The 72089-nt window shown below is 39.7% G+C and overlaps 2 long non-coding RNA genes and 2 other non-coding genes across 4 annotated transcripts; 1 reads left to right on the top strand and 3 right to left on the bottom strand.

Annotated features, from left to right (window-relative positions):
• Positions 1–4142: 4142 nt before the first annotated feature.
• Positions 4143–4249, top strand: LOC141644965 (small nucleolar RNA R71). Its single transcript, XR_012544563.1, has one exon. It is a non-coding gene; the product is annotated as a small nucleolar RNA R71 (small nucleolar RNA).
• A 22455-nt stretch (positions 4250–26704) lies between these two features.
• Positions 26705–27944, bottom strand: LOC141630702 (uncharacterized). The gene is made up of 3 exons (XR_012537541.1): positions 27815–27944; positions 27468–27536; positions 26705–26988 (listed from the first exon to the last, which is right to left on the bottom strand). It is a non-coding gene; the product is annotated as an uncharacterized LOC141630702 (long non-coding RNA).
• Positions 27945–39533: 11589 nt separating this feature from the next.
• On the bottom strand, positions 39534–40781 carry LOC141630696 (uncharacterized). Its single transcript, XR_012537540.1, has 3 exons — positions 40656–40781; positions 40309–40377; positions 39534–39843 (listed from the first exon to the last, which is right to left on the bottom strand). It is a non-coding gene; the product is annotated as an uncharacterized LOC141630696 (long non-coding RNA).
• Positions 40782–46736: 5955 nt separating this feature from the next.
• LOC141644886 (small nucleolar RNA R71) lies at positions 46737–46843 on the bottom strand. Its single transcript, XR_012544488.1, has one exon. It is a non-coding gene; the product is annotated as a small nucleolar RNA R71 (small nucleolar RNA).
• Between the last annotated feature and the right edge of the window lie 25246 nt (positions 46844–72089).

The raw sequence follows: 72089 nt of genomic DNA, 5'->3' as shown, positions 1-72089 counted from the left end.
GATTTCGGAAGGTGTCATAGTGCCTAACGTGCCAAAATAGCTCGATCGAACACTTTTCTAGTCGATCGAATACTTTATATCATGAAGATCACTCGATCGAGTAGTTCTCATACTCGATCGAGAAGGCTATTATTAGGAGTTACTCGATCGAATGGTTTTTCCATTCGATCGAGGGGATTTGCTACCAAGTTACTCGATCGAGTGGTTCTTTTCCATTCGATCGAGTGGTTTGACCCTATAATTATGTTTTTCCTCCTATTTTCGTATGGGCTTTTGTAATTAGGCTTTTGGGATTAGGTTTAGGGGGAGATTTCGTGTGCTACTTTAAGGAGTAGACTGCGTAACTCTTCCTCACTTCATCTTTACTAACTGCTTCTTTTTCCACTACTCTTTTCTATTCTATTGCTCGAATTCGGAACTTGTAATCTGTACTATTTTCCCTTTTAATTCTTAATTCTTATTCTTAATTGATCTTATTGCTAATACTTCTTTCTCTTCTCTTATCTCTACGATTGCTTATTTGAATTTCTCTTGTTTATTATTATCATCTTCAATTCCTATTATCTATATATTATTGTTGTTGATTCGATAATTATGAAGGAATAGTAATCGCCACATTAGGTTTATTGACCAACTCAGCCACAAAAACCACTTGATCGACCAAAAACAGGGGTCGATCGAGTACTCTTCCTCTGAAACAGCTCCAACTCGTAGCTGACTGCTTCATAGACCGTTCCTTTACGCATCCCAATGCAAGATCTAACTCTGAAAAACAGTGATAGGGTGAACGGTAACAGACAACAAATGAAGCGATAACAGCAGAAACAACCCAATATCAGTCGAAAATTTCGACTAAAATGAACCCTAATCACAAATTTCCCAAAAAAAATTCGAATTAAACATGTGAACATCAATGAGGTGAGGGAATTAATCATCAAGTAAGGCAAATTAAGCATAGAATCACAAAAATAGTTGAAAAATTCGACCTAAAATGAAATCCCGAAACCCGAAACCGTAATTCCTAATTCCTAATTATCTTCATAAAAGGCAAAATTAATGCAATTAAAAGACAATGAAGAGTTGGAATTACTTATTGATGATAAGGGACCTACAAAGAGCAATTAATCGACACAAACAAGCAAATTTGGTCGATTTTTGATCGAAAAATTGCAAACCCTAAAGTCCTCAATTGACCGCGAAAAACAACGAAATTGAAAGGGAAAGTAGAGGGCAATTGACGATTAATTAGCAATGAATAAAATTTAGGCGGTGGATTTGGTATTGGGCAAGATTAATGGATGTTTTTTGGGAGGATTTATCGCAAATAGTGAAGAGCAGTCGAAAAATGAGGAAGAAAATGAAATAATAAGAAAAAGGAAGGGAGTTAAAGAGACTCCATGCACGTCATTACCAAATTCACTCGATCGAGTGATTTACAATCACTCAATTGAGAGCTCCCCATATGCAGTTCACTCGATCGAGTAAAAAGTTACTCGATCGAGTACTCCCCTTTTTAGCTTTTGTCGATCGAGCATTCTGGAACCATTCGATCGATCAAATTTCACTCGATCGAGTACAAAAAGTACTCGATCGAGCTCTTTTCCTCGTGTAAGCCTATGAATTTGCGTATAATCTCCCCAAACCTGCATAAAAACACTCGCAAAAATATCCCAAAATACCAAATATGAATAGTAACAGTCTATAGTCTTCTAAACTACGCTAAAAATGTCTAAATTCTAATTGTCCCATTTAAATGCAATAAATAAATCCAACGGAAAATTAAAAATTATTTTTACAATTTGTTACACGAGGCATTTCCCCGCTCACTTCTCAAAACAACTCAGTAGCCCCTCAGAGGGCTTCTGACTGGAGGACGTCACCTCAGCAACATTAACCGTCCTCTTCACTCTCCATGAGCTTGTACTTGAATAATTAGGAGGAGAATAGTTGACGTCCACATACGCGCAAAATTTCCTCGTCCTTATTCCTTTCTCACCAGCTTTAGTATCATCACTCCCACTTTGACTGACTTTAATTGCACCATGACCATTGACAGCTCCTGCATTATGTTCATCTGTACCTGGAGCAAGGAAAAACGACGAACTCAACTCCTTTTTGCTCTCAATCTGAGGCGGAGGGATCACGATAGCAGCACAATATTCCAAATTTTCATTTGGAGTGTCAATAGGAGGGTCAGTAGAAGAGAGGGCATTGCCAGGCTTAGCTTGCATGGGACCCCTTCGGGACTTAGAGTGATGGAAAATCAATTACTCGTCCCCAACCTGAAAAGCCAATGTCTTGCCCCCGACGTCTATCACTGCACGGGCAGTGAATAAAAATGGTCTCCTTAAAATGATAGGGGTATGTGTGTCCTCGGGGATGTCAAGTACAACGAAGTCAACGGGAATAAAGAATCTCCCGATCTTAACAGGTATGTCTTCTATGACACCTAACGGCCGTGATATACTACGGTCGGCCATCTGTACAGTCATATTTGTGCAATTAAACTTGGTCAAACCGAGTCTCTTAGCAAGAGACGGCGGTAAGACACTCACGTTAGTGCCAAGATCGCATAACGCATTATCAATTAAGTGGGTACCAATATGACACGGAATCGAGAAACTACCCGGATCTGACAGTTTGGGAGGTAACTTATTCTGAAATAGGGTCGTCCCTACCTCGGTCAAAGCTACCGTCTCATAATCGTTAATGTGCCTCTTACGTGATAGAATTTCTTTCATAAATTTAAGGTAAGAGGATACCTGTGTCATCAATTCGGCGAACGGAACGGTGACTTGCAAGCTTTTCAGGAGTTCGACAAATTTACCGAACTGTTGATTAGTCTTTGTGTTCTGTAGTCGCCTCGGGAAGGGCACCGTAATGGGCATTTCGAGCCCCTTGTTCCCCTCTTCCAACGTGTCAGCTGGATCAAGCTCTACGTCCTTCGATCGAGACTTTTTTCCTCTCGAACGGGGTCTTTCAGGAGATATTTCACTCGATCGAGCACTAGCAGGCTCTCGATCGAGGTTTTCTTTATCAGCATCACTCGATCGAGCAAAAATATCACTCGATCGAGCAGAATCCTCAATAAAATCACTCGATCGAGCTGTTTATTTTACTCGATCGAGCTGTTCTTTTTCCTGGTTACTCGATCGAGCAGAAATTCCACTCGATCGAGTCCTTTCTTTAGCTTTTTCACTCGATCGACCACCTGAAACTATTCGAACGAGTATCTTCTTTGTCGTCAGCTCTTTTTCATCAACAGTACACTGTCCATCAGCAGTAATTACTTTCCTCGGGTCTGATTTCAACAATTCCGGTCCCTCATATGAATGATCGCTTCTAAGATTTATTAAATTCACCGTCATATGTGGATTCTTATCAGCTTGTGACGGTAAATGACCCTGCTTCCTCGTGGATTGGTTCGCGGCTAACTGGGTAACTTGGGTTTCAAGTGATTTAATAGATGCTTCTTTTTGTTTGTCACTTAGCCGCCACTGCTTTGTCAAAGACTGTAACATCGTCTTCAACTCAGATAACTCGCTCACCCCACCTGAGGATGATGCACCGTGATTAGGTGTACAAAAGGAATGAGGCTTTTGAAAGCCTTGTTGAGCCTTATGAGGAGGGACATATGGCTGCTGCTGCGGAGGAGGAGGGATAGGATTGAGCACATTTTGACTTGTCAACCTTAAATTGGGATGGACTGCCCCTTAGTTAATATAATAGGAACCCCCTCCTTGCCTGTATTGTTGAAAAGTAAGGACCTGTTCCTTCTCTGTAAGAGAGTCAATAGCAGTATGACCGTCGTTGCTCCCACACCTCTCACATGTGACGGTCTCCCCTCTAGTAAGCAAATGGACCGTCTGAGGCTCCCCAGCAGAATGCAGCTACAATTTATCAAAACGAGCATTCATGGCTTCCAGCTAAGCCACGACTTCCTTATCAACCGCGTTAACTGTTCGAATACCGTCCCTCGGGTTCCCATACTCGGCACAATGGGTCCCCATTTCCTCAATAATGGCCCACCCTTATCATCATGAGTATTCTTTTGAAATCTTCCATTGGATGATGCGTCAAGTATAGCTCTGTGGTCATCGTACAACCCATTGTAGAACTGATTGGACATAAATCACGGATCAAAACCATGGTGAGGAAGAGACCTCACCAACCTCTTGAACCGACACCAAGCTTCATAGAAAGTCTCATCAAGTGCATGCTTAAAACTAGTGATCTTGGCCCTCAGCTCATTAGTGCGCTGCAGAGGGAAATAACTCTTATAAAAAGTAAGAGCAAGGGTCTCCCAGTCTGTGATCCCTGCGGCCGTACGGTCCAAGTCAGTCAGCCACTCCCTGGCTGAGTCGGTAAAAGAAAAAGGAAACAACACCTCCTTAATCTTGTCTTGAGTTACCCCCTTTGTGGCGGGGATAGTAGAACAGTAGTCCGTAAAGACCTCCATATGCTTCCGCGGGTCTTCACCTGCCACACCTCTAAAGAGATTTCTCTCCACCAGATTGATATAGGACGGACGGATGTCAAAAGTATTCCCATCCTCAGTCTGGAGATTGAAACCCTTAGGAATAGATGATGCTTTAGGCTCAGAATGACTTGCAATATTCGGCATCTTTACTGGTTAGTTTACAGAACTGAGATTATCTTCTACTAAAGATTGATCTTCTGTAAATAGGAAATGCTGAAGCTCGGGTTCGAAGGTGCTCAAGTCTTCCTTTCGTGATTCTCTTTGCAGACGGAGTCTATGACTGAACAGTCTCTCTGGCTCAGAATCAGCTGAAACTAACTCCAACCTGTTTGATCTGGGCGTACACAACACTGAAAGAAAATAAATAAGAATTGTCTCAAGGAATAAGAATTCCATGAGACGGATAAAATAAACGAAACAAAAAACAGATAGGGCAATTGCCTCCCCGGCAACGGCTGTAATACTTCGTATTTATGAGTCTTTGGGTACTCTATCGAGTAGGCCTTACTCTGTCGAGTAAGGGTGAGTTGCGTTTTAAAATAGTTTCTGACCTGTTGGGTACTCGATCGAGTAACGAGGATACTCGATTGAGTAAGGGGGCACTCGATCGAGTACCTTAGCTACTCGATCGAGTAGCTCGGTTAGCGGGTGATAATTTGACGGGTTTTGTTAATAACACGGATTAATATATAAATCTTTCCGTCACTTTAATAATACACTTTTACAAACCTAATAACATTAAAAGGGAGATTCAAGTTACGTTCTTCGCATTCATCCGTGTTGTTGACAAATCCCGGAGCTTGAGAGGTCGGATTCCATCGTTCTTTATACCTTTGTGATCCTTGCGTCGAGGGTAAGATCTACATACCAATTTTATAGTATTTCGTCAAGTTTCGTTAAACCCTAATTTTAGGATTGGGGGTTTTGTGTTAGTTTTGTGATTGTTAGTAATTATGTGATTATATGTTAGGAGGAGGATTCGTAGAAAAGGATTTGTGATACAGCTATTGAGACCGTCTGATTGTGTTGCTGTTCCAGGTAGGATTTCCTACTCAGTATTAGTCCCATAATGGGATGATTGTTGATGTGTTGAGATTGATTGTTTGATATAGTAATTGTATTATGACGGCTGTGATTGTGATTGTGATTGTTTGTCTCTGGTTCTCGAGGCGTGGCCTCGGCTGAGTGAGGTCACTTGCGGGAGTGACTTCACGCCCTAGTTTCGCCTTCTGTGGAACCCGCCACAGAAGGGATGTGCACATTAATGGACAGGGTTATCTCTCACTATGTGGAGCGGGGATTTGGTGGGTACGGCTGCGGTCCCTCACTGGCAGGGCTGGTCTAGTGGACAGTCGGTGATTGAGATTGTTGGAATTGGTGTGGTTGTGTGTGTGACGGTTAAGCTGTCTGTTTATCTTATTGTTGATATATATTGAGTGGTGTGATTAGTACTGACCCCGTTTAAATGTTTTAAAAAAACTGTGGTGATCCATTCGGGGGTGGTGAGCAGTTATTGAGCAGGTATGATATGACGCGTATAGGATAGCTGGGATGAGTCATCACGTGGCAGTTAGAAGTCTTCCGCTGTGTCAGACGATGTTTTATAGCTTCGATAGTTTTAGCAGTAGACCGTCTGAGGATCTTGTATTTCTTTTTATCAGTTTGGTATTGCTATGTAATCACTTTAAACTTTATTTACTTTTAAAGTTGTTTCGTTATTGTCTTATGAATATCATGCCTCGGGTAACCGAGATGGTGGCATCCTTATACCTGAGTGGTCCTGGTAAGGCACTTGGAGTATGGGGGTGTTACAAATGGTATCAGAGCGACGATCCTGAAACCTGTAACCAATGAATTTAATGAATATAGGGAGTCAATTAAAATGAACCCGGGGTAAAGGTTGTAGGAGCTAATGCAAAGACTTGGGAGACGTCCTAAAGTCGCGAAGTCGCCCTACAATTTTGAACCGGTCACCATGGGATATGAGTCGGGATCGCTATGTGTTTATCCTGTGAATTGTGTACCTATATGGTGATGTGTGGCATGAATCAGTGGATGTATGTATGTGGAGAATGGGGAATGTGTAGAAAAGATGGTGATAATGTGATTTCGTATGTTGTTGATTGAAAGCATGTTGCATGATAGTTGGTTTACAATGTTGGTTGGAATTGTTAGAAAAGTGTATGAGAATGATGAGTAATGTGTTGGAAATGGATGAATTGATTGGAAAAGATGGAGTAGCAATTGCATGAGAATATGAATTTTGTGATTATGAATATGTTTAGGTGACGAAGTGTATTTGTAATGTTGTTGTATTAGTAACATGAAAATAGGATTTGTAATGTATGTGAATGTTGTGTTACGAAAAGTTATAAAATTTAAAGTATGCGGTTAGTACATGACTAATGAGTTAAATAATATGTGTGCATGATGGATGTTGTTGCTTGATTTTTGAAGATGGTAACATGAGATTAGCAATACTGGTTTTATATGTACTGAGTCGTTTTGTCTACCTTGTTGTTGTTTAAGTCGTTTGGGAAGTAAAAATCAATAGTTGTGTTTTTCGTTTATAAAGAGGTTGTCTTTAAACTGATATAACTTGATATGCATAAATGATTTTGATGTGATTCCAATTGGAGGTGATAGCTTGTCCTTTTACGATTCTAACGATAGGTCACACGCCCAAAACGACCAAGAAATGAGTGAGTTATGACTATTTTACGAAAACTGGACAGTGCTGAGAATTGGGGTACTCGATCGAGTATCCTTGGTACTCGATCGAGTAAGTGGGCACTCGATCGCGTACGTTAGTTACTAGATCGAGTAGCCCTGGTGATTTGTTTTACGTGCTTCTGATCTTCACCTACTCGATCTAGTGACCCCTGTTTTGGGTCATATGCTTATCTTTTAACATTCGTTGCATATTATGTTTAATTTAAAGGTATTAATTTGCTTCTTTATGCACCGTTTTACATGTATGTTGAACCTGATGCGTAAGTTACCCAATCTTATGATGTAAAGAGTGGCACCTATGATGAGTATGAGTTCGGTGGGGAAGACATGATTTATATGCGTTGTGATACATAGTGGAAAAAGAAAAGGAAGATTGGTATGGTTTATAGAGACATAGAGCATGTTTTGTGAGATGAGATGAGTGATATGTTTGTATGTTGAGTAATGTAAAAGTAAGTGAATATGGACAAGGGATGATGTGAGTCTAAGGAACGTGATAATGAAAGGATTGAGAGTAAGGATGTGGATAGTGGCAACTTGAGATGTGTAAAGAATTATTGAGGGAGATGGTTAGGAGTCGAGTGGGTCAAGAATATATGTAGTGAAAGTTCGTTTTAAAAGGGGTTGAGAATAGTGGTATATAGTGAACTTTATGGAGACATGTTGCGAGGTGGATTTGTAGACAGTGAGTGAATTTGGAAGATTTGGTTTATTAAGAGGTGAAACTACGTGTGATTTCTTTGGGCATTTAACGGTATGAAATAAATTTTGATTTCTAGAGATGTACGAAGGAGATGCAATTGTTTGAACACTGAACGTTGATTTTATGGATAGATTAGTGGGAAGTGTGAGTGATAGCATAATAAGAGAAGATCCATGGTAAGAAAGAATGAGATGATATCGATATAAATAATGGGATGTGAGTCTTGGAGCAATGAGAAAGCAACCGGAACACTAAAGAGTTAAGAAGAAGTAATAAGGAGTTTAGCTATTAAATGGTATTGTTTAATGTGAAGAGAAAAGAAGAGTAAAAAGTAAGCTAAGGAAAATTTTCACCGGAGTTATGTGATATAAAAGTAAGAAATCGTCAAGATATATGATACTATCATGGGGATTTGAGTTAACGGTTACATAGGAGTCTCGGGACAACATGATTATTCATGGGTTTTGAGGAATTAAGGGAGTAAGAAATTGGTAGAATATCTGCACGATATGAGATTTTTGGTGGAAGGTTAGATGACGATACAATTAAGATAGTATTGGGAATAACGTTGAGGTAATTTTGTTGATGGGTTTGATGTTCTTTATTTGGGGATGTTAACCAAAGATAGGAGAAAAACCGTGTTGTTTTGATATGAGTGTAAGAGGTTGGATATACGAAAGGTGGTGGTATTGTGGTGTTGTCACTAGTGGTTAAGGGTGATGATAGATAAGAAAGACAAAATTCTAGAGAGGTTGATTTTACAAAGGCCGGATTGATATGTATGGTTGTAAGGGAGTATAAGATATGGTTATATGAGGCGAGCGCTAGTGGTTGAATATTAGTGGTATGGCATGAGGTGATGGTTATGCGAATGGGAAAATATGTTACGAGGGGCATATGAGTTAAGCTCGGGCGACAGGTAATCTTTATCGAGTGGTAACTTACGTGATCAGGATTGACTAGTTGGATGTGATTGTGGGTCTATGATGTGTATAAATGTTTGTGTGAGGTTCTGACCTCACGAGAAGCGGTATGGTGTGATAGTTATAAAGATGTTATATGAATGCTTGTGATATATGTAGGGTACGACAATCTGATGGAATGAGGCTAAAAAGGTAATAATGTGATTGATCTGGCATGGATAGTTAAAATTGTATGTGTATGGATAATACTTGTTTATTCCGTGAAATGGTAAGGATAATGTTCATGAGATTATTATCTGTTTAATTCATATAACATGTTGCATTATGATTTAGTAAAGTGGATTTGTGTAAGTTTTTCTTGTCCGAGAAGTTATGTTGAGTCAGTGTTTATGGGACTGTGTAAGTTGTGATGACTATCGATGTGGTTGTGGTGCCTCGGGTGGTGATCCGGGCACGGTACCTAGTGTTGTGATGCGGGTATTTTCGCATTGCGGTGTGGCTGTTGGTGATGGTATTGTGATGTCGTCACCGGTTGTGGTGGAGTAGGCGGGATGATTATGATTCGAGTTTCGAAAGTACATACCAGTTATACATAAATTGTTGTTTTGTTTAATGTTGCTTCCTATGAGTTTCAGTTTGTACGGATAGACAGTTGTTTTGTTTATTGATGTTTCTTACCAGTTAAGTTTTGGAATGAGGGTAGAGTATGATATGAAAGAGAGTTGTACATGTTTTCGTTGTTGTCATGGTATAGTGACATTCTATTGATGGGACACAGTTGTGAGAAGTTGTTACAGTAATTTTGATCTTGTTTTAAGTTGAGGCATCAGTAGTCATAGTCATGATCGATATATGCGGTGGTTCATAATCCTTTGTTGAGACAGTGAGTGTAGGGTGTTGAGTAATTAGTGTCGTGTTAAGTTATGTATGAGTCTTGCGGTAATGAAAGAAAGGAACTTGAGGATCTAGTGTGAGTGTACGTAACAAGTGTGGATCGTGAGTTATGCTTTTGACGATAAGAGTTTTATGTAGTTTATATAGAGAGGTGTGTCATGTTGTGGTAATAGGGAACAAGTGAAGTTTTGGATTAAGTTAAGGATTTTGTGGTATAGGTTAGGTGGTGTGACGAGTGAAGTGAAGTATGAGAGTTGTTTAAGTAAGAGAGCCTTGGATATGTGCATGGCGATTGTTTAGGTTCTAGGTGGTTATCTTTGACTTGCGGTGGTGATGAGGATAATGAAAAGATATATCTAGGATTTAGTATTAGTGAGTTACGAGGACGTAACATTTATCTTAAGAGGAGTAGGATGCGATAAAAGAGATTTTGATGGTTGTACATATGGTAGTATATTTGGAAGTAGAGTGTTGGTGTAGCATAAGGTATGGATTTGTATATGTTGTGGTTGATAGCGTTAAAAGGTCATGGACGTGCTTGTAGTAGTTCAATGTTAGGAATGCGAGAATACTTCGATAGTGTTGACAGTCAGATGATGAGGTTATGAGTGTGAGTAAACTTCGAGGACGAAGTTCCTTTTAAGGGTGGTAGAATGTAACATTCCGTTTGATGTTTATGTAGTTGGTTATGTACGGAGTTAGTGTCGTGAGAGTTTATGATGTAGTTGATACGACATCGTGAGCGAGGTGTGGAGGTAGAAATAGTTGGTAGAGTTGGTGTTAAGAGTTCATGGTTTCATGTTCTGTAAGTTGGGGTTTTGTTTTGAGTTCTTAGTAGCTTTGTTGCGTCTTGACCGAGTTAGTATGTTTGTTTTTATGTATGGGATGAACTTCGGGGACGAAGTTCTTTTTAAGGAGGGAAGACTGTAATACTCCATATTTATGAGTCTTTGGGTACTCTATTGAGTAGGCCTTACTCTGTCGAGTAAGGGTGAGTTGCGTTTTAAAATAGTTTCTGACCTGTTGGGTACTCGATCGAGTAACTAGGATACTCGATCGAGTAAGGGGGCACTCGATCGAGTACCTTAGCTACTCGATCGAGTAGCTCGGTTAGCGGGTGATAATTCGACGGGTTTTGTTAATAACACGGATTAATATATAAATCTTTCCGTCACTTTCATAATACACTTTTACAAACCTAATAACATTAAAAGGGAGATTCAAGTTACGTTCTTCGCATTCATCCGTGTTGTTGACAAATCCCGGAGCTTGAGAGGTCGGATTCCATCGTTCTTTATACCTTTGTGATCCTTGCGTCGAGGGTAAGATCTACATACCAATTTTATAGTATTTCGTCAAGTTTCGTTAAACCCTAATTTTAGGATTGGGGGTTTTGTGATTGTTTTGTGATTGTTAGTAATTATGTGATTATATGTTAGGAGGAGGATTCGGAGAAAAGGATTTGTGAAACAGCTATTGAGACCGTCTGATTGTGTTGCTGTTCCAGGTAGGATTTCCTACTCAGTATTAGTCCCATAATGGGATGATTGTTGATGTGTTGAGATTGATTGTTTGATATAGTAATTGTATTGTGACGGCTGTGATTGTGATTGTGATTGTTTATCTCTGGTTCTCTAGGCGTGGCCTCGGCTGAGTGAGGTCACTTGCGGGAGTGGCTTCACACCCTAGTTTCGCCTTCTGTGGAACCTGCCACAGAAGGGATGTGCACATTAATGGACAGGGTTATCGCTCACTATGTGGAGCGGGGATTTGGTGGGTACGGCTGCGGTCCCCCACTGGCAGGGTTGGTCCAGTGGACAGTCGGTGATTGAGATTGTTGGAATTGGTGTGGTTGTGTGTGTGACGGTTAAGCTGTCTGTTTATCTTATTGTTGATATATATTGAGTTGTGTGATTAGTACTGACCCCGTTTAAATGTTTTAAAAAAACTGTGGTGATCCATTCGGGGGTGGTGAGCAGTTATTGAGCAGGTATGATATGACGCGTATGGGATAGTTGGGATGAGTCATCACGTGGCAGTTAGAAGTCTTCCGCTGTGTCAGACGATGTTTTATAGCTTTGATAGTTTTAGCAGTAGACCGTCTGAGGATCTTGTATTTCTTTTTATCAGTTTGGTATTGCTATGTAATCACTTTAAGCTTTATTTACTTTTAAAGTTGTTTCGTTATTGTCTTATGAATATCATGCCTCGGGTAACCGAGATGGTGGCATCCTTATACCTGAGTGGTCCTGGTAAGGCACTTGGAGTATGGGGGTGTTACAACGGCGCCAAAATTTGACAGGGCAGTCGTATACCTATCAAAACTAACTAACAAAACTAACTATATAGCTAGTGTAGTCAGGTCGATCTCCTCAGGGAGACAAGATATCTATAAAGAGTCCGTCTATTTGGTCACAAAATGGGGGGGGGGGGTGGGGGGTTTATAATTGATTTTCTAAACTAAAAGGTGTAGAAGAAAGAGAAGCAAGGAAAGAGCAGTGAAGGCGGAAAATAGAGATAAACTATCAATAAAGAAGGGACATGTCAGGACTTCGGTTCACTACGGTAGTCCAATGACTCAACTGCAAATAGTCTAGATAAATTACTGTGAGACGGATATGGAAAGGTCCTTCTGGTCCACTCTCTACCCTAGATTCCCACTAACTTAACTTCTGTCCTCGTCGGGGTAGTCTACTATTCATAGCAGGTCTATTTAGTCCAATATTCCGATCCACGATTAAATTTAACCAGATTAAAGGGTGACTCAGAAGCGTGCACTCAACTAAGTCGGTAAATACAGTTATATTGCTATGGGGACGGAGTCTCACAAATAATTCATCTAACCTATTCACTACATCGTCACATTTATACCGTAGAACCCTTAATCCTAACATGAAACGATTTAGCTACTCATACTATTAATATTGTCAAGACTAATAACAACGAAACAAATAATATTAAACATGATAAAACGATAATAAATGTGCATAAATGAATTAGGGCAGAAATTAAAGCGAACAAAACAGGTAATTAAAATAAATAAATGAAAGATTAATATTAAAGTAGAGAGATAGATTACAATCGCAAGAATCCGGCGTAAAGAACAACTAAATCCGAGCGAGAAATAATCCGAAAGCAAAAGTTACAGTAGGAAGTTTTGAGAGAAAAGAGTGTCAAGTAGTAAAGGTAACTCTTAGATGAATAATAGATGATAAGATGCCTAATGACCTAATTATTGTGTGTTTAAATAGAAATAAGCTAAGTCTATAAGCTAAAAATAACTTTACGTACTAATTAAAGCCCATTAAAGACCAAACCACTCGATCGAGCAGTTTAAAACAGCTCGATCGAGTACTTCTTCAAGCCATCTACTCGATCGAGTAGAAATACCGCTCGAACGAGTAACTCTGAAATCCCGCACTGTCGATCGAGTAAAACAAACCACTCGATCGACCAACTCAGCCACAAAAACCACTCGATCGACCAAAAAAAGGGGTCGATCGAGTACTCTTCTCCTGAAACAGCTCCAACTCGTAGCCGACTGCTTCGTAAACCGTTCCTTCAAGCATTCCAATGCAAGATCTCACTCTGAAAAATCCTGTCTCCTCAAAATGCATGTAAAGTAGGACGAAAATGGTACGATTCCAGTACTTTCACGTTCATTCTTACAAAACGGACAAAACGAACCAAAGTAGCCAATTCGGGGCATAATGCAATATAAACAGTACAAAAGTACATGGAAATACGTGCTAAAATAGGCTAAAAAGACTATACAAAATGCACGTATCACCTGACTAGTATTGCTAAATAAGTAAATGAACAGAAATTAATGACACAAAGATTTATACGTGGAAAAACCCTGGGAATAAGGGAAAAAACCATGGGCACCAAGCTAGGAGGAATTATCACTATGATTTTAGGTAACCTGACAGGGAATAAGTATGTCAGGCGTGGTATATAGTATGGCAGACTAAGAACAATGTTAAATAAAGTGTTTATTACAAGTATGAGACTAAGAATATGAGTGAATGAGTGTGTAAGCCACTATCTCCTTCTCTAGTCTTCTTTGTTATTTATAATAGCCTTCAATCGGTCTTCTCAAGTTGTTTTTAGGTTTTCCCAGTAAATAGGCCTCGTGCCCTATTTACCCGGGAGTGGTTGGTTGACTCCTAGAGTTGGCCACCATTATCTCTGCTGACTTGACTATCTTTGTTTGTTATGGCTTTTGTTGAATGATTCTTCCGTGTAAATAGGAACCATCTTTCTGAGCTTTAGTTGTTGCCTGACACGTCTTGGTGGTGCTTTAGTATGTAGCTGGCTGAGATGTCCATTCAGGCTTGGCAATGTAGATGCCTGACCTGTTCTTTCCTCCTGGCTGGTTCCTGCTCAGGTGTTCAGGTGCCTTTTATAGAATGTCTTTTATTCAGGCTTGGCCTTGGACACTACTTGATTCTTGTCTGGTCAGGCAGGGTAATTCTGGGCCCAACAATTGCCCTTTATCTACTTATTCCTAGTGGATCTGGCCAGGGATAAGGAGATAAAAAAAATTCGGGCCAGGCAAAAAATGTATAAGAATATTTTACTGGAAAAGAGTTTGAGTTCCTTTCAACTTCTATAACGGCTAGTACTCATTAATGAGGTAGGTTCATCAAACCCTAGGAGAGTCATGATTGGATTTGTCCACTTGTGCTACCCGTTGTGTTTTTGCAGCTATAAAACCCTTGCAGCGTTCATTTTGCTTTCACATTCTTAATCTCCAACTCTCTATAATTTCTACCTCTTCCAAAATTCTCTTGTGAAATCAACCTTTCTTTGAAGCCAAAAAATCAATCCTTCATTAAATCTAAAATAATGGCTGGGGGGAGAAGAAAGACGGTTGGATCTAAAGCCGCTGCTGAGATTGAGAAAACTCCTATTGTTGTTGATGTCCCAAACATCATTCGTGAGGATGAAGTTGTGGAGATAATTGCTCCTGTAAAAATTTTGTCTACGTCATACAAGGGTGTTGAATATACCCCTGTGAAGGCTTTGTCTGCTTCTTTTCCTGAGGCTAATCAGTTGAAGCCAACCTATGAACACTATCTTAAGGGTAGGGGTCTTCTTCCTACTGAAGCTGATGTTTGGATCCCTGAGAGTGGTCAAGTCAGGGCTAATTGGAGTAGTCCAAGCTGGTTTTGTATCTTTGAATGGGCATTTAAGGGTGGATGTCAGCTTCCACTTTCTCCGTTTATGGCGAAGGTTATTAGGGCTGTCAGGGTCCCTCCATTTCAACTTATGCCAATGGTTTGGAAGATCGTCCATTCAGTTGAGCAGCTGTGTGCTAAACATAAGTTGGTCATTACTCTGGAAGACTTCAAAAACGTTTATCATTTGAAGGGTCATTCTACTGGTTTCTTTAACCTTCGAGTCAGGTCGAAGATGGCTCATTTGATCACCATCTTTGATTCAGGGGATGATAAAGGATGGACGCAGACCTACATGTTCATCAGGGCTGACTCCATTGCCCCTGATCTGGATTATCTCAATTACCTTGTTGTTGAGGGAGGTAATTTTCTTTTCCTGCATTGTATTCTGGTTAGAGATGATTTATTATATTTTTATAATATGCTTACTTGATTTTGTCTTCGTAGTGGCTGACGGGGCAAATGATCCTGATGCTGAGGGATCGGCTGACCGAATTGCAGCTTTCATAGCATTGCCTGAAGAGGAAAGGACATGGCATGCCTGTCTGGGCAGGCACCTTTGCCTCGTTTTAAGAAAGCTAAACTCAGCACCTACAAACCTTTGAAGGGTGCTAAAGCTTCAGGGGCTTCTTCATCAGGCAGTAAGTTTTGTTACTTTTGCTTCGTGAGCTTTTTGTTTGAACATATGTTTATATTGCTGATGTAGAACCTCATCGTGCAGCTACTAGGGCTTCTGCTAGGATAGCTAGTTTTGGTTTGTCTCTGGTGAAGGCAGGCATTTCTCAAATTACAGGGGAGAAATCCAAGAGTAGTGAAGCTACACGGAGTGATAATGCTCAACAGGTTCAGGCGCCTGTTCAGGAGGTTTAGCTGGTGTCTCTTGAAAAGGTTGTGGATGAGGTTGGTCGGGCTGAAAAGAGGAAGAGAGTTGATGAAACTTCAGATGGGATCTATGAGGTTAGGGGGTGAGGGACAGGCTTGATGAGGTTCAGTTTGCCAAGGAATAGATCCAGGCTCACTCTTATCTGGTTGATGACCCTTTTTATAAGTATCAAGCTGAGGATTCTTCTGCTCGTGGGTTGGCTGCTATGTACCGTACCAGGGATTATGCTGCTAACCTTATGACTATGCTGCAGGAGGTAATTTTTTGTCAGGTTTTGTTTTGCTTGTTTTTTTGTTATGTTTTGGCTGACTGGCGATATTTTTGTAGAATGTGAATGATATGTTGAGGGGTGCCTGCCAGCTCGATTCTATAACCAGCCTCAAAGATGGTTTGGATTGGGAAGTGCAGTGTGAAAAAATATGTTGTCGGCCTGAAAACTGATTTGGAAGCGGCAAAAACTGAAAACCATTCGTTGAGGGAAGATAATGAGGCAGGGAAGGCACGGCTAGTGATGGAGGCATCCAAGCTGGGTTCTGCTCAAAATGCCCCGAAAACTCTCCAGGCAAAATTTGACACTGTTCAGGAAGAGTTGAAGGCTGAGAAGCAGGCTATGCAGGAGCAATTAAAGGTAAATGAGGAGTTGGCTATTGAGAAGGACTTGGTGCAGGGTAGGTACAAGGATGTTGCTCTCTATTTCTTTGGTAGGGGTCGTGTGGATGCTATGAAGGAGCCTGTTGAAGTCAGGCCTTTCTTGGATCCTAACCAGAAGATAGCTAACCTTAACGCCACTTACCCTGAGCTTTGTAAGCTACATGCTGATGAGGAGGTAGATTCTCCTCAGTCCAAGGAAAAGAGTGGTGAGGCTGGTGATGGGGAGGATGACGAGGACGAGGAAGAGCCTGTTGATGAGGGGATCAGCTCTGCTACTACTTCCAAGGCATGCTAGTTGTTTCTGGCTTGTTTTTTAAAGTAGTTGTTTTCTTGTTTTGGCCCATCCAGGGGGGGGGGGGGTTCCCTGGACAAACGATTTTTTATCTTTGAGAATTTTTTACCCTACCCAGGAAGGATGTTCCCTAGGCAGTTCTTTTTTGTTTTGGTATAATTTGAATCCTCTACCTAGGAGGGATGTTCCTTGGGCATTATTTTTTGCCTTGGTTTACCTTGATTCTTTTCTTCTAGTTTCTTTGAATAGCCTGATTTGAGTAATTTGTACCTGTAAATAACACATTTTGAAGTATTTTGTTAGGGAGATGCCTGTCGTGAGGGCTTATGGCCCTCAATCCTTATCACAAAATGATTGCTTTTTTGCCTGTCAAGATGGCTTTTTAGTAAGAGGGGTGGTTGCCAATCAGGAGGGCTTATGGCCCTCAGCCTGTTAGGAGGGCTTTTAGACAAGTAATCTGGTCTATTCCACCTTTATACTTGTCTTTTATTTTTGTACCGAGCTTAGTTTTTTTTATGTGTTTTTTGGGTCAGGCGGGCAGGTGCCTAGTTATTGTATAGCATTTCTGGGATGCTGTCCAGGTTGGGTGGAGTAGCCCTCAATCCCGAATATTTGTTTAAGCCTGTGTGTAATGTATAACTAATGGAAAAAAGGCGTGAAACAAGTTTTCAGGATTCAATATAGTAGGATTTAAATAGGCAGTCATGATAGAGTTTGTGTAAAAGAAAATAGGCAGATATGCAGGCAAGATAGCACGTAGCAGGAAAACATAATTTGTTAAGGTCACATGATTTCATTTGGGGGTTTGCTATATAAAATTTGGTCAGGCACATATAGAGTTGATAGTTTTACCTGGTTTTAATTTAGACATGAAATAGCTTTAGGTGGGAAATGTTCCAAGATCTGGGGATCATTTATCCGTCCAAGGTTTGTAGTTTGTAAGCTCCTTGTCCTACTATTGAATCAATCAGATATGGTCCTTCTCATGTGGGAGCTAGCTTGCCAGCATTTTTGTCCTTAGTGTTAGGGAAGACCTTTCGTAGGACCAAATCTCCTTCCCTGAACATCCTGATGTTAACATTTTTGTTGTAGCTTCTGGCTACTGTTTGCTGGTAGGATGTTATTCTGATTTTGGCCGCATCTCAAAATTCTTCAGTCAAGGTCAAGTTGTTTTGTAATAGTGGTTTGTTTTTCTCTGTGGTATTCAGGCTACTTCTGCTGGTTGGTATATGGATTTCTGCTTAAATCACTGCTTCACAACCATAGACCAGAGAATATGGAGTTTGGCCTGTGGATGTCTTAGGTGTTGTTCTGTCAGCCCAGAGGACTAGTGGGAGTTCTTCAGCCCATCTGCCTTTTCTTTTTTGTAGTTTTTTCTTCAGGCAGTTGATTACTACTTTGTTGCTGGATTCTGCCTGACCATTGGCTTTTGGATAGCCTGGTGTAGAGGTTACCAGGCTGATGTTCCACTGTGCACAAAAAGCTTTTGTCCTTTTTCCCACGAATTGAGTACCATTGTCACAGATTATTTCTGATGGGATGCCATATCTGCATATGATGTTGCGTTTGATGAATGATATGACAACCTTCTCTTTGACTTGCATGTATGAGTCTACTTCTATACATTTTGAAAAATAGTCGGTCATGGCTAGCATGAAGACTTTCTGTCTAGGGGCTTGTGGTAACTTGCCTACAATGTACATTCCCCACTTCATAAATGGCCAGGGAGCTGAAATGGAGTGAAGTAGCTAAGATGGTTGGTGGATGAAAGGAGAATAGATCTGGCAGGCTTTGCATTTGGAGCTGTAAGCTATACAGTCAGCTATGAGGGTTGGCCAAAAGTAGCCTGTCCTTAGAACTTTGCTAGCCAGGCTTCTGCCACCTTTGTGATTTCCACAGTATCCATCGTGTATATCCTCTATGACTTGTTTTGTTTCATGAGGTTCCAGGCAACGCAGGTAGGGTTCAGCCTGTGACTTTTTTAACAACATGTTATTGATAATAGTATAGGTGGAGGCTTTGATCTTTAGAGCCCTTGCCTCATTCTTACCATAAGTGTCCCCTATAAGAACCAATCATAGTATGGTTTGGTCCATGAATTTGTGTCTTCATGGATGGGACAAGTCTGGTCAAGTATTTCAATGGTTGGTTCTAACAGGTGGACAATGGGTATTTTATCAAACAAAACAGAGCTGAAATTTAATCCAAAGCTGGCTAGGGCATCAGCCTGAGTATTCAAGTCTCTTGGTATTTGGTCAATGTCAAATGAACTAAACTTTTTGCAAAGGTTTTTGACGTAGTCTAAATAGAGAATCATTTTTGAATGCTTTACAGCATATGTTCCTTTGACTTGATTAGAAATTAAAAGGGAGTCAGTTTTTACCTTGAGATCTGTCACACCAAGTTCTATACATACCTTAAGTCCAGCTACCAGGGCTTCATATTCAGCTTCATTATTTGTTGCTTTGAACTCACAACTGATAGCCTCAGCAATTAGGTCTCTCTGTGGTGATTTCAATACTAATCTTAGGCCAGTTCCTCTCATATTCGTTGCTTCATCTACGTGTAAGGTCCATTCCTGGCCTGATTTACGGGTGTCTAGATGGTTAACCTCTTTTATGAGGTCTGGTTCTAGGTTGGGACTGAATTCAGCCACAAAGTCTGCTAATGCCTGAGATTTAATTGATGTCCTAGGTTCAAAAGTTATGTCATAAGTGCTTAGTTGCACTGACCATTTAGCCATTCTACCTGAAAGCTCAGGTTTTCTCAGGACAGATTTGATAGGCAGGTTAGTCCTGACAATAATTGGGTGACTTTCAAAGTAGGGTCTAAGTTTGGTGCAGGATATAATTAAAGCTATACATATTTTTCAAGTAAACCATACCTCGTTTCTGCATCCAGGAGACTTTTACATACATAGTAGATAGGGTGTTATTGGCCCTCATTTTCTTTAGTCAGAACTCCACTCACTGCTGTGGCAGTGACGGATAGGTAAACCGTCATGGATTCTCCTTTGTTTGGTTTAGACAACAATGGAGGAGTGGTCAGGTATGCTTTTAAGTCCTGAAAGACTGCTTCATTTTCAGGCAACTATTTGAATGACTTGTTCTTCCTAAAGAGGTCATAGGAGGATCTGCATATTTATGATGATCTGGATATGAATCTGTTCAGGGCTGCAACTCTTCCTGTTAGTCTTTGGATGTCTTTGACTGACTTGGGGGACTCCAAAGCCAGGATGGCTTTTATCTGTTCTGAGCTGGCTTCAATCCCTCTTTTGGTTACCATGTATCCCATAAATTTGCCTGAAGAAACTCGAAAGTGGCATTTGGAAGGGTTGAGCTTCATATTGAATTCTTCCAGGATTGTGAAAACTACTTCTAGATCCTTGACATGATCTTCATCCTTTTTTTATTTGACCATCACGTCATTAATATAGACCTCCATTGTATCACCTATTTGATCTTTAAACATCATATTGACTAGGCGTTGATATGTTGCCCCTGCATTCTTCAAGCCAAAGGGCATTGTTGTATAGCAATATATGCCTCTTTCCGTGATGAATGCAGTGTTTTCCTGGTCAGATGGGTGCATCTTGATCTGGTTGAATCCACTTGAGGCATCCATAAATGTTAGGAGTTCATGTCCTGCTGTGGCGTCTACCATTGCATCTATATGAGGAAGTGGGAATGGCTCCTTTGGGCAGGCTTTGTTGAGGTCTGTATAGTCTACACAAACTCTCCACTTGTCATTCTTCTTTTGTACTACCACCACATTTTCCAGCCAGTCAGGGTACATGACTTCTCTGATCATTCCCATATCTAGCAATTTGTCTACTTCTTCATTAATAATGGAATTGCGTTCAGGGGCAAACTTCCTTCTTTTTTGTTGCACAGGCTTAAAAGATTTGTCAATATTGAGTTTATGGGTGATGATGTTGGCAACTATACCAGTCATATCAAAATGAGACCAGGCAAAACATGAAGATTTATTCTTAAGAAAACTTACTAACTCTGGTCTGATATTGTCAGGGACATCAGATTCTACCAGTACATGCCTGTCAGGATACTCAGGGTCTAAAATTACTTGATCTGTTTCCATTTTGGTTTCTACCACATAAGTGCTCATGACAGGGTACTGTAATTGCTAGGCGAGAGACTTACCTGTCTTGGAAGGTTTTAATGATTCAGTGTAACATTCCTGGGCAATTTTTTGTTCACCTTTGATGGTTGCTATTGCACATTCTGTTGGTATCTTGACACATTGGTGGTAAGTGGAAGGTATAGCTCTGACATTATAGATCCATGGTTTTTCTAGGATAGCGTTGTAGGATGACAGGCAGTCCAGGACTCCAAATTTCTCATGTGAGGAGACTCCTTCCACATATGTTAGCAGGTATATTTCTCCTAGGGTGTTCTTTATCTCTCCACTGAATCCTACCTGGACGTTTGATTTCTTTATGATCTGGCTTTCATCAATCTTTATTGCTTTCAAGACGTCAAGCATGATCAGGTTAACTGAGCTGCCTCCATCTACTAAAATTCTCAGGACACGTGCAGTTCTTATTTGCATGGTAATAACCAGGCCATCATGATGTAGGTCAGGGATTCCCTGCATGTCAGTATCATCAAAAGTAATCTGAGGTAAATTTTTAGGTTTAAAAGGGGATTTCATTTTTGACTCCCTGGCAATTTTCTTTGTCGCAGAACTGGTCAGGCCACATATCTCAGATCCTCCACTTATGAATTTGACCTCATAGATGGGTGGTGCTGGGGGCAGGTCACGTTGTTGCTTTTCCTGATCTTTTCTTGCTCCATTGTCCTCCCTGATTTTTAATGGCATAAGATCTTTTAAGTAGGCTTTCTTTAGTAGGTAGACTACTTACCTGCGCAGTCCCAGGCATTCTTCTGTTGTGTGCCCTATGTCCATATGGAATTCACACCACCTTGTTCGTCTTTTTTGGCCACTTGACAATATCTCCCATGTTGTCAAGTCTTTTGATCAGTACTACAGTATCAATAGAGAAGTTATACTCTTGAATAGTGGGATAAGTATAGGAATTACCTCGTTGTTCATGTGCATAGTTGACTTCTGATCTTTCAGGCCGGCCTAGTGTAAGGGGATGGCATAGAACTGCTTCCTCTGTGGTTGGAACTTTTCCTGTTGGATCTGTCATATCCTGGGTTGTTGTCAGTGGTATCCGTTTTGAAACCTTTATCTTCTTCCAACCGGATGTAGCCTATTGCTAATGCCTAAACATCTTCAAAGATATGGTAGGGCTTCATAGTCATCTCATCATAGAAATCACTGTCCAGGGGTAGCCCTTGCCTGAAAGCTTCTACACCTGTTCCAATATCACATCTGGGGATTGACACCTTCTCTTTGTTAAATCTAGTCATGAAGGTTGTGATTGATTCACCAGGCTTTTCCTTGATCATGTACAGATCACTGGATCTCTTTTCAAGTTCCCTGCTGCTGGCGAATTGATGGTTGAAGGAGTTAATCAAGTTAGCAAAGGACTTGATGCTTCCATTTGGCAGGTTTATGTACCATTGTAGGGCATGCCCATTCAGGGTTGTTCCAAATCCCTTGCACATGCAGACTTGTCGTAGTTCACTTGGTATAGAGGTTGCCAACATCCTTTGTTTGTAGTAGGCTACATGATTTTGTGGATCTGTAGTATTATCATAAATTCTCATTGAAGGGACCACAAATTTCTTTAGCAATTCTATCCTGGCTATCTCATCCACGAAGGGTGAGTCAGCATAGCTCTCTGGATTTGCTTCTTCAATGGGAGTGGGCACTCCAGGGGTCTTCTCAAATTTTTCATGGAGTTTCTGGATTTCCTGGAGTATGGCCATCATGATTGTTGTGTTGGTCTTATCTGGTACAACCTCTTCATTTGGGATTTCTTCTGAGTCTGTATCACCTTCTCCTGCTCTGGACTTTGATGGAGTAAGAGTACCAAAGTTGGAGAAATCAATGTTCCTGATGATTGAGGAAAATGGCATGCCAGGTTGAATCTTCAATTTTGATCCTGAAGCTTCGTCTCCTAGCCTTTGTTTTAGAGTGGATTTTGATTCTTTCAATTTCACAACTTCAGCTTCAGCCTGAGCCATCTTTTGTTTCAATTGTTCCATTTCCAACAATTGTTGTTTAGCAGCAACCAGTTGTTGTTCAATGCTATCTCCGGCCATTTTTTGAGATTTTTTTTGTGTTGTTTAGTTTTGGGTTTTGATTAGTTTTTGAGCTAGATGCCCCACGGTGGGCGCCAATTGTTTTAGCAGGGATTTTACTAAATGAAAACATCCTGCCAGGGAAGTTTCGATGGGGTGATCTAACTCAATCGAATTGCCTAACTAGTATTGCTAAATAAGTAAATGAACAGAAATTAATGACACAAAGATTTATACGTGGAAAAACACTAGGAATAAGGGAAAAAACCACGGGCACCAAGCCAGGAGGGATTATCACTATGATTTTAGGTAACCTGACATGGAAACAGTATGTCAGGCATGGTATATAGTATGGCAAGCTAAGAACAATGCTAAATAAAATGTTGATTACAAGTATGAGACTAAGAATATGAGTGCATGCGTGTGTAAGCCAGTATCTCCTTCTCTAGTCTTCTTTGTTATTTATAATAGCCTTCAAACGGTCTTCGCAAGTTGTTTTTAGGTTTTCCCAGTAAATAGGCCTCGTGCTCTATTTACCCGGGAGTGGTTGGTTGACTCCTAGAGTTGGCCGCCATTATCTCTTCTGACTTGACTATCTTTGTTTGTTGTGGGTTTTGTTGAATGATTCTTCGGTGTAAATAGGAACCATCTTTATGAGCTTTAGTTGTTGTCTGACACGTCTTGGTGGTGCTTTAGTATGTAGCTGGCTGAGATGTCCATTCAGGCTTGGCAATGTAGATGCCTGACCTGTTCTTTCCTCCTGGCTGGTGCCTGCTCAGGTGTTCAGGTGCCTTGTATAGAATGTCTTTTATTCAGGCTTGGCCTTGGACACTTCCTGATTCTTGTCTGGTCAGGCATGGTAATTCTCCGCCCAACATCTGCGCATAAAGATATGTCCATTAGGGTTGTCTTCATCACTTTGTTGGCTAGGGACAAAGCTATCAATTTACGGTTATCGATCATGTCTTAAATAACATGTTTCAGTTTGAGGCATGTTTCAAAATCGTGACCTTTCCCCTGATGATATTGGCAATAAGCACTGCCATACCAGAAACGGGTTTTCTTCTGTTCAAGCGGGTCTGGAGTGAGCCCGATTGGTTGTATCTTCCCTTCAGTCATAAGATTTTGAAGAGCTTAGACATAAGTTGTGTTAAGATTAGTGAATGTGTTGTTTAGCTTAAGACATTCAGAAGGATTGTCTTGACTGAGGGGTGTGATTAATATTTTGCCAGCTTCGATCATATCTTGAATGGCATTCTTCAGCTTGTAGCACGTTTCGGTATCATGACCTTTGTCCTGTTGGTACATGCAGTACGCATTACCATCCCAGAATCGAGTTTTCTAGTCTTCTGGTGGGTCCGGAGTCAGACCGATGGGTTGCAGTAGTCCTTCTGAAGAATGTATCCCAAGAGCGGTGCCATATGTTTTTCCAAGATCTGTGAATTCCCTTTGATGTTTTTCCATGCATGGTTCCCACCAATGTTGTTAGGATCGAGATCTTACATTGGATCGATGATCTTTTTAGGATCGAATCGGTGAGATCGGGTCGTGGAATCGTAAGATCCAAGAAATTAACTAAAATACATAATAACAAAATATGTTAGAATCTTGTGTTTAAATCTCAAAACACTATTATCTTAGCATGTGCCTACTAATTATTATCATTTATTGTATATTTTTAACTTAAAATTCATATATAAAATTTTAGTAACTGAAAAAATTGAAATGTTAATAATGTAGGATCGTGTCGTATAATCGTAGGATCGGTTAATGTCCTACTTTAGAAAAAAAAATTGAGACAAATTGAATCGTAAGATCTTACAAAATTAAGATCCTACCAAGGATCGGGATTGGTCACCACTTTTTGAATCGTAGAATCGTAAGATCCTACGATCCAGATCTAGAGTATAACAACAATGGTTCCCACATTGGTGTTTTGGGGATGGTTTTTTTAGTTTTGTGTTTAGTTTTGCCAATCCTGGGCGAAAACAGGATTTGGTCATTGTCAATAGAAAGTTTTGGGGAAGTTGCTTTGTATTTAGAAAGGGGATTTGTCGAGGCGATTTCGCGTTCTTAGTTGGTGGGTTCATGATCGTGGGAATCATTAGTTAGTTCTCCAATTTCTTTATTTGCTTGTCGATGAATTGAGTGTTGGTCTTGTCCTTGGTGATCATGTTTTTTTTTGTATTACCAAACATTTTCTCCAAATTAGCTATCCGAGTGTTCAAGTCATCGATAGGAACTTTCAGCTATGAGAATAAGCTTTTGATGGAGACGGAGAGCATAAGTATCCCACTACTCGGCCAAGTATTCCTTGGCAGTAGCCTGATCAGAAAACACACGACACCTTACATCGCCGAGTTTTCCCTATTAGGCCGAGTAGACTAGACTCAGAAAACCGTGGTATTACAAAAAATGGCAAAAAAACTTTTACAAAAATAATTAAATAGCGGAGCACAGTTTAAACTATTTTTCAAATTTTTTAATGTTACGATATTTTTCAATCTTCTCTATTATATATTACTATAAATTGCAATGATATCCAATACAATTTTAAATTTCTGTTTATATGCAATATGAATGGATTAATCGAGCAAATCATATATTATAATGGTAACGTAAAAAAGTATGTGCAGTACCTATTTGAACTCCGCATAATAATACTAAACCAATATTAGGAGATGTCATATGGGATTTAATAGCTAACTAAAAAAGTCTTAGCCCTCTAATTATTAGTTCCTCCAAATATTTAATTTTGTTTATCACGCATGACACTTCGTTTTCCTAATACAATAAAAGCAAGCCAAGAAAACAATCAAAAAAATTTCACATTGTCACCCATCTACATGACCACTTACTGTATCCTTACACGGTTTTTCACCTTCTCTTGTAAAAAGGCATCCTAATTTAGGTTATTCTAAACTTAGGTTAAAGCATTCATTTTTGCGTGACCTTTCATCATTTTCCATGATCTGATCTACAAAAATACTAATATCTAGGCCGAGATAGTGTAATTCACAAATTAGTATTAGAATTAATGTATGATGAATATATATGACTCTTTCTACGGTTGAACACCATTCAACTTGTTGATGCTGATAATGGCCGGTATGCACCTCTTTAAAAGTCATATTTGTTGTGGTCATTCTTATAATTGATAGAAGGGCCTTCAACTACATTGTTGATAGGTATTTTTTCTAATAAATTTTTTGTTTTTGTCAACGAGTTTATATTTCACCCAACAATAGTACGTGGTATGTAATTTGCCATTGCCACTCCATTGCTTAGGTCTATCAACTACACGAGAAATGTAAAATAAGAGAACAAAAAAAAGACACAGAAGAATATTGTAGTACATTAGTTTATACAAATTCAAATAAAGTAATATCGTGTGATTTTATGTTGTTTTCTTTAATTGAAAGATATCTAACGAAAAACATTGGTTGCTCTATCTAGAACAAATCAACAACGAATCCATTGTGACGACCACCTTTCCTTGACAAAATTATATATTGTCTCCAAACATACAACTACATATAAACATTATATGAATTTCACAGGTACAGGAATTAGTTTATATATTATAAATAAACAGTAGCATCAGTTATTCACAATTAATCTTTTTAAATAAGAAGTATTAAGAATTACGGGGTAAAATTATTTAGGGGTATTCCTTTCACTCACGAGATTGATAATAGTAATTAATTAACAAAACAGAAGATCACCCTTGTGACTCCTTTTACACACAAAAAGAAAACAAGATTAATAATAACAAAAAGGTACTTTTTCTCAATCAAAAAAACATTCTATTGATCTTCATAATAGAAGAACATAAACATGAAAATTCTCATTAGAATACAAATCAAGTGTAAAAAAAACACTAAAAAAACAAAATGGATACGATCAAAGCTCTTCTTATTAAGCTAGCTTAGCCCTCATTTATGTCTTAAATTACTTAATTAGTAATAATCTAATAATAGTAAAGCTTCAAATCACGTTCGCTTGTTCATTCCAGTGGCATCCTTCACTGCCTCTGCTACTCCTTCTGCCTTTGCTTGCAAATGTGTCCCAGCCTACACTTACATGAAAAACATAATCATTATACTACGTAGTACGTGCAAAAAGGTACCAAAAATGAACTTTTATTATATTCTTTTCCAAGTAATAGATTGACTTCATGAGTCAAGATTTTGACCTTAAATATTATAAAGAAAATATTTTACTTTTTTCCAAGTAATAAAATTTATTTTCATTTGAGGAACAGTTCAACTAATTAGTATTATCACCTATTTTTGAATGAATGTCGGAAAATGGGACTAAGTAAAAAGAATGAGTACATTAATGCAAGAAAAGGGAAGAAAACTTTATTTCTATCTAAATTAATATATCATACTCCTAAGTTTTTTTTATCTATTACTTAAATCTATTAAATTATTGGATATTTATAAATTCAGCCTCAATTTAAAAAAATAAGAAACATCTACACTAAACTTTTTTTCCCCGAAGAACTAATAATGTATATTTAAATTCATATGTAAGAAAGATAATATACATCTTGGCAAGTCTCCTTGGCAGATTGGGCAGCATTGCTAGCCTTGTCAATCATTGTGTTGGTCTTCTCCTATAAGAAAAATAGCCTAATACATTAGCATTTTTAAAGTTATAATTTAATGACAAAACTTTATTATAATGTTATTTTCTCTATTCCTATCAAATATTTACCCATTTTATTATAATTCGTAATAGATATTTTAATTAAAATTAAACAAATGATTAGGAAAACATATACTTTGTAAAGAATATTAAATTGAAAATTGAGCTGACTTTATCGGAGATATCGATAAAAGGTTCTCGTATATTTCAATAGAGGTAATAATATTAAAGTTGAAAATGGTGTACCTTGGCTTCGCCCTTGGCCTCGCCAGCTTGGTAGCTCATGTTGGTATTGCTACTCATTTTCAACCTCTATGAAAATTAAGGTGATCTTGGATTAATTTTGTGCGTAACTCTTTAATGAGTATAAAAACTGTTGATATTGATCTTACAATGTTATGTAGAGTATTTATAGTTTTAGTGAGCTAACAAGCATTTGACGCGTGTGTAAGCATTTTATGGAATTGGTAAAAATACAAGGACCAAAATTAGTTAACATATTACTAATTACTTGTGGTTAGTGTTACTTGTAAGATCATTGAAATAAGGAAGCCTCTTTAAGAAATGTTGTCTGACGTTTATTCTTGGTTTCCCTCAAGGTCGGTCATACAAAGACTTTATATTTGTAACTTGTCTATTTAAATCTACCACAGTGGCAGATCGTGAACATATTTTCGTGGGGGCTTGGAGATAACTATTGATACATTTATTAGCATAAGATTTAAACAACATTATAAAATTCAAACGCGTATAAACTAATAATGTATATTTAAATACAAGTAGATTAAAAACACGTGGAACAGGCGGTTATTGCGACCATAAACTAAGTATTACCACACATTAAGTAATACTTGACGATCTTTAGAAAATATAGAATCATTCTTAATAAACTCTAGAGTAAAAAATTTAAAAATTTCCCTTTCAATATAAATTATTAGACTATACGCTAGAAATGCATCTCCCATCTTATTGGGTAACCTTATCTTCTAAACAAATCATATTAACCTATCGAAAAGGAAATATACATTTGACTTCCTAGTCTCGGTCAAATATTGACAAAGATCTTGAAAAGTTGGCAAAATTTTCAAATAAGGATCAGGATCACGTACTTCACAAATAAATATTGTAAATGATATCTCAAATGAATCAACTCATGTGTAGTGAAATTTGATGGATAATACTTCTGCGCAAAGAAGCGGATTTGATTAGAATAAAAAGCTTTATATATATCATTGGGTTACAACACCAATATAAGGGTTAAGAGTCACAGCGCTCTCTTTAACCTAGGCATTTACCTCTAGTAGTAATAGTTTATCAATTGTAACATAGAAAACATTCATATACATGATAATTATGTTCCACTATAATTTGATCTTGTTGATGGCATGCTCGGCCTTTGCAATATATATACAAACCATTCTTATTAGGTACCAATATAATCATATTTTTGACAAAATGAATTAACGTCCGCTGAAAAAACATTCCCACCCATCTTCTCTTACCATTTGAATAAGTGATTTTGGGGTTGAAACAAATCTTAAACATAAATTATGTCTTGAGATTTATTCTGAAAAGCTTGACAAAGGACATCAACAATCCCCAATAGTTTACCCATCAAGTGTAAAATAAAAAAACCTCGTATGAAATTATGGTATTCAACACCGCACTCACATCCCCATGTAAATGAGAGCTATAATATTTATCAACTGTGATGTGCTTTAAGGCTGAAACTGTCCCATCAAACATATTAAGTTTGGACATGGGCTACCTGCACGCCAAGCGAATCTGTGGGCGTATAGCGGTCTTGAAGCCACATTTAGAGGCGTAGAAATGCTTCGACCGAATTGCCTTAGATCAGTCTGTTTCATCTCGGTGAAGGTCTTGAAACGATGCTAGAGATGTTCAGAGTCGCCACCAAGAAATTATGGGATGCTTGGAAACCGTTCGAAATCCACTTTATACCTCAGCCAAACGAAATAGAAAGTTGTGCTTGACATAGGTACTAAAGATAAAGACTCGTCCCCCTTTAGCATCCTATCGCTAGAATGACTCTCATTGCCATGGATAAGGTCGTCCACTATCCAAAGTTTCTGATTAAGGGGTGAGGGTACGTATTGGGAATCTCTTTAATCGAACACCCAATCTCACCCATGTTAGCGCCCTCTACTGATTGATTGTGGTTGCTAGTGCAAAAGTGATAAAACGGGTAAAATGTATGAATGCGCATCCACAAGTTTAACCTAACATGTGAAAGTTTGCTAAGTCGGTTTGTTTATCCAAATATCAAGTAATTGATATCCAATTGGATTTAGATTGATTTGCATGCCAAAAAGGAAATTAAACATCCATTTACCAAGTTCGGGTTATGATGCTTCACACGATCCATTTATTTGGAAAAGGATGTCAAATGACAAAGTGTAAAACGTAAGCTTGTCAATCTTATCCGTCATGTTTTAGGATTAACTGTAGTCGGGATCGTCGTACACAAGTGCTAATAATCAAGCAGAACAACATCAAGCAGTCCCATAAGGACGCGAACCATAGGGCGATGCAAACGGGAATCCTCTGGTTTTATAAAAGGTGGTTAAATCCGTTTTAAACGGTTGTTAAAAAGGTTGTTTAAACCGTGTTTGTGATGAATTATTTGCAAATTTTGTTTGCAAGACTCAGAATGATTACCATTATATTAGTAATATTAGTCGTTGCATTCATATTTGTAAACTTGGAATGTGTAGTTTACAAATAAAAAAGTAAAATGTGCGTGCTTAACCGTTTTATCACCGTACTCGAATTAAATCAACGTGGTATTTATTTTAACCACGGGTGATATCCATTATGGTCAAGACAAGGATGAAAATAAAATAAAATAAAGAGAAATGTTTAAAATGTTGTTAAAATACCCATTTATTTGTAATTAACTAATTATATTATCGAGTCACAGAATAAACCGTCATGGTATATGGAACCAAGGATGATTTCGATAATGGTCAAAATATTTGTCATAAAAAAGAATTAAGATGGTAAGAACCATAAAAGGAAAGAAGTAAAAATAAGATAAAAATGAAAGATGAACACAAACACGTTTGGACTTAGGTCTGAGGAGCCCGTTGGGGCGCGAGTCCGGGGGCGAGATAAGGAGCCCCTGTCCCAGACTAAAGTCCGGTTTGACTTTATCTTTCGTGTTTTGAATCGCGTTTTGGTCATGCTTATAAACTCATAAAAACAGTAAAGACATGAAATTAGTGTAATATTTACACCCTCAAACTTACATGTTATAATGTTTGCGAGGTAGACGATTTTTGATACAGTTTTCTCGTTATGCGACTAATTGGGATTAGAATAAGTTTAAAAGAGTGCCTTAAAATAGGATTTTGTTTGGAAAAGATGTTGAAAATATATTGTTTGAAAACATGTTGATTAATGTTGAGTTGGTCGAATAGGTAGGTCGAATGCACGGCGAAGGTACCAAAAAAAATGTGTAAGGCTTGTGTTTTCAATGGTAGGTCGAAATACGTGTCGATTTCTTGACTTAAGAAGTCAAGGTCTAGAAGTTTAAGGGAGATGTGAGGGGGAGGACTCTCGCGTGCCTAGAGTGGTGCTTACGAGGGGGTATCTATAGAGGATTATCAGGTGTTAGGTCGGTTGAGTTTGCTTGGAGGCCAAGGAGGTGTCCTAAAGAGGCGCGAGCTACCTAGTGCCTCAAAAGTTGTCCTGTTCTTTTCGGAAATATGGATTTTCCTTTGCTCTAACCAATGTTTTGTTGGTTGTGATTTGGTTTTTTATGTGATTGCTTAGCCGTGTGAGCTTTATTTTGGGTGTTATTTGGCGTAGGTATTTTGTATGCTTGACTCGGGTTTGACCCGTGTTGAGTCGGGATTTGAATTTTATGTTGGGTTTTGGCCCGGTGTCAGTTGTGACTCTAATTAGTGTCATTTTAATGCAAATAACATAGTAAAATCATTCATGGCATTATTGTTGACATTCGAGACTCGGGTTGACTCAGATTGACTCAAGTTGTGGGTTTCTGAGTCGGTTTTGGGTCTGAAGACGGTTTTAACTCTAAACAGTGTTGTTTTAATGCAAATGAAGTTAGAAAATCATTTTTGAAATCATTTTTCATATCCGAGTAATGCATTAAACCGTCTTATGTATAGTCAATCCACGCACGCATGTCAAGAACATGTTGTAATTTTATCATCGGGTGGTTTTTGGAAAGTGCAGATACTAGATTCTATAGAGCCCCCACTTTAACTGAGGCTTGGACGAGTCAAAATTCAAAGTATAGCCTCCAGGTCAATGGAAGATTACAACCTGAAGACCATTGCGACGACGAGGTGACTGAAAACGATTTGAGCTAAGGACCTGCCGATGAGAAGGGCGACATCGAGCCGACTGGGGGATTCGATTCAAGGACATGTCATTGGGAAAGGTGTGTAGAGACTCGCCAGCCATTGAAGGTGCATAGAAGCTCGCCAACCATCAAAGGTGCATAGAGGCTCGACAGCCACGAAGGTCCGGGTTTCGGTGTCTTGGACTCATTGGTTCGCGATTTTGGTGTTTTGGTCTCATTGGTCCGGGGTTTTGATGTTTTGGACTCATTGGTCCGCGGCTTTGATGTCTTAGACTCATTGGTCTGGGGTTTTGGTGTTTTGCACTCATTGGTCCGCGAATTTGGTGCATTGGACTCATTGGACTGGTGTTTTGGACTCATTGGTCCGCGGCTTTGGTGTTTTGGACTTATTGGTCCAGGCTTTTGGTGTTTTGGATACATTGGTCCACGACTTTGATGTCTTGGATTCATTGGTCCGGGGTTTTTGTGTTCTAGACTCATTGGTCTGGGGTTTTGGTGTTTTGGACTCATTGGTCCGGGGTTTTGGTGTTTTGTACTCATTGGTCCAGGGTTTTGATGTTCTGGACTCATTGGTCTTGGGTTTTAGCATTCTGGACTCATTGGTCCGTGGCTTTGGCTTTAGCCTTGGCTTTTGCTTTGGCTTTGACTTTGAGTGAATAACACTTTGCTTCGTTGTTCTTTTTTGCTTTTGTCTTTGCGTTTGGAGATCAACAGGCTTGGATCTATTCGGATTTTCCCGTCCTTTGTTAGAGGATGTTGAAGGTTCAAGCGAGAACGGGCCTGGAGGTATAAGGTTGGCGCCTTGTGATGAAATATTTTTGTGATGGGATGTTTTTTACATGGAATGGGCTTGCCTTCCGTCATTCATCATAAACAAGGAGATGTTCCGGATTTGTTATAAGGCTTCGTCATAAAATCCCTTTTTTTTAAAAGCTTGTTCTAAATTGAGTGATAATGAAAGATTTCTATTGCCAGACATGGAATAAGTAAATAAAATGGACACGGAGTTTCGAGTCCTCTGCTTACTCCGTAAGGAACTTCACTTGAGTGTACTCACATTGAGTCGGAATGTGTTTGTTTTAAATCAATCTCAAACCAATTCTTGTGGTCAAAAGGAAATGGTAAAGGAAGAGAAAAAGATACATGAAAGTTGTGTCTTTATTTAGATAAATAAGTGGTTAACACAGACTCGAGGAAAATGTGTGACTCATGGGGACATCCCCCAGTTTGTCACTTAGGAATATAAGAACAGACACTAGGATCACAGGCTCAGATCCTAATCATCACTTTCCCTTCAAAGATTTCTGCTTTAGCATCCAACGGCTTGATTGTTTGGTTTTGAGCGTTGACCCATGTGAGCACTTCACTCTCATTGTTGGGGATGATATGAGGACAATAGTCAATAAGACTTCCATGTTTGTGCATAAAGATATGTCTATTAGGGTTGTCTTTATCACTTGGTTGGCTAGGGACGAAGCTATTAATTCGCGGTTGTCGATCATGTCTTGAATAACATGTTTCAGTTTGAAGCATGTTTTAAAATCGTGATCTTTCCCCTGATGATATTAACAATAAGCACTGCCATACCAGAAATGGCTTTTCTTCTATTCAGGCGGGTCTGGAGTGAGCCCGATTGGTTCTAGCTTCCCTTCAGTCATATGCTTTTAAAGAGCTTCGGCATAAGTTTTGTTAAGATTCGTGAATGTGTTGTTTGGCTTGAGACATTAAGGGGGATTGTCTTGACTGAGAGGTGCGATTAAGATTTTGCCAGCCTCGATCATATCTTGAATGACATTCTTCAGCTTATAGCACGTTTCGGTATTTTGACCTTTGTCCGGTGGTACATGCAGTACGCATTACCATCCAAGAATCGAATTTTCTAGTCTTCTGGTGGGCCCGGAGTCAAACTTATGGGTTGTAGTAGTCCTTCTGAATAACGTATCCCCAAAGCAGTGCCATGTTATTCCAAGATCTGTGAATTCCTTTTGATGTTTTTCCATGTTTCCCACCAATGTTGTTAGGATCGAGATCTTACATTGGATCGATGATCTTTTTAGAATCGAATCGGTAGGATCGGGTCGTGGAATCGTAAGATCCAACAAATTAAGTAAAATACGTAATTATGTTATCAAAATATGTTAGAATCTCGTGTTTAAATCTCAAAACACTATTATCTTAGCATGTGCCCACTAATTATTACCATTTATTGTATATTTTTAACTTAAAAGTCATATATAAAATTTTAGTAACTGAAAAAATTAAAATGTTAATAATGTAGGATCGAGTCGTATAATCGTAGGATCGGGTTAAGATTCTACTTTAAAAAAATTTGAGACAAATTGAATCGTAAGATCTTACAAAATTAAGATCCTACCTAATATCGGGATTGGTCACCACCTTTTGAATCGTAGAATCGTAAGATCATATGATCCGGATCGAGAGTATAACAACAATGGTTCCCACATTGGTGTTTTTGGGGATGTTTTTTTGAGTTTTGTATTTGGTTTTGTCAATCCTGGGCGAAAACGGGATTTGGTCATTGTCAATAGAAAGTTTTGGGGAAGTTGCTTGGTATTTTAAAAGGGGATTTGGCGAGGCGATTTCGCGTTCTTTGTTGGTGGGTTCATGATCGTGGGAATCATTAGTTAGTTCTCCATTTTTAGTATTTGCTTCTCGGTGAATTGCGCGTTGGTCTTCTCCTTGGTGATCAGGTTCATTTTTTGTATAACCAAACCTTTTCTCCAAATTAGCTACCCGAGTGTTCAAATCATCGATAGCAACTTCCAGCTTTGAGAATATGTTGTTGATGGAGACAGAAAGCATGAGTATACCGCTTTTTGTATATCATCCTCATCAATTGCATGAATTTTCTCTTCATTAGGACAGATGAGGTAAGAGCAGTCTAGGAACGGTTCTAGACTGTGTTCAATAGAGTCCTCAGGAGAGTTGTTCTTGTTGTTTGTTGAGGGAGGTTGTGGTAATTCCCCCCATTCAATCATATCAGTAATGACGCCTTTTAGGGGGAGACACATCTCAGTATCGTTTCCGCGACCTTGGTGATATTGGTAAAAGAGGTTTCGATTCCATATTCGGCCTTGGTTGTTTGGTAGAGGGTTCGGAGTTGGAAAAATCGATTTGAGCTTTTCTTTGGAGATTAGCCTTTCCAAGGCTATGGCGTAAGGCATACCCAGATTAGGGAATGACCTATGGGGTCGTCTGGTTTAGTTTGGTTGAGTTTCAAGGGGATTGTCTTTAGTGGTTTAGTTGCTTTCCAATTAGGATTGGTTTTGCCATTGGCTAGAAGTCGATTTTCAAGGCGCTTAATCCTTAGCTAAATATCAGAGGAGGGAAAATTCCAAATTGTCAGTTTGCCCTTATTATGGTAGAGACGAGTGCTCAAATTTTCCACAGTAGCTAGGAGTCGAAGGACCACGTTGCTGATTTCGGTAGAAGTCATAGCAGATGCATATTGATCGGCTTCTTGAGTTTCTTGTTGATGATCGATGGCACCCAGGGGATTCCTATTTAACATAAGGATACACGTTATAACTTGTTTTGGCAAGGAATTGCACGAAGAACAGCAAGTACGACACATCTGTATTAAAGGCAGTTATGTCGTGAAGATGCGACAGTGTGACTAGGTTATGAGTTCATTAAATATCGTGAATGATCTCTTATGTTTTAACTCTTAGTGCATGACTTTGAACTTAAACTCGAGTGTCGACATTGGCATAGTGATGCCTAGACAGATGACTTCTGACGAAATTTGGAGGTCTGTCAATGGAGTGATGTTGTTGGACGAGACGTGTATACATGCTTGATCTTTGACCCATAATATAGAGGAAATGAAGGATTTAAACCCGACAGATTTTGACTCTACTAACGCGGTTGGATATGTCTTTGACAATTGGGCGACACGACCTAGGCCAGAAGGTAGGACTAACTTTAGCGGACACTCATCGTCATTTAGACAACTTGACGTGACTCGAGGCTGAATCGGAATGGTGGACTGATATGTATGTGTTGCTATTATTTATGAAGGATTTTCGAAAATAGAAATTTTCAAAAAGGTGGAGTTTGCTTAGGGCTTTTTTTCGAAAAAGGTTGAGTTCATTTTCGGAAGACGGGTTTGAAATAATCGGGGGTTACAATGGCTTAGAAATCAGTATGTGGTTTTCAAAGACAGGTTTCAAAATTCAGAATCACGGATTTTAAAATCGAGAATTGAAGAATTTGGAATCGTCATCACAATGGCCATGAAAACGATTAAATTTGTTTCCAAATAATTTGAAATTGGGTTGAAAATTTGAAACCGGTTAATTTAGTTTACAAACGATTTGAAATTGGAGAATTTGAAAATGGTTAAGTTTGTTTTCAAGCGATTTGGAAATGGGTTGAAAATTTAAAAACATTTAAATTTGTTTTCAAGATATTTGAAAATGGGTTGAAAATTTGAAAATGGTTATATTTGTTTTCAAACGATTTGAAATTGAAGAATTGCAATTGTTGAAATCGTCATTACGACGGCTTGGAAAACGGTCAATATCGTTCTCGAAAGCGGTTTAAAAATTGAGAATTTCGAAAATTGAAATTGCCATTATAACGGCGTGGAAAATGGCATTTCAGATTTTGAATTTCGAAAGTTCATCATTACGACGTTTTGGAATGTGGCGCTTCGGTTTTCGAAACCGGTTTTTGGGATTACGAAAATCGAATATTGAAAATTTGATGGGTTTAAATTTTTGGAGGCTAGAAAACATTGTGTTGTTTTCGAGGGCGGTTTTGAAAAAGGTACATTGTTTTCGAGGTTTGAAACGATCTTGAAAATGATGTATTGTTTTCGAGGATGATTTTCGAAATCCAAAAGGTGCGTGTTTTGAAAATTGAGATTTACAAAGTTTGAAATTGTTGTGGTCCTAAAAACAGTGTGTCGTATTCAAAGACGGTTTTGAAATGGTTCTCAAAAACGGTGCGTCATTCTTGGGTTTTGAAATGTCCATTATGTCGGTGCAATGTTTTGAAACGTTTATAAAAAATCGGGTTTTGAAATGTCCATTATGTCGGCGCGAAAGGAGTATTTTTGAAATGGTTATGAAAAACCGCGTTTTGAAATCGTTATTACGATGGCATAAAAGTGAATTATGCAACGGTCGACAAAAGACCGAGGTTTGAAATGGCCATTATAGCGGCATAAAAATGTGCTTTTGTAATCGAAATGGTTAACAAAAAGCCGGGTTTTGACATCATCATTACGACCGCGTAAAAAAAGTGATTTTGAAACGATTGTAGAAACCGCGTTTTGAAATTGTCGGCGAAAAATTGAGGTTTGAAATCCTCATTATGACGGCGTGAAAAGTGGCACAAGGTTTGAGACAGTTTGTAAAAACCATGTTTTGACGTCATAACGACGGCATAAAAAGGTTGTATTTGCAACGGTCGGTAAAAGACCAAAATTTGAAACAGCCATTATGACGGCGCAAAAAGGGTTTTTGAAAAGTTTTAGAAATGACACGGAACGACTTATGATCACAAAGCTCATAAGCACTCACAATTCATTATATTGTGCATAATGCTGACACGGGTTTTGGCTTAATAAGGGTGGTTATACACTAAGCGATCAATCCCCGATTTTCGAGAGGGTTGCCAATCCAAACAAAATGTGTAAGGTTGGTGCCCTAGCCTTTTGCACGTAGGAAGTGAATGCTCTTTAACAAAACAAAATGGTGTAACGCAAATGGTATGCTTGATGCAATCAGGATGAGAAAACTCACGCGGAGAAGCAATAACTGTTCCTCTACGAATCCTTCACCTAGCAATAAACACAATCATACCTTATGTCACAATCATGCCAAAAACCCTCTTTTTCCCCCAAACTAACAATTAGGGCAAAACCCTAAAAGACAACGTACTAACTGATTACAAAGCACTAGAGACTTACCGAGAAATCGGAACAAAAGACGGAGATGTAGAATCCTGATTGATCAATTACCCTTGAGAGTGATTAGGGTGATTAGAGAGATGATGAATGTCCTTAGGTTTTGTAAAAGTGATTTGTAAACTGTTAAAACGTAATTTATAATATGTAATCACCTTAATCAAAACCGCATAAATTAATCCCATTAGACCGGACTCGGCTGAGTACGCCTTACTCGGTTGAGTCTCTCACTACTCGGCCAAGTATTCCAGGCCAGTAGCCTGGCTAGAAAACACAGGACACGCTACTTGGTTGAGGTCCCCCTATTCGGCTAAGTAGACTAGACTAAGAAAACCGTGGTATTACAAAAAAATGGCAATAAAACTTTTACAAAAGTAGTTAAATAGCGGCGCACAGTCTAAACTAGTTCTCAACTTTTTAGTATTGCGATATTTTTCAATCTTGTCCATTATATACTACTATGAATTGCAATGATATCTAATATAATTTTAAACTTTTGTTTATATGCAATATGAATGGATTAATCGAGCAAATCTATATAATATAATGATAACATAAAAAAGGATGTGGAGTACCTATTTGAACGCCACCTAATAATATTAAACCAATATTAGGAGATGTCATATGGGAAGTTTAATAACTAACTAAAAAAGTTTTAACTTTCAAATTATTAGTTCCCACAAATGTTTAATTTTGTTTCTCACACATGACACTTCGTTTTCCTAATACAATAAAAGCAAGTCAAGAAAACAATGAAAACAATTTCACATTGTCACCCATCTACATGACCACTTACTATATCCTTACATGGTTTTTCATCTTCTCTCGTAAAAAGCCATCCTAATTTAGATTATTCTAAACTTAGGTTAAAGCATTCATTTTTGCTTGACCTTTCATCATTCTCCGTGATCTACATAAATATCAATATCTAGGCCGAGATAGTGTAATTCACAAATTAGTATTATAATTAATGTATGATGTGTGTGTGTGTGTGTGTATATATATATATATATATATATATATATATATATATATATATATATATATATATATATATATATATATATATATATATATACGTCTTTTTCTACGGTTGAACATCATTCAACTTGTTGATACTGATAGTGGTCGGTAGGCACCTCTTTGAAAGTCAGATTTGTTGTGGTCATTCTTTTAATTGATAAAAGGGCCTTCAACTTAGGTTTACATTGTTTATAAGTTTTTACTTATTAAAATTTTGGTTTTTGTCGATGAGTTTATTATTAACCCAATAATAGTACATGGTTTGTAATTTGGCATTGCCACTCCACTGCTTAGGTTTATCAACCACACGAGAAAAGTAAAATAAGAGAATAAAAAATGAAACAGAAGAATATTGTAGTACATTAGTTTATTCAAATTCAATTAAAGTAATATCGTGTGATTTAATGTTATTTTTCTTAATTGAAAGATATCTAACGAATTTCACAGGTACAGGAACTAGTTTATATATTATAAATAAACAATAGCATCTATTATTCATACTTAATCTTTTTAAATAAGAAGTATTAAGAATTACGGGGTATAATTATTTAGGGGTATTCCTTTTACTCACGAGATTGATAATAGTAATTAATTAACAAAACAGAAGATCGCCTTTGTGACTCCTTTTACACACAAAAAGAAAACAAGATTAATAATAACAAAAGGTATTTTTTTCTCAATCAAAAAAACATTCTATTGATCTTCATAATAGAAGAACACAAACATGAAAATTCTCATTAGAATACAAATCAAGTGTAAAAAAACACTAAAAAACAAACTAGCTAAATGGATACAATCAAAGCTCTTTTTATTAACCTAGCTTATCCCTCATTTATGTATTAAATTACTTAATTAGTAATAATCTAATAATAGTAAAGTTTCAAATCACGTTCACTTGTTCATTCCAGTGGCATCCTTCACTGCCTCTGCTGCCCCTTCTGCCTTTGCTTGCAAATGTGTCCCAGCCTACACGTACATGACCAACATAATCAATATACTACGTAGTCCGTGCAAAAATGAACTTTTATTATATTCTTTTCCATGTAATAGATTTGACTTCATGAGTCAAGATTTTGACCTTAAATATTATAAAGAAATGATTATACTTTTTTCCAAGTAATAAAATTTATTTTCATTTGAGGTACTGTTTGACTAATTAGTCTTATCACCTATTTTTGAATGAATGTCGAGAAATGGGACTAAGTGAAAAGAATGAGTACATTAATGCAAGAAAAGGGAAGAAAACTTTATTTCTATCTAAATTAATAAATCCTACTCCTAAGTTTTTTTATCTATTACTTAAAACTATATTTTTATTGGATATTTATAAATTCAGTCCCAATTTAAAAAAAAAACATCTACACTAAACTTTTTTTTTCCCGAAAAACCAATAATGTATATTTAAATTCATATGTAAGAAAGATAATATACATCTTGGCAAGTCTCCTTAGCAGATTGGGCAGCATTGCTAGCCTTGTCCATCATTGTGTTGGTCTTCTCCTATAAGAAAAATAGCGTAATACATTAGCATTTCAAAAGTTAGAAATTAATGACAAAACTTTATTAGAATGTTATTTTCTCTATTCCTTTTAATTATTTACTTATTTTATTATTCTTCATAATAGATATATAAATTAAAACTAAATAAATGATTAGGAAAACATATAGTTTTTAAAGATTATTAAATTAAAAATTGAGACGACTTTATCGAAGATATCGATAAAAGGTATTCGTATATTTCAATAAAGGTAATAATAGTAAAGTTGAAAATGGTGTACCTTGGCTTGGCCCTTGGCCTCGCCAGCTTGGTAGCTCATGTTGGTATTGCTGCTCATTTTCAAACTCTTTGAAAATTAAGGTGATCTTGGATTAATTTTGTGCGTAACTCTTTAATAAGTATAAAACGTTTTTGATATTGAACTTACAAAAGTTATGTAGAGTATTTATAATTTTAGTGAGCCAACAAGCATTTGACGCGTGTGTAAGCATTTCAAGGAATTGGCAAAAATACAAGGACCAAAATTAGTTAACATATTACTAATTACTTGTGGTTAGTGTTACTTGTAAGATCATTGAAATAAGGAAGCCTTTTTAAGAAATGTTGTCTGAGGTCTATTCTTGGTTTCCCTCAAGTTCGGTCATACAAAGACTTTATATTTGTAACTTGCCTATTTCAATCGACCACAGTGGCGGATCGTGAACATCTTTTCGTGGGGGCCAGGAAATAACTATTGAAACATTTACTAGCATAAGATTTAAATAACATTATAAAATTCAAATGCGTATAACCTATAAGGTATATTTAAATGAAAGTAGATTAAAAGCACGTGAAACAAGCGATTATTGCGACAATAACTAAGTATTCCTACATATTAAGTAATACTCGATGATCTTTAGCAAATGTAGAATCGTTCATAATAGACTCTAGAGTAAAAGATTTAGAAATTCCCCTTTCAATATAAATTACTAGACTATACGCTAGAAATGCATCTCCCATCTTATTGCGTAACCTTATCTTCAAAAAAAATACAAGTCATATTAACCTATCGAAAAGGAAATATACATTTGAATTCCTAATCTCGGTCAAATACTTACAAAGATCTTGAAAAGTTGGCAAAATTTTCAAATATGGATCAGCATCACGTACTTCACAAATAAATATTGTAAATGATATCTCAAATGAATCCACTCATGTGTAGTGAAATTTGAAGGATAAAACTTCTCCGCAAAGATGCAGATTTTATTAGAATCAAAAGCATTATATATATATCATTGGGTTCCAACCCCGATATAAGGGTTAGGAGTCATAGTGCTCTCTTTAAACTGGGAGTTTACCTCTAGTAGTAATTGTTTATCAATTTTAACATAGAAAACATTCATATACACGATAATTATGTTCCACTATAATTTGATATTGTTGATGGCATGCTCGGCCTTTGCAGTATATAAACAAATCATTCTTATTAGGTACCAATATATCATATTTCTGACAAAATGAATTAACTTTCGCTGAAAAAACATCCTCACCCATCTTCTCTTACCTTTTGAATAAGTGATTTTGGGGGTTGAGACTAATCTCACAACATAAATTATGTCTTGCAATTTATTCTGAAAAGCTTGACAAAGGACATCAACAATCCCTAATAGTTTACTCATCAAATGTGAAATAAAACAATCTCGTATGAAATTATGAGATTCAACGCCGCATCGCATTCCCACGTAGATGAGAGCTATAATATTTATCAATTGTGATGTGCTTTGAGACTAAAACTGTCGCATTAAATATATTAAGTTGTAGACATGGGCCACCTGCATGCCAAGCCAATCTGTGGACATATAGCGGTCTTGAAGCGCATTTAGAGGCGTAGAAATGCTTCGATCAGATCACTTTAGATAAGTCTGTTTCGTCTCGGTGTAGGTCTTGAAACGATGCTAGAGATGTTCGAATTCGCCACCAAGCAATTATGAGATGCTTGGAAACCGTTCGAAATCCACTTTATACCTCGGTCAAACGAAGCAGAAAGGGGTGCTTGACATAGGTACTAAAGATAAAGACTCATCCACCTTTAGCATCCTATCGCTAGAATGACTCTCGTTGCCATGGATAAGGTCGTCTAGTTCTGAGTAAGGGGTGATGGTACGTATTGGAAAGCTCTTTAATGAACACCCAATACCGCCGGCGTTAACGGCCAAAACTGATTGATCATGGTTGCTAGTGCAAAACTTGATAAAATGGGTAAAATGTATGAATGCGCATCCACAAGTTTAACCTAACATGTGAAAGTTTGCTAAGTCGGTTTGTTTATCCAAATCAAGTAATTGATGTCGAATTGGATTTAGATTGATTTGCATGCCAAAAAGTAAATTAAACATACATTAACTAAGTTCGTATTATGGTGCCTAACACGGTCCATTTATTTGGACAAGGATGTCAAATGACAAAGTGTAAAACGTAAGCTTGTCAATTTCATCCTTCATGTATTCGGGTTAACCGTAGGTATCGTCCTAGACAAGTGCTAAAAATGAAGCAGAACAACATCAAGCAGCCCCATGGGGGCGCGGGCCATAGGGCAATGCAAATGGGTGTTTCTGATTTTATAAAGGAGGCTAAATCCGTTTTAAAAGTTTGTTAAAAAGGTTGTTTAAAACCGTATTTGTGATGAATGATTTTCAAATGTTGTTTGCATGACAAGTTATGATTACCATTATATTAGTAATATTAGTTGTCGGATTCATATTGCAAACTTGGAAAGTATATTTTACAAATAAAAAAGTAAAATGTGTGTGCTTAACCGTTTTATCACCCTACTCGAATTAAATCGACATGGTATTTATTTTAACCAAGGGTGATATCCATTATGGTCAAGATAAGGATGAAAATAAAATAAAATAAAGAGAAATGTTTGAAAAGGTTGTTAAAATACCCATTTATTTGTAATTAACAAATCATATCTTCGAGTCACGGAATAAACCGTCATGGTATATGGAACCAAGGATGATTTCGGTAATGGTCAAAGTATTTGTCATAAAAAGGAATTAAAATGGTAAGAACCGTAAAAGGAAAGAAGTAAAAATAAGATAAAAATGAAAGATGAACACAAACACGTTTGGACTTAGGTCTGAGGAGCCCGTTGGGGCGCGAGTCAGGGGGCAAGATAAGGAGCCCGTGTCTCAGACTAAAGTCCGGTTTTGGCTCGATCTTTCATGTTTTGAATCGTGTTATGCTTTGTTCATACTTATAAACTCATTAAAACAGTAAAGAAATGCAATAAGTGGAATATTTACACCCTCAAACTTACATGTTATAATGTTTGCGAGGTAGACGACTTTTGAGACGGTTTTCTGGTTATGGAACTACTCAGGATCAAAATGAGTTTAAAATTGTGCCTTAAAATAGGATTTTGTTTTGAAAAGATGTTGAAAATATGTTGTTTGAAAACATGTTGATTAATGTTGAGTGGTTCGAATAGGTCGGTCGAATGCACGGCGACGGTACCAAACAAAATGTGTAAGGCTTGTGTTTTCGATCGGTAGGTGGAAAACACATGTCAATTTCTTAACTTAAGAAGTCGAGGTCTAGAAGTTTAAGGGAGATGTGATGGGGCGGACTCTCACATGCCTAGAGAGGTGCATATGAGGGGATATTTATAGAGGATTGTGAGGTGTTAGGTCAGTTGAGTCTGCTTGGAGGCTAAGGAGGAGGTCTAAAGAGGCGAGAGCTACCTAGTGCCTCAAAGGGGTGTCATGTCCTTTTCGGAAATTTGAATTTCTCCTTATTCTAACCATTGTTTTGTTGGTTGTGATTTGTGGTTTTATGTGATTGCTTAGCCGTATGAGCTTTCGTTTGGGTGTTATTTGGGATAGGTATTTTGTATGCTTAACTCGGGTTTGTCCCGTACTGAGTCGGGATTTGAATTTTGAGTTGGTTTTTGGCCCAGTGTCAGTTTTGACTCTAATTAGTGTCATTGTAATGCAAATGGCATAATAAAACCATTCATGTCATTATTTTTAACATTCGAGACTCGGGTTGCCTCATATTGACTCAAGTTGTGGGTTTTTGAGTCGGTTTTGGGTCCGAAGATGGTTTTAACTCTGAACAGTGTTGTTTTAATGCAAATGAAGTTAGAAAACCATTTTTGAAATCATTTTTCATATATGAGTAATGCATTAAAATATCTCATGTATAGCCAATCCACGCACCCATGTCAAGAACATGTTGTAGTCCGATCATCATCGGGTGTTTTTTGGAAGGTGCAAATACTGGGTATCTACATAAGCAAACTGCGAATTGAGTGAGTGAAGATGTGAAATCAAACGAGTGTCTCAATTTTCATGCTAACCATCTAATAAAACAGACTCAATTTTTGTTTCTAGCTCGCTTGTAATTCATCATGCCGTTTGATAGAGGTGATGTATCACTTTTATATACACTTTTATAACTCCTTTCATGTTGTTTTGATACCATTTCCGTGCTTATTATGTCATTTATATGACTTTTCTAGTGGAATATTGATACTGCCGATACTTTAGGTTTTCATGCAGAAAACACGCATTACGAGGTGAATCAAGTAAAGATGAGCATTGCGGTTATGGCATAGCGGAATACACGGGGCATGGCACGAGAAACGAGGAGACTTGAAGACAAAAAGAGAAGTTAAGACGGAGATGAACTGAAAGCACCTGGTTCCTTGATCGAGTAGGCAAAGGCTCGATCGAGTAACCCTTCTCGATCGAGTATGTCGAGGCTCGATCGAGGATCCTCTTTGATAGAATTATTTCCGTATTTTCCTAAAACACGTCTTACTTGTAATATATATTCTAAACTTGTAGGGTTTATTAGGTTACGCTTTTATTTACTTTCGTACAACAAAATACTCTAAGTTTTGTTATCTAGCATACTTTTGGATCTTTAATCTTTCCTTATTAATTGTTAAGGTATTTAATCGTTTTTCATTAATTTATTATTCAAGTTTATGATTTTAAATCATTGTTATTATTTTATGTCTTCAATCACGCTTTCAACTACTTTTATTGTTATGAATCAATTTACTATGAGTAGCTAAATCATTCATCTAGGATAAAGGGGATTTAGGTTGATTAGAAGGGGGGGGGGGGGGGGTTATTAATTGACTGTTAGTAATATCGTACAAACTATCATTTGATTATCGTTTTTCTTCTAATTATATGATTTAACGCCTGAGTCTATAATTAGCGTAGCAAATTAATACTTTCACCGACTGGGTTAGAATTAATATAGGTTGCGATAATCAGATAGGTTATGTTTAATTATAGGATTGCATGTTAGACTTAATCTAAAGGGCATAATGGAATTAATCAATTTTGTGACCTTAGATCGTTTGATTTACCTAATAATTTATTAAGATACAACCCGTATAATTGACCTAGTGAACCGGAATCCTAGACTTCTTTAATATTATTATTACACATCTTTTAATTCACTTGCTAATAGTTGTTAGAAAACAAACAAACAAAACCCCCAAGAAATCGGTTACTTTAAGACACTTTAAATACAAACTGAATGTTACCGCCTCCCTATGGATTATATACCTTTCTTGCCACTAGCTATTTTGTTAGTACTGAGATAGGATTACTTTGATTTAGGTGATACGACTTTAGCCCTATCAAATTTGGCGCCGTTGCCGGGGAGGCAACAATTTTCTTGTTTGGTTTTGTTTATTTTGTCTTTTTGTTTCAGGGAAATTAGTTCCTTGAGACCGTTCTCACGCTTTTCTTGTTAGTTTCATGTATGCCCAGGTCAACTAGGTCCGAGATTTCTCCAATTGATCCTGAGCCAGAGAAGACTTTTCGCTATAGACGAAAGTTTCAGAAAGAAGTGGGTCAAGTTGAAGACTTAAGTATACTTGACGTTGAGACGGATCATTCTACTACTTCAGAAATTAAATCAGTCCTTTGAAGAGGACACTACTTTTGATCTTGATATTCTAGTTCCTGAGATTACCATCATGCCTACATTAGCAAGTCATTCCGAGCCTACTTTGGCTTCCATCCCTAAAGGATTCAAGCTCCCTACCACAGATGGTGGATCTTTTGAAATTCGTCCATCTTACATAAATTTGGTGGAACAAAACTTATTTGGAGGGTTAGCTACTGAAGACCCTGCAAAACATACGGAGAAATTCGTCACTTATTGTTGTTCTATCCCTTTAACTGCTGGGGTGACACAAGATCATATGAAGCAGGTGCTCTTTCCTTTTTCTCTAAAAGATGGTGTTGTGGAGTGGCTGCTATATTTGGATATGGAGGATCAAAGAGTTACTGACTGGAATACACTAGCTCTTTCTTTCTACAAGAGGTACTTTCCACCACAGAAGACTAACACATTGAGAAATCAGATTACCAGCTTCAAACAAATAGCTACTGAATATTTAAATGAAGTATGGGTTCGCTTCAAACGTTTGATCCGTTCGGTTCCCCATCATGGCTTTCAAAAGTGGTTTCTTTGCAACCAATTTTACAACGGGTTGTATGATGATCATCGTGCTTTGCTAGATTCTTTAGCTAATGGGAGGTTTCAGGACAACACTAATGATAATACCGCATGGAAGTTAATTGATCAGATTGCTACCCATACTGCTAAGTATGGAAATCCTAGGGGAAGTACACGTGGGAGTGGTGGAGATAGCGGTATTGCGGCGCAGTTAGAGGCTCTTTCTACCCAAATCGCTGAGATGAAGACTACCCAATCTTTGGGTAATAAGGAGGTAGTCCATGCTATAAGTCAACAGGAGGAGTCTTGTGTTATATGCGGTTCGGATGGTCATAATGCAGCTGAGTGTTTGAGCACATTGGAGCAAGTTAATGCCTATCAGTCTTTCAGGAAAGGTACACCTTTCACTAATTTTTACAATGAAAGAACGAAGGAGCATCCTTTCCTTCAATGGTCTAGTCAGAATGTGCAAAATCCAAAGCCGCAACAACCACAGAAAAATTCATATACTATTCCTCAAAACCGTGGTAATCAACCACAAGGAGGATATTAAACAAGGATGTCATGTAATACTATGTTTAATGAGCCTTTGGGTACTCTATCGAGTGGGGCTTACTCTATCGAGTAAGTAGTTTATGACGCAAAATTGTAGTCTGCCTGTAGGGTACTCGATCGAGTAAGTTGGGTACTCGATCGAGTAAGGGGCACTCGATCGAGTAAGTGCCTTACTCGATCGAGTAAGTGAGTTTACGGGCCGAGTTTTGACGGGTTTTGTTAATGATGTGGGATTAATATATATTGATGACCGTCACTTTTCTTAAACTTTTTAACAAATCTAAAAACCTAATTGAGAAGAAAGGAGTTATGTAAGTTGATTCATCGCATCATTAGCAAATCCCCAAGGCTAGAAGAGTCGGATCATCTTGTTCTTTACGTTGTTGTGATCCTTGTGTCGAGGGTAAGTTCCTTATACCTTTTATGTTGGATTTTGTTGAGTTCTTTTGAAACCCTAATTGGGTGGTTTTGGGTGTGTTGGGTGATTAGTATGTCTATGGTGGTAATTGTATGTATGTTTGTTATAGGAGGAGGTTTCGTAGAGGAAAAATTCGGATTAGCTGCTAAGACCATCTGTGGTGTTTGCATTCCAGGTAGGGTTTCCCTACTCAGTATTAGTTACATGGCATTGTTGGTATTGATGTTGTTGTCGTTGTTGTTGATTGAGTACTATCGTATTGGATTCTGATTTGGTGATTGTTGGTAGAAGTAGAAGTATTGTGATTATCGTATAACAGTTTGTGACCTTCGGCGTACGTCCCTGGCTATGTGGAGTCACTTGCGGGAGTGGCTTCACGCCCTTGATTCACCTTCTGTGGAACCCGCCACAGAAGGGATGTGCACATTAATGGACTTGGGTTTATCGCTCGGATAAGGTGAGCGGGGCTTAGGTGGGAACGGCTACGGTTCCCCACTGGCGGTGAGGAGTACTTGTTGCAGCGTTACTCTGGCAGGACTACACACTTAAGTGTGTAGTCAGATATGTGGAGATAGGGTGGAGTTGTGGTGATTGAGATATTGGAATTGAGTTGTATGTATTATCATTTTATTGCAGCTGTTGATTTTGTGTAATTAGTACTGACTCCGTTTAAATGTTTTAAAAACTGTGGTGATCCATTCGGGGTTGTTGAGCAGTTATTGAGCATGTATGAGACAATGCGTGCGGGATAGCTGGCATGAATCACCACGTTGCAATTTAGAAGTCTTCCGCTGTGTCAGACATTTTATAGTTTTGGTAGTTTTGATAGTAGACAGTTTTGAGAACCTTGTATTTCAGTTTAACAGTTTTGGAGTTGGCATGTAATCATTTTTAAACATTATTATACTTGTAAGTATGTTTTGCTATTGTCTTATGATTATCATTGCCTCGGGAAACCGAGATGGTAGCACTTCCATGCCTTGAGTGGTCCTGGTAAGGCACTCGGAGTATGGGGGTGTTACAAAGTGGTATTAGAGCGACAATCTTGAAACTTGTAACCAATGAACCTAATGAACATAGGGAGTCAAATTAAAATGAACCCGGGGTAGAAGTTGTAGGAGCTAATGCAAAGACTTGGGAGACGTCCTAAAGTCGCGAACTCGCCCTATAATTTTGAACCGGTCACCATGGGATATGAGTCGGGATCGCTATGTGTTTATCTTGTGAATTGTATATCTATCTAGTAATGTGTGGTATGAATCGGTAGAGGTATGGTTGTGGAGTATGGGGAATATGTAGAGAAAGATGATGATGATGTGATTTATATGTTGTTGGTTGAAAGCATGATAATTGTTTTATAATGTGGCATTATAGAGATACGGAAGGGATGTTGTTTTTACTTGAGTTATACAAAGAATAATGTATATATATATATATATATATATATATATATATATGTATGTGTGTGTGTGTGTGTGTGTGTGTGTGTGTGTCGTTAGATGTCGTTTGTATGGGTTTATATAGCTGAAAGTTTGTGTAAGTACATGCGGGTAGTGTTCGAGCTTGCATGACTCGATCGAGTGGGGTTAACTCGATTGAGTGGGTGGTTTTGTGATTTTTGGACAGTAGCCTGTTTTAGTGGCACTCGATTGAGTAGGTGGAGCACTCGATCGAGTGGGGTCAACTCGATCGAGTGTGTGATAGGCTCAAACGAGTAGGTCTTAGAAAAGTTTCTGGTCAGATTCTGCTTTTGTGGCACTCGATCGAGTAAGGCAGGGAACTCGGTCGAGTGGGGTTAACTCGATCGAGTCGGTGGTGACACTCGATCGAGTAGTTGCTGTACAGGTTAAATTCGTGTTTTGAGTTTTGGGTTGTGTGTTTATGTTTACCTTTTCTTATATAGTTACAAGATGCCGCCGAAAAGAGCCGCTTTGTATGTTAGGACTGAAAACATGTGCATTGATGAGATAGTAAAGATGTTGGAGCACCAAGATGCTCTCACTGAGGCGTTGAAGAGGGTTGGAAAGGATAAGGAAGAGAAACCTGATCACTCTAAGATCAGTGTACATATTTCAAGGTTTAATCCTAAGGAGTACTTAGGTACAGGGGCGCCAATTCTGCTGGATAATTGGCATAGAGAGATGGAGAATATCCTCAATCTAGTTCATTGCCCGGATGAGTTGAAAGTGGAATAAGCTGCGTTCTACCTGAGGGAAGCTGCCGGTGAGTGGTGGGATAAGGTTAAGATGAGTGCTTTGGATATATATATGTGAAACAGGGATTACCTGCTATACCGTGGGTTGAGTTCAAGAAAGCTATGAGGAGAGAGTTTGTACCGGAGAATGTACGCAGTAAGTTGAGGGAGGAATTTGATGATTTTAAGATGACATCTGACAGGACCGTTGCTGAGTATTACCATGAGTTTAATAAGAAATCGAGGTATGCTGAGGACATGGGGCTGAACCAAGAGAATTTGGCGTTGAGGTTTGAGAAGGGGTTGACACCCAAGATTATGGAGAAGTTACCGGTAGGGGTCCTTACAGATGTTAAGGAGGTATATGAGCGAGCTGGGAGGGCTGAGAGGATGGTAGAGATGACCAAGGAGAGAGTTTCTGAAAAGAGAAAGGCTGAGAGTGAGGGTGGTGGTCACTCCAGTTACAAGAGGGGTGGTAATAACTAGGTGAGGGCATAGTCTTCAGGTTCAGGGTTTAGTACTGGAGCTTCTTACGGGTGAGTATGTGGTGGTAGTAACAGTAATTGGGGGATAGCTTGTTTTAATTGTGGCGGTATGGGACACAAGAGGCATGAGTACACCAGTGCTGCGGGTGGGAGTTTCCAGAGACTGTCACAGGGAAGTTTTTCTTAGAGTCCTTCGCAGAGTTATGCTAGTAACAGGCCGGCTGAATCGTGGAATAACCGGGGTGGTCAGAGTAACAACAATGGTGGGGCTAACCGCAACGGCGGTAATTCATATAAAAAACCAGTGACGAACAATAATCAGGAGTCGGCAGCTAAGCCGACTACTTCAGCTAGTACTGTCCAGGAAGGTGGGCAGAAGACCAGTGGTAAGCTGTTTATGATGGAGAAGAAAGCAGCTGAAGATGATGCTCACGTTATCACCGGTACATTTCTTGTTAATGGAGTCTTTACCTTTGTTTTATTTGATTCGGGAGCGTCACAGTCGTTTGTATCTTCGAGTCATGCAAAGCTGTTAGGTTTGAGTGAGTATGAGTCTGTAAAAGAGAGTTTTTATACCATCAGGTGAGTCTGTATCTTGTGAACGGTTGTATAGAGGTGTGTTTATGATAGTTGGGCAAGTTGACCTACCTGTGGACTTGTTAGAGTTTCCTTTAGATGGTTTTGAGATGATAGTTGGGATGGATTGGTTGGGAAAGTACAAGGCTAAGATAGATTGTCATCAAAAGAGGGTTTCTCTGAGAGGTCCTAAGGGCTTTGATTTTGGTTGGATCAATCTCAATGCCGGATTTTAACTCGGGTACGGTGATGAGTACCGACTAATTACATTCAAAATGGACTTAAAACAATTAGTCCGTAATCATTTTCAAAACTGTTCATGTCAAGCTTGTCAAATCGAACCCGAGACCGAATATTATCAAATAATGATGATTATTCGAGTCTAGTTCTTCAAATCAACAAATGCGGTCTAAACGACCCTTTCAAAATCAAACCGGGTTCAAATACCCATTTTTAACACGTTTTATAACGTTTTCTAAATAGTCAGAACACGGCATACAACCGTTGGCTAACCCGCGCCTCAAGCAGGCCTTTTCTTTCTCATTTTCAAAACCAGAGGGAGGCCCCTTACACCGCCGGCTGGCTCGTGCCTCTTATAGTCGTCTGGTACAGGGCCTGTTCCCTTCCAGCATTAGTCTAGGACGATCCCGACTCCGGTAAACCCAGATATAGGACGGATCAGATGACTATTCGTCTATTCAAACCATATTTGAAAAATGCCTTACTAAGACAAATGGATCATGTTATGCACCCTAAACCTAATACGGTAAATGGATGTTTAATTTTCGTCTTGCATGCAAATCAATCATTAATCCAACTCGACATCTTATACTTGATACTTGGATTAAATCAACCGACTTAGAAAGCTTTCACATATTAGGTTTAAATCATTGGATGCGCATTCATGCATTTAAACCGTTTTATCAACTTTTGCATTCAACCAACCAAGATCGATCAGTAGAGGCCGCTAAACGCGGGCGGGATTGGGTGTCTAATTAAAGGGCTTCCCAATACGTAACTTCACCTCTTACTCAAAAACTTTGGATAGTGGACGACCTTATCCAGGGCGTACGAGAGTCATTCTAGAGATAGGATGCTAAAGAGGGACGATTTCCTTATCTTTAGTACCTATGTCAAAACGCTGCTTTGTGCTTCGATTTGATCGAGGTATAAAGTGGAATTCGAACGGGTTCCAGGCATCCTACAAATGCTTGGTGGCGACTCCGAACATCTCTAATCGTTTCGAGATCCTTACCGAGACGAAACCGACGGATCTAAAACGATCCGGTCGAAGGCATCTTTACGCCGCCGAGCGTGGCTTTCAAAAAGACCGCTGTATGTCCACAGATCGGCTGGGCTTGCAAGTAGGCCATGTCCACAGATTGGCGACTCCGCTGGGGATAACTAGGACACTTACGTCTTTGTGATCCCTAGATGGTGAGACTCGAACTAGGTCTTGGTTGGAATGCATTAATTGATATTACGGTCACGGTCGGGTTCCTTGTCCGGGCCCACAACCTAACCCTTTTCGACCAATTGGCTCATCCCGTCGGCGTGAGTTTTCTCATCCCCGCGTTTCGAATCCCGATTGAGTCAAGCATACCATTGACGTTACACATTTCTGTTTCGTCAAAGAGCTTTCATCATTGCGATATTGTTCATAGGCCAAATTTGCTAGGACCGAAGGTTGATTCTTCATCTCTTTATCTTTTGTATATGCAATTTTATTTTATGACTAGTGATCATCTTCATAAAATTCGTTATAATCCTTGAATACAAAGGGATGCATACAGATAAATCCCACATTTCGAGCACGAGGCTAGGGCACCCTCCTTACACATTTTGTTTGGATTGGTATCCCTCTCGCAAATCGGGGTTTGATTGCTTGGTGTGTAACCCACCCTTTTAAGCCAAAACCCGTGTCAGCATGATGCATAATGTAATGAAACTGTGCGTGCTTATGTGCTACTTGATCATAAGTCCTTCCGTGTCATTTCAAAATTTCAAAACACCATTTTGCGCCGTTATAATGGCCATTTCAAACCTCGGTCTTTCGCCGACCGATGCACGCCTTTCTAGGCCGTCGTAATGACGATTTTCAAACTCGGTTTGTATAACCATTTCAAATCGCCTTTCTAGGCCGTCGTAATGACGATTTTCAAACCCGGTTTTTTATAACCATTTCAACACGCCTTTCTAGGCCGTCGTAATGACAATTTTCAAACCCGGTTTTGTATAACCGTTTCAAATCGCCTTTCTAGGCCGTCGTAATGACGATTTTCAAACCCGGTTTTGTATAACCGTTTCAAATCGCCTTTCTAGGCCGTCGTAATGACGTTTTTCAAACCCGGTTTTGTATAACCGTTTCAAATCACCTTTTTACGCCGTTATAATCGCTGCGTCTAGACACGGATTTTAACCCGTTTTGCGCCGACAATGGCTCTTTCAAAACCCGAGAAAATCACACACCCTTTTCTCGAGAGACTTTCGAGATCCCGAGGACCATACGCCGTCCCCGAGACCTCTTCAAACATTTCAAACTCGATTTTCAAAACATACAATTTTGAATTTCAAAACCGTCTTGGGAAACAATACACTTCTTTCCGAGCCGACTCAAACTCAAACCGTCTTTTGCAAATAAACTTAAGACAACCCTTTTCAACTGATCGACTTGTGTAGATTTCTATCTTCGGAAGCCATCCACTAAAGCGACAAATGAATCTTTTTGAAAATTCCTATTTTCGAAAACTTCAGTCCACCATTCCGATTCCGCCTCGTGTCTATCGAGTAAAAGCAAACGTACTTATGGGTCTTTACTTATGAGTCGTCTCACCATGAGACCCGTCCAATGGCGTTGCACCGTCATGATTGGACTCGTGTCAAAGGTTCGGTCAAACACCGTCGCGTCATAAATAGAGTCGGCACCGAGGTACCACACACGGTCACCCCGTCTTGTTGAGTCGATCTTGGTCTCGTCCTCTATGTTTTCTGCATTTAGTCTTGGAACTGTGTCGGATTGAGTTATAATGTGAGCCGTTTTTCTGCCTTAGAGCTATGGCCCCATCTTCAGCTTCGTTTAACAACAACAATGATAACGATAGAGATGTCACAACTGATCAGCTAGCCAGCCTGCTTACCGCTCTTAAGGTCACCCTGGATCGCGTCGAGACCCGTATCGACGCCCTGGAGAACAAGGAAATTGGAGAACATAATACCCCACCTCTGACTGAGACTGAAAAGAGGCTGAAACTCTTGGAAGAACAACTCCTAGCCCGGGGTAACAACATCGACCTTGAAAATAACCGAAGGTTCGAACCATTGGGGACCGATTACACCGACAACTTCACCCTGACCGATGTGCCTAAGTTCAAGCGAGTGGAGGACCCACTCAACCACATCCGTGCTTTCAAAGACTACATGGCCATTAAGGGGGTCAAACAGGAACTTTTTACCAGGATCTTCCCATCCTCTTTGGAGCCGATTCCTCGCCAATTGTACTACTCCTTGGACCCGAAAAACCTTACCACCTGGGATGAGATCGCAGTGGAGTTTGCCAAACAGTATGCCGACAATGTCGAGATCCAGGCCAACACCCGTACTCTCGAGGTGTTAACCCAAAACGACAAGGAAGGATTCACTGAGTTCCTAACCCGTTGGAAGAGGGTGAATACTCAGTTGGTCAGTAAGCCGAGTGAGTCAACTCTGGTAGAAAAATTTGTCAACAACCTCCGCCCGGTTTATGCCAACCTGCTGAGGTATCAGAATATCAAAACTTTTCAAGATCTGCAGATTCTGGGGGGACACGTATTGAGGACAACCTCCGAAAGGGTGTCTTAGCAAAGACCACCGGCAGGGGTTATCAAGGATCCACCTCAACCGGATCTCGCCCTTACGGTCAGACGAACAAGATTGATGAGGTTAACCTCGTCGAACCATCTGCCAAGAAAACTGAGCGCCCCCAGAGAGTGTTCACCAACATAGGGTCGACTTATGCAAGTGCCATGAAAAGGCTCATGGACCAAGGGAAGCTACAACCGATCGGACCCACCCCGGATCCGACCGACGCTAAGAAGTCCCGATTTTGGAACCCCAACGCCTACTATCAGTATCATCGAGGGAAAGGGCATGATACCGAAAATTGCTTCAAACTCAAGCACCTCATTCAAGACATGATTGAGAAGGGAGATTTGCCTATACCCCCACAAACTAAGCCAAACAACAAGACGAATCCTCTGGGAATTCACGCCATCTCTGACGATGAGCCGACCCTAGACTGCTCGCATCTCATCTTGCCGATGGACGACGAGGTGAATGTTCTGGAAAAGGATCCTTCAGACGGAGTGTTTGTGTTCAGTGCTGCCACTATGCTCACTATGTTTCAGCAAGTTGAGGAGGCCATTGCCAGCCTTTCTGAGAGAATCACCCGACTCGACGTCGCCTACCGTCGACTCATCTTCAATCCCCCGGCACCACGTCCGAGGGAGAATTCCCCAAGTATTCAAAACTACCCACCCCAGGATGGATTGCTCCCGCGACCATTCTGGCATAGACCCCACGAAAATCACCTTCAAAATAACCACCTTCACGAGAATTACCCTCAAAATAAATACCCTCAGAATAACTACCCACAAAATAACTACCCTCACAAAAATAGCCCTCACAAAAATATCCCCCACAAGAACTACCCACCGAGGAATACCCCTCCAAGGTATCCTCGAGACCCTGAAATTAACGGCATATGGCGGGAAGATGTTGAGGATGTCTATGTCATCCCGGGGAAGGAAAAGCGGACGAGGGAAATCGGACATCTCGCCCGGTCCGGACGCCCCTATCAAAATCCGAGCAACCCAACGGTCGTTCCAACAAGGAATGACCAAATCGTCCCAGAGGTGGACACTCAACCAAAGGCTCCCGAGAACTCAATCCTGAAACAGCTCAAGAAAGCAAAAGCCGAGATCTCAATTTGGCAGTTGATCGCAACGTCTTTTGAGCACCGACAGGCCTTACTGCAGGCCCTGGGAAAATTAACCGGGCCCTCCACCTCTTCCCCAGAAGAGATAGTGGCACACATGACGAGAGACGCCAATGATCTGAGTAACCCGGTCGTCTTCTCCGACGAGGATATCCCCCTGTTCAGAGCCAATCATAACCTGGCCCTGTATATCCCCGTACAATGCCTCCAGAAAAATATACCGATGGTCCTCGTGGATGACGGTTCCGCCGTGAATGTCATTCCTCTCAAGACTGCCCACGGGCTGGGTGTCAAGGAATCTGATTTAATCCCAACGAATCAAGGAGTACGCGCCTACGACGACACTCGTCGCAAGGTCGCTGGGCTAGTCACTTTGACCGTCGCAACCGGGCCACTGGAAAGGCAAACCAGTTTTCAAGTGGTCGACATTGACGCATCCTTCAACATGCTCCTGGGACGTCCCTGGATTCACGCCGTCAAAGCGGTCTCCTCAACGCTCCACCAAAAGATCAGGGTCCCCTTCAACAGGAAAACAATCACGATCCCCGCTTCCCCAATCAAAGCAGTTATGAGGAGAGGGGTAGCCTCCCAAGCCATTGAGGAGGACGACAATGAAATGTGGGGTTTCCTGGCTGTAAACGCCGTAACTGATGAATCGTCAACCTCTGATGGTGACCCGTTCACCAACCTCACGATCAACCGTATCATGATGCGTCAGGGTTATTTCCCGGGTTTGTCGCTCAATCCACTAAAGGACCCTTTGCCTCCCTTGAAATAGGCTAAGGTCCCCAACATTCCCTTTGGGCTGGGGTACGAACCTATTTACAAAGACATCCAGGAGATGAACCTCCTAGTCTGAAAACGCAAGAAGCACGGAGTCATCCTCCGTCCATACCACCTAACCCTCAACGGATACTTCGTCCCTGAGCGAGAGTCTGAACTGTACCACGACTTTCCGGAGCCAATCTATGACTCTGTGGCCAGGGCTAGATACCCGGGAGTGGAAGTCTTCCAGGACTGCTACTTTATCCCCGACAACATCGAAGCTGCATCGACTGAGCCCAAACCGTCACCATGCCTCGACGGACAAGCTGTAATACTACTCTTTGGGGAAGATAACGTCAAACACCTCGACTATGAGGACATCATCAACATCGCCCTGAAAGATAATCAGTTTGATCCAACCGCCTTGATCTCCGATACTGACCCGGAGAAAGCCACCCAGGGCTGGAGGAAGACCCTCAAGTGGACCGATCGCCAAGGCCGCATTCTCAAGATCACAACTGGAGAAGGCCCTATGTTCAAGGAGGAAAGTGAAGAAGGATCTCGAGTCTCGTCCGAGTCGGAGTCGAGTCTCCATATAGCTCCTAACACTCCGGAAGTCCCAGTCAAGGTCCCCTTCCCACTATTTTATCACAAGGTCGTGGCTGATTCAGAGGCTGAGTCTACTAAGGTCACCCCCACTCCCATGAAAGGTGACAACCTCGAGCCTGTTCCAGGGGCCACTTCTTCTGTCGTGTCGCCTCTGACTGACCACGAGATGTCTGTCCTCTCCGAGCTTTTCGCTCGTGTCAACTTAATGAACGCTAAGTTTGCTTATGACTCGTCTCAATTTAACTGCAATGCGATTCTGAATGATTATGAGGAATTTGACTTGAGTGACTACCCACCTCACTTAGCCAAAGAACTTGACAAACGGGAAACCAGAACCCCCATCATTGAGGAAACCGAGCCTATTAATGTAGGAACCGACAATACACCTCAAGAACTTAGGATAGGGACAACCCTGGACCCCTCAGAAAGACAACAGTTCATTGATCTCCTCCACGAATACAAGGACGTGTTCGCCTGGTCTTACAGAGACATGCCTGGGATTGACAGAGAAATTGCAGAGCACCGGATACCCATCAAACCCGGGGCTAAACCTGTGAAACATAAGCTACGCCGGATGCGTCCTGAGTGGGCCTTAAAAATCAAAGAAGAGGTGGACAAACAGTTCAAAGCCGGGTTCATCAAAGTATCTGAATACTCGGATTGGGTGGCCAACATTGTGCCGGTACTAAAGAAAGAGGGACGAATTCGGGTTTGCGTCGACTTCAGGGATCTGAACAAGTCGAGTCCAAAGGACGACTTCCCTTTGCCACATGTTGACATTCTGGTGGACAACACTGCCGAACATGCTCTCCTATCATTCATGGACGGGTATTCCGGGTACAACCAGATTAAAGTGGCTGAGTAAGACATGCACAAGACTGCGTTCACTACGCAGTGGGGTACATATTTCTACACGGTCATGCCTTTCGGCCTCATCAACGCCGGAGCAACCTATCAGAGAACCGCTACCACTCTCCTACATGATATGATGCACAAGGAGGTAGAGGTATATGTCGATGATATGATCATCAAATCAAATGAACGGGACGGCCACATCAGTGCCCTCCGGAAATTCTTCGCTCGTCTGCGGAAATATAACACGAGACTAAATCCTCAGAAGTGTGCATTCGGGGTCACCACCGGAAAACTCTTGGGACATGTCGTCAGCAAAAGAGGCATTGAGATTGATCCAACCAAAATCAAAGCCCTTCAACAAAAGCCTCGGCCTAAGAACGAGAAGGAGATTCGGGGATTTCTCGGTCAGGTCCAGTACATCAGCCGGTTCATTGCTAAGCTCACTATGATCTGTGAACCAATATTCAAGAAGCTTCGTGCCTCCGATCACACCGATTAGGACGACGACTGTCAGAAGGCGTTCGACAGGATAAAGGAGATCCTATCCAAACCTCCTGTCCTCATGCCACCTCAACAGGGGATTCCTCTATCCCTATACCTGACTGTTACCGACACAGCCATGGGAGCAATGCTAGCACAAACAGTTGGCAACGAGGAGCGAGCCATCTACTACATCAGCAAAAAGTTCATTGAGTACGAGACGAGGTATACCCAGCTGGAAAAGACATGCCTTGCCCTAGTATGGTCAACAAAGAAGCTGCGGCATTACATGCTCAGCTACTCGGTCCACATCTACTCCAAGATGGACCCAGTCAAATACATCTTCGAAAAACCCGTACTAAACGGAAGGTCAGTCTAGATGGACACTCATGTCATCTCAAAATCGATCTCAAGTTTGTACCCCTCAAGGTTATCAAGGGAAGAGCAGTTGCCGATTTCCTAGCAGAAAATCCCGTCAACGAGGATCCAACGACCGACACATGGTCACTTCCTGACGAAGACATCCTTTGTGTCGACTCCGACGCATGGGACCTGTACTTTGATGGTGCATCTAATCTGAGAGGCTTCGGGGTAGGAATCCTTCTAATATCACCAGAGGGAGAACATGTTCCAATCTCGGTCAAGCTAGACTTTGCCGTCACCAACAATGCCACTGAATATGAAGCATGCCTCATCGGCCTACAAGCAGCCATCACACTTAGCATCAAGAGATTGAGGGTCCATGGCGATTCCTCACTCATCATCAATCAGGTATCCGGATCATGAAAAATCCGATCTGACAGCCTAGCTCCCTACCGAGCAAAGATCAATCAGGAGGCCGAGTTCTTCGACCAAGTTGACTACTTCCACTTGCCGCGAGAGGAAAATCAATTTGTCGATGCCCTCGCAAAGCTTACCGCGCTCGTCAACATACCTGACGACATAACATCAATGCCCCTATGTGTCGAAAGAAAGAGCGAGCCCGCTCACATTTGTGCCATTATCGACGACGAGGAAAGCCATGATGAACCTTGGTACCAAGCCATCCTCAATTACAAAACCAAAAACGAATTCCCTCCCAACTCTGACCAAAGAGGACAAAGCGCCATCCATTTACTTGTATCACAATTCGTGATAAACTAAAATCAACTCTACGAAAGAACACCCCAAGGAATTCTCCTCCTTTGCATTGACCATCACAAAGCCAAAGTCATGGGAGAGGTTCACGACGGAGAATGTGGCCTTCACATGAGTGCAATGATGATTACACGGAAAATCATGCGGCTATGTTACTACTGGACAACCATGAAAGGCGATTGCCGTAACTACGTCAAACATTGCCACAATTGCCAAATCTTCGCCAATATACAACATATACCACCATCCCTTTTATACACCATGACGTCACCCTGGCCATTCTCAACCTGGGGCATCGACATCATCCGGAAAGTCAACCCGATGGGCACCAAGGGGCATTGCTTCGTCCTCGTCGCTATCTACTACTTCACCAAATGGGTGGAAGCGCAGTCATATGCGGTCTTGACCGCCAAACAAGTGGCCAAGTTCATTCAAAACAACATCATCTGCCGATATGGGGTACCCCATGAAATCATCAGCGATCAAGGCTCTCACTTCCGGGCGGAAACTCAGGCTTTGCTGGACAAATACAAGATCAAACGACATCGATCATCCCCATACCGTCCCCAAACTAACGGAGCGGTGGAGGCAGCGAACAAAACTCTTGTTACCATTATCAAGAAAATGTAAGATAACTACCGCGATTGGCCGAGCAAACTCCCATTCGCACTCTGGGGATACCGAACCTCCATTCGAACACCGACAAGCGCCACACCCTTCTACCTAGCATACGGTATGGAGGCGGTTCAACCGGTAGAGTTAGAGGTCCCATCTCTACGCATCCTACTGGAGAGTCAAGTCCCTGAGGCGGAATGGACCCGTCGAAGGTACGAACAACTCACTCTTCTAGACGAACGGCGACTCAACGCCTTGCACAACGTCCAGCTATACCAACGACGTATACAACGGGCATTCAACAAAAAGGTTAAACCCAGAAACATCCAGAAGGGCGACTTGGTCCTCAAGTAAGTTCGAGCACCATTACCCGTCGATCCGAGGGGAAAATTCAAAACCAACTGGGCCGGGCCATACCTGGTCAAGAAAATACTTTAGGGGGGCACAGTGAGACTGAGTGACCTAGATGGGGAGGACTTTACAAACCCGACCAACCTAGACCAACTCAAGAAATACTACCCTTGAGCCCTATTAACCAACAACCTATCCTAGTTTTACAACTAGCATCGACCTCAACCCTTTTCAAGTCAAGTTCCTCAATAAGTTCTGATTTGAAATTGCATGTTTTATCGAGTCTAAGCTACGGCACCTTGCCCGTTTCGAATGTCCTTTGATCCGTCAAAGGCAACGTCCATTTGCACTACAAAAACAAACCCCCTGAACTACGAGCATGGTTTGATTTCACCTCTTCAGGTGAATACGTAGGCAGTCCCTCTTATGCCTGAGGGATACAACCACAAAACTCAATTCAAATTTACAAAACGTTTCGAACTACGATCATGGTTTGATTTCACCTCTTCAGGTGGATACGTAGGCAATCCTTCCTTACACAAGGAGGATACAACCATCCCCACAAAAAAAACATCCCAAAAAAGAAAGGGAAAACCATTCCCTTTCCCACCGACATACAAAATAAGCCTTTCTCCCTTTCCACAAAATACCACTTTCCCAAGTGCAATTGTTTAGGACGATTCAAATCGAGTTGCCTTCACAAAACGGATGGAAGAAACAAGCATTCACAATTTTCGACACGAGCAATCCTCTTATTTAATTAATAATGGGAGGGATTACAATCTCAACAACAAATAAAGCTCGACGAGTCTACCACTTGTCAAAGCTAAGGTGTCAACTAACACACCTCACATAGTAAAAATAGCACAAAACACACAACAACTAGCTAGTACAACATAATACAAACTCACAACAATAATACAACATAATAATAAAGTGGGTAATGGAGGTCTTCACTCTTCCATTCTACCCTTGCCCTTTTCTTCGGGGTACATCTTCCCCTTGTTCTTCTTTTTGGCCCGCCTAGCATGGATTTCCTCCTCGGAACGGATCCTCAACGGATCTAAGACGGCGACGGCCTCCGGTCTAGCACAAGACCCCATGTTCGACCCAAGACGAGCCAATGCACGGCCCACCATATTCTTGGGGCCGGAACTCCTCCTCTTCGATGGTCTCTGAAGGAAAAGGTAGATCTATATACTAACATATTCATATATGTTTTAATTTCATTTGTCATAAAATTAATAAGTGATCTTATGCATGCAAACTAATAAACAATATAAAGAAGAAACCATCATCTTACATTGTGATTTTCGGATTTATGGGCACAAGTGAGTTCACCTACTCACTTGTTCTTGAGCTTCCAAATATTGGATGAACAAGGTTCAAATTAGAACCTCTCCCAAAAGCATATACCCAAGGAAACTCATAATAACCAATATTATTTAGATCTAGTAATAATATTGGTTTTACTATAAAATTGACACAAAATAAATTGTATTTTTACTCTTGAAAATCTCGGTCAAGAGGGAGTATTTGTGAGATTTTATTTCTCTAGAAAAATCACATATTGTAGAGATTATACATTTTCTTACACTAGAAAATTATATGGTAAAAAGAATGAATAATGTTATGTAAGAGAAAAGCACTTCTCTCTTTTCTTGTGGGATGGCCGAAAAAATGCATTGGCTAGTATGCCCAATGCATTTCATTTTTGCTCTTCACAAGAGGCTAGGCATGCAAATCTAGGGTTATCATTGTGTTTTGAATAAAATAAATTTAAAAAATACAAACCTCTAATGCCCTTCTAATTTTCGGTTACCATATAAAATGGTAGTCCATATTAACTTTGTTATTTGTCAATTTTGTTATGTGTTACATGTTACATAACATGTAACAATGCAATATATTTTTATCATATTAAAAATCAACATACTCATAAAATATGTCATTTTCAAAATCGACTAGTAATTCATAATTACTTGTGCCAAAAGTGTTCCCGAATTGTAAACTACGACATTCTGTATTTATTATAATTTATTCATTCCGTTTCAATTGTTTCTGTAAACAATAATTTCATCTAAGTAATAAAATAATTCGATTACTTAGACCGTGTCTCATTTAATCATATTTACAATAAGATACGTAAATTATACTCACAAAATCATCCTCAATTTTAAGCAATTTAATTAACTCGTATCGGTATACGATTAATTAAATAATCAATTAAGAGTATTTCCCTATAGGTATGACCTAAGGGGATCAACTGATCACCACCGTCGCACGACAGTAATGTCAAACTCTAGTCAGCCAATCATTACCGATATGTGTGGACCAGTTGACTGTAAAATATTACATCCCACATGTATTCTTAAAATGAGATTTAATAATGATATTTAAATCATGTGATCGCACTATTGTTGAGGACACATTTCCCAACAATCTCCCACTTGTCCTCGACAAGTGTGCGTCACCAATTCTCTTGTCCTATTACTATCTCCCACTCAATGCAAGGTGTCTTTCGGGTCGTACTTGCAAGTGATCATATCGAGAGTGGATTCCTCGATCTGGAGAATAACTGATTGACCGAATTTATCTATCATAGAGACCTTCCGAGCGTGGCCACGCATTTCCAGTTCATTACTCCTCGAGTGACCCTGAGATATTGTTTTAACCCTGACAAGGGGGTGGACAATTTCTATCGCACTTATTCCCTTCGACTAGCCACAACCATCATAACCCAAAATATGCCCATTTGACCCCATTTACGAAGGTCGTAGTAACACAAATCAAAGTTAATCTGAAACTGTGCCATCTTAGGCGAACAGTCTTTAGTCAAAAGAATCGAATCATTAGAATACTATAGCAGCTCTCGCCACGACTAGGCTATATAAATTGCCAGAACTCTATAAGCGGTCATAAGGCCCGACAAAGTGTTCCTAACAGTCTGCCTATGTGATCGACTAGTCATCTCACATGACTCTATGGCACTTGAACTTGTCATCAATCGCATCACACTCTAGTCACTTCGAGACGTCACCTTATACAAGCGACTATGGGCTAATACTATGTTAATACGGGTTCACTTTAACGGGGTTCAACGTTGTCTCTACAACCCGTTTGGATGTAACAAAGTATAATAAAAGAGTTTTAAAGTAAAACTCGAACGACAAATGCGATTATCACATATAAATAGTCAATGCCTGATTACTATTTCATGTTCTATAATCTAATTTGATCTTGTACGTAGTTGTTCATTTCAATTCAATTGAAATGACATGACTCATCATGTTTAGCCTTTGAGAAGGCTTTGGTTAGTAGGTTTTATCAATTTCTTGTACCTTACTCAATCTTACTACATACTTGTATTCCTTTGTAATGTATACATTTGCATTACAAAACTTTCTGAGTACGTGTCGAGATCCAATCAAGACATAGGCCCTCTAGCCTAAGAATAGCTCCCACTGTTTTCACAGTGTGCGGGACTCATCCTTCTTGCACATCTCATGATTGCAAGTGTACTCAATTTCCGTTATAAATATCTCTCATTGTTCTTTATTGCCTAGAACGATTCTAGAAAATCTACTTCTTAATTAACATTGCCACAATGGTATCTTAACCATCCTAATGTGTTTTGATTATGGTTTTGTCGGAAACCATGCGCAATCTCAATTGTCAATTGTCACTTGTGTAACACCCTTACACAAAATTGCATCATAAACACTTTGCATCATAGCCTTAATGCTTCTGCAAGCACTTAAGGGTAATCTTTATGGCTTACTTGGTAAAGATTACTTAAATTCGATTTTGAAAACAATTCATCATACTCAAAGCATATGAAGTGTTATACATCATTTCTTTTTAATTGATTCGGCAGCGGAAGCAAATGAAATCAATCAAATATGTTCAATTTAATTGAACTAGTCATGAATCTTATCAACATAAGACTTCTTACTGACGCTAATATCATGTGGATATTTCTTCATAAATCCGGATATTCAAGATGTATTATAATACTCCAAAAGTCTTAAATCATTCTCAATGATCAATATGTCATCCACATATCAGACTAATTAAAAATTTCGTAACTCCCACTAAACTCCATGTATAAACACAACTTCTCGACTTATCGAGAAATGTTTTATCACATGATCAAAATGTTGATTCCAACTCATTGATGTCCTACTTAAGATCCTCTCTTAAGTTTCACATTATCTTAGGATTGCAAGAATTTATAAATGTGGACAAGGCCCTCGGGAACTGCGTCCGCGGGATCCACACTAGGCATAATCGACTCGAGGTTCTTTCGAATCGAATTAAGACAAATTAGTCTCGCCACCAAGTTTTTTGGGAACTTGGAACCGTTCAAGTCAACTTTACACCTTTCGTCGAAAAGCATAAAGCCAAACGACTACGAGTGATTAAAGATAAAGACTTGTACCCTATATCACTCAATTTGAATGACTCTCGTAATCCAATGGTATTTAGACGGATCCACAAACCATAGATCTTGAGTAAGGGGTGAGGGTACGTGTTAGGAAGCCTATAAGGACACCTAACCCCGCCCGTCAATAACGGCCTCTACTAAGTCAAGTGTCGGATTTCAAACAAGGTCATAGCTACTACGATATATGATATGCAAACATCGTTTTAAAACCCTAACATGTGAAGTTTCTATGTTGATTTAGATGCAACTATGTTGGGGCTGGTGTCCTCTACAGTTAGTGCAAATAACATTTAAATCTCTAAAAGGATCAAAGGGTATACTTTTGTATTATTATCAGTTGGTCCACGTTTATCAATAACGGTTGGCTTGCTAGATAAGTTTGACGTTATTGTCATACTGATGGCGGTGATCAACTGGTCCCTAAAAGTCACACCTATAGGATACGTTTGAGAGATGTGACGGTATGAAAATACAGTCATGTTGATGCCTAATATGACTAATCAGTTAGTCAGCGTTATTGACTAATAATAAGTCAAACGCGATGTGAGATAATTATTTAATACGGATTAAATAATAATGGCTAAGACGAATTAAGCGGTTAATTCGTAAATTGAATATAAACGATTATATTTAATTAATGTATATTGAATTAATTAATTATACAATATTGTCATTGTCGGACAAGTATTAATATATCGACTGAGTCATGTTACTAGTTGATATTTTAATAACCGATAACCGATGACGATTTATAATAAAAACCCGTCATATACATTTTAGCATTTTGAGTCGGACCACGAGCCAAAAATAAGGAGGAAGTGGAAAGCCCACTCCCTCCTCCATGTACACGGTTTGGCCGAACCAAACAAAAGGAGAGGCTCCCTCTCCTTTTGCCCTAATCATCTCATTTGCAAAAAAAAATAGGTTTTTGAGAGCATTCTTCTCTGAAAAACCTAGATCTCACATCTAGCAAAATTCACACAAAACTCTCTCAATATTGCAAGGCAATTAGAGAGTACATTCTAGCACAAGGGGCATAGTCTCAGACGGTCTTGGGTGCAACGATTAGGAGGAAATCTATATTGATTTCTGTCTTAGGCCGAATTCACAAAGACCCGAGGTTAATTCTTGTTCTTTATCGTTTCTCTATTGTTTTTCGTTTATGACCATAAATCGCATGTTAAATTTACGTTATAGTCCTAAAATTTAAGGGTTTTATACGGATATTACCCCACAAGTGGTATCAGAGCGAGGCCACGTAAATTTTTCTTTGTGATTTTCATTAAACGAATTGAATCGATAATTTTTTTGCATAAAAAAAAAACCGTGCGGCTGTTTTTTTTGTCTCGGCAGATTTTTTTTGTTTTGCACGGCCTGTTTTTTTGTGCTTTGGAAACCGTGCCTTTTGGCTTACGTCTGATCAGACGGTTGATGATTTGTTTTGTTTTCGATTTGTTCTTTGCATATTGTTTTTGTAATCGATATTCATTGCAATATGTTAAAGTTTTATCAATTGTAGTTTTGTTTTAATACGGATTATGTTCAAATTGCAATTGGTTTTGACAATCGATTCATGTTTGGCCTGTTTTTGCTCTCGGCTTGAGCCATTAAAAAAAAAAAAAAATTTTTTTGGGGTGCTCTCGGTCAGGCCGTGAGAAAAAGAAAAAAAAAAATTTGTTTTTGTTCTTTTTGCTGCTCTCGGCATTTGCAGCTGAAATTAAAAAAAAAAAAAATTTGTTTTTTTTTGGCCATAACATATGCATAATACGGATTTTATGCATTCGCTTGATAGTGAAACGGTTCACTCACGTACCATTTAGTTATTTTAAATTAATTTAAAGTAACGAATTATCATGGATTAAAATTAAGTTGATTAAAGCGGTTTTGTCACATAATTTTAATCATTATAGGTGGTTTGGATAAATTTAACATAATTACGGAATTATGTCACGAATAAATTTTATTTTAGTTGATGCATTTTTATTTATCGTTATTTTGAATGCCTTGAATGTTTAAATTACGTATTTAATTTTTACAAACGGTTGTAACTTACTGTGGCCTTAGTAGAACGTGTTACCGTAATGATGGAACACGGTCTTGGTTGTATTTTGAGATCTTGAATCTCCGTTTTGGTTTTTCCTTGTAATTACAGTTTTTATTTAGAATGTAAATAGGTTTATTTTTGTAAATTTTAATTGTAATTTTGAGAAGACCAAAGATGGAGATCGGATGCTCACTCCCGCTGCATGGACAAAGATGGAACATCAAGACAAGCTTCTCGGGTCCAACGGTGGATTCCAAAGTTGTATTATGTTCTTTTTACTAGGATAGGCCACACTAGGACTTTTATTTACGTTTTGCATTCTTTTATTTATTTTATCGTAACGATAGATTGCATCATATTCCGCCTAAAACCAAACCACCTAATAATTGCATGAAAACTGACTCATATAGAGGTCACGCGTTAGTTTTCTATGATATACAGATATCACACGTTTTTATAAGCCATCACCTAAATTAATTCATTCACGCAATGCTAGTTTTTCGTTCACTTAAAATGAATTAAAACTAAGTTGATGGGATCTTCCTCGTATAACCAGAAATTGAGAATAGTCTTTATAGGTCAAACTCCAATGAATCCCTTCTTCGTCGGTAGGCATAATATGACCCCTTCTACGTCGGGTAAATTGGAACTGATTGACCTATTTTATCTCAACACTATGGTCACTCGTACGATCCTGTGATTATGGTGGACTATAGATAGGATTTACGGAAATCTATCGACCAAGAGTTCTAACGATAGAACTAGCTAAACAGTTGGCTTATCAATTTACGGAAATTGAGTCTTGGGATCACTTGTATTATTCTTGAGGGAGATCAATTATGCAAGTGCAATGAGTCTACACGATTAAAATGAATTTTAAATAGACTTAAATCACCTCGATGAGTTGCTTATTTCATTTTGTTTTTCCTTTTTTTTTCAGTGTAGACCACGATCACTTAAACTGCTAATAACAAAATGGCTGGCCGTGCTGAAGACCCAATGCCAAGTGCCACATTGGACCGTGAGTCCCGGCTTCGGATCTTCATGAATCGGATGAATCGATCTACTCGATCAAGAATGATGGATCAAACTTCGCGGACCGGGAGGCGGCATTACGGAATGCCGCCCGCCGACGGAAGCTCAAATATCTGACAGAGCCCATCCCGTCAAACCCAGGCCCCACGGCTGGAGCTAACGAGATCGCCAAGTATAACGATTTCGTCATGGAAGCGGGTGCGATTAAAAACGTACTCATTTTTGCAATGGAATCCAATTTGCAGAAACGCTTCATAGCCCAAGGTGCAAACAAGATTTTCACCACGCTCACTAAGGAATTCTCAAAAGCACCGAGAATCGTGACCTATGAGCATACCACTCGCTTCTTTGATGCGAAACTCCAGAAGGGCCAACCGGTTAGCCCACACATTCTCAGTATGATTGAGAATGTCGAGAGACTGGAGGCGCTTGATTGTAAAATCAGCAAGAACATCGTGATTGACCGCATGCTTCATTCACTCCACGATGGTTTTGCGCTCTTTAGAGCGAATTAATATATGAATGATTTGAAGAAAAGTCCTCATGAACTACACTCCCTTCTCGTACAGACCGAGAAGGATATGAAGTTCAGTGGGAGCTTGAAACAGGATGTTCTCGTTGTGTCAAACAAGGGCAAGGGTAAGGGCAAAGCTCAGGCAGACCTAGCGGTAGGTAAATCGAAGTTTAAGAAGTCGGGATCAGGTAAGAGTGGGCCTGGTGAGTCGAGCAACTCATCAGGCACGACAAAGAGCAAGACCGAAAACATGGAATGCCATCACTGCCACAAGACTGGGCATTGGAGGCGTACATGTCCTGTTTACCATGACGACATAAAAGCAGGTCGCGTTAAACCTGTTGGTATGCCTTCTTCCTCTTCTACTTTTATTCATATGATTGAGATTAACCACGCAAGTTACGGAACTTGGGTACTAGATACTGGTTGTGGTTCTCATCTGTGTAATCATGTGCAGGGGCTCAGAAACATCGAACCCCTCGTAAAGGGTGAGGTGGACCTGCGTGTCGGGAATGGAGCACGAGTGGCTGCCGTCTCGCGGGGAACATACGTGATCCAGCTTCCTAGCGGATTTGAGTTATTTTTATATAACTGCTATTATGTACCCAGTCTTTCTAAAAACATTATTTCAGTTTCTGCACTTGACAAACTTGGTTTTTCATTTGTAATAGAGAATAATACTTACATTTTCTCATTACACGATATGATTTATGGCAAGGCAGTCTCCATGAATGGAATTTATGTTTTAGATCAGACCACCGAAATATTACACGTAATGAATAAGAAGTTAAAGGTTGGTGACAAAGATCAAACGTATCTATGGCACTGCCGTATGGGACACATTAATGAGAAACGCGTAAAACAGCTCATAAAGAATGGAGCTATCTCGGCCTTTGATTTTCAATCATTTGGCACGTGTGAATCATGTCTCATTGGTAAGATGACTCGAATTTCCTTCAAAGGTGTTGGAATGCGCGCTGCTGACCTATTAGGACTCATACATACGGATGTGTGTGGACCTATGTCAATCACCGCACGAGAAGGCTATAGGTATTTCATCACTTTCACGGATGATTTAAGTAGATATGGCTATGTCTACTTGATGAAACACAAAAGTGAATCCTTTGAGAAATTCAAGGAATACCAGAATCGGGTACAGAACCTACTGGGTAGAAAGATTAAAACACTGCGATCAGACCGTGGTGGCGAGTATCTTTCTCACGAGTTTGATCAACACCTTAAGGACTTTGGGGATTGCCTTACGCTTAACTCCACCTGAACACCTCGGTTGAATGGTGTGTCCGAACGGAGAAATCGAACACTACTTGATATGGTTCGATCCATGATGAGTCACACCGTGTTGCCCGACTCATTGCGGGGTTATGCTCTTCTCCGTTGCTCTAATACTTAATCAAGTCCGTCTAAAGTCAAGTGACAAGACTCCATATGAACTATGGAAGGGAACGGTCCCTAACTTGTCCTTTATACGGGTTTGGGGCTGCGAGGGTTATGTCAAGTGGAGACACGAGGATAAGCTCGGCCCGCGATCGGTCAAGACATACTTTATAGGTTATCCTAAAGGAACACTTGGTCATTACTTCTACTCGCCAACCGAACAACGTGTATTTGTTGCGGCTAGTGCGACATTCTTAGAGAAGGAATTTCTCGAGAATGCTAAGAGTAATAGAACCTTCGAGCTATCGGAGATTCCAGAACTAAATACCGAGCAACCATTGGAGGAACCAGTTCCTTCAATCCCGGCTGCGGTTAATATTCCTGAGGAACCTAGGAGGTCGGGAAGAGTCTCTATTCCTCCGGACAGATACATTGGTATGGTCAGGGAACATGACATAGATGACATTCTACTCTTAACGAGTAGTGAACCCGCAACCTATAAAGGTGCCATGACCAGTTCTGACTCAAAGCTATGGCTTGAGGCCATGCAATCCGAGATGGACTCCATGTATGAGAACAACGTATGGGATCTTGTTGACTTACCTGCTAAGGTTCGTCCCCTTCAATGCAAATGGCTTTACAAGATAAAGCATTCTGTGGAAGGTCAACAAGATATCTATAAAGCACGACTAGTTGCTAAAGGTTTCACCCAAGTGTCAGGTCTGCACTACGATGAAATTTTTGCACCCGTAGTCATGATGCGTTCCATTCGGATTATCTTAGCGATTGCCGCTTTTCATGACTATGAAATTTGGCAGATGGATGTGAAAACCGCCTTCTTAAACGGTTTTTTGGAGGAAGAGTTGTACATGGTACAACCCGAAGGTTTCATCGATCCAGAACATCCTAAGAAAGTGTGCAAGCTTAAGCGTTCCATTTATGGACTTAAGCAAGCTTCTAGAAGTTGGAATCATCGTTTCGACCAAGTGATAAAAGAAAATGAATTTACTCGATCGGTCGAGGAACCATGTCTATATATCAAGTCGAGTGGGAGCAAGATTGTCTTCCTAATATTGTATGTCGATGACATACTCCTGATTGGGAATGACATACCTCTCTTAACTTCGGTAAAAGTATGGTTGAAGAACCATTTCCAGATGAAAGATCTGGGTGAGGCACAAAGAATTTTGGGCATCCGTATCTATCGAGATAGATCACGTCGGATGTTATCTCTCAGTCATGAGTCTTATATAGACAAGATACTAGAGAGATTCAGCATGACTAACTCCAAAAAGGGGTTTCTTCCTATGGCTCCAGGGGTGCATTTAAGCAAGTCTCAGGCACCAGAGACACCAGAAGAGAAAGAGCGCATGACACGGATTCCTTATGCCTCGGCTATAGGATCAATCATGTATGCCATGATATGCACACGTCCGGACGTGGCATATGCATTGAGTATGACAAGTCGATTCCAACATCATCCAGGTGAATCACATTGGATGGCTGTCAAGAACATTCTTAAGTACCTACGGAGGACTAAAGATTGGGCATTGACTTATGGAGGCGAACAAAAGCTATGCGCAACCGGTTACGCAGATGCTAGCTTCCAAACGGATCGAGATGACTCGAAATCTCAGTCTGGATTCGTTTTTACTCTTAATGGCGCTGCAATCACCGGAAGAGTTCCAAACAAAGTGTTACAAATGGATTCTACGATCGAGTCCGAGTACTATGCCGCGTCGAAGGCTCGCAAAGGAAGCGATATGGATGCGTCAATTCTTACAAGGACTATCTGT

The sequence above is a fragment of the Silene latifolia genome, chromosome 2 (assembly GCF_048544455.1).
Source record: "Silene latifolia isolate original U9 population chromosome 2, ASM4854445v1, whole genome shotgun sequence".
Taxonomy (NCBI): domain Eukaryota; kingdom Viridiplantae; phylum Streptophyta; class Magnoliopsida; order Caryophyllales; family Caryophyllaceae; genus Silene; species Silene latifolia.
The sequence above is the reverse complement of the archived record's forward strand: the minus strand, read 5'-3'. Positions and strand labels throughout refer to the sequence as shown.